Raw genomic sequence first — 68,804 nt, 5'->3', positions numbered from 1 at the left:
TGTATTAACATTAAGGAATAGTGTACTAAAAATTATTGATAATAAGATTTATTTGTCTAGTGGAATGAATTGCGAGCTAACTCTGTACTCTCTTATATTTCATAAACAACCCAAAATTATAATGATCATGATATAAAAATAAAAAAAATAAAAATATATTAAAATATTATTTTAGAAACAAATATTCATAGATTAGGTTATAATGTAAAAAATCGAATAAAAAGCAGACATTTTTAAAAACAAATGGGGGAGTCAAGGTTAAACATGAATTATACCAAAATAAAAAGTATGAGAATGACATGACAGATGTCGATGACCTGTACTATAAAACCAATGGGAGAGAACATCAGACAAACAGAAATGTATCTCAGTACCGATCTATGAATGATATTGATTCGTATAATGATTATTTTTCACAAACAAATGTTTTTGAAAAAGGAAAGAAAGACGAAACACATGATTATGAGGACAAAGAGAGTGAGACGGAACCTATATCAATGCCTACAGAAGAAAATGAAGTGAGGGAAGATATAAATATAGAAGATGAGATAGATAATGAAAATTATGAGTTTCACGTGCATTTAAATACACTCAAATTAATAAAAATTATAATAAATGATAATGAAAATTTTACAAAATACAATCAACTTCGTACAAAGACTGGTTTCGGATATATGACTCTGAAGGAATCAAAGCCAAATTATATATATTGGAATGATGTGAATGAACTAGTCGAACGGTTACAAATTTTAGTGGCATCATATACAGCGGGTAACAACAATCACAATAATGAGATTTTCCCAATAATAGAGGAACTGCGAGAGGAGGGAATTATTGCTTAATTCGAGTATATATATTAAACACAAAAAAGATTTTTATTTATAATCATCATGCCTGTTGACAAGTTTGGACATTTTTCTAATGATAGGGAGCGATCAAATCATTTAAAAAGAGGTGTTAAATCAATTTAAACTTTTTGAATTGATACTGATGGTAATCTACACGCTCAAAATAAAAGAGTCAAAACCGCGATTAAACCCTTAGATTACAACGACTTGACCACAAAACAATATACAGATGAGTGTGTCAGAAAGTTGGGCGAAGAATTAAGAAAACTTGTAAATGAAACTATCAATCGTCGACTGGCGAAACATTCAAATCTTGAAAATAAAATAGAAGTATGTAACAAGAGAGCAGATATTACTGATCAAATATTTGAGAAAGTTCTTGAAAAGATAACAGTTATTGAGAATTATATTTTTAAGTATGTAACAAAACCGACAGCTATACCAAAAAAAAACACAAAAACTGAAATAGAAGGTGTAGCCTTTACACATATTTGAAGAATATGATTAAACGAGTTGCACAGACCGTCTTGCAAACATTTTCAACGAAGACGAGTCATTACGAATGGAACAAACGACCTGTGGCAAGCAGATTTGGTCGAAATGGGTGGTTATTCAACATCTAACAGTGGTTATCAATACTTATTAAATGTAATTGATACGTTTTCTAAATTTGCTTGGGGTGAAGCATTACAATCAAAAAATGCCAATGATGTTTCCAAAGCTATGTAGAAAATCTTAAAATAGGGTCACGGAACAGTAAAAAATTTACAAACAGATGATGGAAAAGAGTTTTTTAATACAAAATTTAAACAATTTATGTGTAAGGATGGTAATCACGGGCCGGGATATAAACTTCAGTCAGCCCAGGGTCCTCTACAGAAATATTTTTAGATGCTGAGAGAGGCAGGAAAAGGGAGGCGAAATGTGTGTGTGAGGTGGGTTTTTCGAAGGGGGGAGTTGGAGTTTTCCTGCGAGCGGCCGATTCCGTCACCCGGGAATCGGTTGCCCGGCCCCGCCAGCCGGGTGCCGGTGCCCAAACTACGAGGGAGGATATAGGCGGCCGATCCCGTCACCCGGGAATCGGTTGTCCGTCCCCGTCAGCCGGGTGCCGGTGCCCAAACTGCGAGGGAGGATATAGGCGGCCGATCCCGTCACCCGGGAATCGGTTTTCCGACCCCGTCAGCCAGGTGCCGGTGCCCAAACTACGGAGAAAAGATTTAGGCGGCCGATCCCGTCACCCGGGAATCGGTTGCCCGGCCCCGTCAGCCGGGTGCCGGTGCCCAAACTGCGAGGGACGATATAGGCGGCCGATCCCGTCACCCGGGAATCGGTTGTCCGGCCCCGTCAGCCGGGTGCCGGTGTTCAAACTACGAGGAGGGTGGGAACAGGATGAGAGAGAGAGGGGAATGCGGTTCCGTCAGCCGGAGACCGCTTTCCCACCCTTTTTCTAGCGACTGGTTTTTGGGAGAATAATTGGGAGCCGAATAGTTCTTGTAATTTTTACTAGTATTTTATTCACAAAGTCCTACCTAAGGTCTAACCTACTTCTACGTAGCATTACTGGTATCCCACAGTTAGGATTGGCCCTTGGCCGGCTCACCCGTATTACTCCTCCATGTCCGTGATTATGACTTCTCTTGCTTAGCTCACAAATCCGACTCCCCGATCGGCGGGCAGCGGGAAGTGCTCGAGGCCCTTCCGTGCAACGGCCCTTTCGGTGTCTTCGTGCGAGCTATCGTCGCCCTCTTCTCTCTAGTTTTGCTGCGCCGGCGTCACGTGATGTGATCGTGCGCGTTGGTTGGCTCTGCCGGTGTAAAGTTGGCTCTGCCGGTGTTATGTTGGCTCTGCCGGTGTAATGTTGGCTCTGTCGGTGTAGTCACGATGTGAGCGCGCTATGCCCAAGGCGTGGTGATGTTGCGGGGCGATGTTGCGGGCGTGATGTTTTCTCGCTTATCTCTAAGTTCATTTAATGTATTATCGTCTGTATTTCTTTCATTTATTATATCTCTTAAAAATATATTTTGTCTAGTAATAATACTATCGATAATATCCTTTTCCATTAACATTTGATGTTTTATTGATAATGTCCCATGACATTACGTGGCTCCGTTGATTGACTGCTTCCGATTGTGTGTCGATGGCGACTTATATATCTCCGGTTCTGCCGGCGTCGAGCATCCTCCTCGTGATCGTCATGATTTAATATTGTAAACTCTGTTTCATTATGATGATCTAAACATTGTCCTACTACCATATAGTGGAGTTCCAGTTTGCTCACACCGTTTGCTTTATTATGAGAGTTTTCAACTTCATCTATTTTATAACTATAAACTTTGGAGACCTATAAATTCACTTATTGGTTTTCCATTCAACTCATCTTTAAAATATCCTAACCTCTTTTTATTAACTTTTTTAAAATTACATAAATCGATTCTTCTATCTGAATAATCGGATGTATCAAATTTTGATTCAATATCACCACAAATATCCTTATGAAAATCATCAGTTTTTATAGTAAAGATGAATGAGTCTGTATCCATGTAATTTATATTTATATTTTCTTGAAATTTGGCTTTCATGTATTAGTAATGAAAATCATACATTTTCCACTTTGATAAGTCCAATACAGAGAAACCCATATACATTGGCTTATCAAATACCACAGAAAGTTTTTTCACTTGGATGGTATAAAACTCGTCATTTATTTTAGTTGTACTATTAAAATTGAATTTTAAAATTAAATTTTTAGCACATGGTTTTCGTGTTCGACCCATTTTGTATTTGAATTATATAATTTTTTTGTTTCCGAGGTCAGCTATTAATTTTTTTACTTTATCCTCTTTAGACGCGAAACTATTTGACGGACAAAACGGAAGATCATTATGTGTATCATGAATGCGATAGGGGGAAAGCAGGTCTACTGGCAAAAAATATCCATACTCACTATCAATAGATATGTTATGTATATCAAAATTTTTTAACTAATTAGGAAACAACCATTTAAACCCTTTATATGGAAGAGGTTGTGACATTGCCCAACCATATGAATTTGTAACGGTCCTGCTTTGGGGTGGCTGGGACAGTTCACCGGATACCAGCAGTTCGTTCCAACATTTAATTTGATGTCAGGCGTGGTTGCTGCAAAGAAGATTCCACCCAGAGTAAGACGCAGCTTGTTTAGTTAAGAATAGAACAGATCTTAGTTATTTATTTCATATCTATGGTTACAGAGTTAATTCACAGGGATCGGTTGGTCGTTGCCGGGGAGGGTCGGCGGGCCTGGGAGAGAGAGCTTCCGTAGGGGGTAACCGGGGTTTCCATGCTCCGTCGTGGGCCGTGGGGATGCCGCATGAGGACAGGGCCAGGCCGTCTTGGTGATCCGCTAGCTAAGAAAGGGAAAGAAGAATAGAAATGATGGAGCGTGTGTCGGCCCGGGGGCCAGTCACGCGAGCGAGTGTGAATGTAAAAAGAAAAGAAAGAAAAGAACCCTGGGGTTCGGTATGAGAAAGAGTGAATGGAAACCCAGTGGGTCTCGGGTGAGATGATGACGCGAGGCCCGACGCGTAAGAGATGCAAAGCCCCTGTGGGACTCCTGCGAGAGATGACGCGAGGCCCGTGGGGTCCGACGCGTAAGAGATGCAAAGCCCCTGTGGGACTCTTGTGAGAAATAACACGAGACCGCCCGTGGGGTCCGACGTGTGAGTGATGCAAAGCCCCTGTGGGACTCCTACGAGAGATGACGCGAGGCCCGTGGGGTCCGACGCGTAAGAGATGCAAAGCCCACGTAGGACTCCTGCGAGAGATGACGCGAGGCCCGTGGGGTCCGACGTAAGAGACGCGTAAGAGATGCAAAGCCCCTGTGGGACTCTTGCGAGAGGTGCCGGCAGTGATCCAGTGGACCTGCTGCGGGCGAGCATTGGCGGGTGGCCGATGGCAGCGCTTTCTCGGTATGACCGAGGCCGAATGTATTAGATTTAGCCCCAGCTAAATACGACCCAACAAAGATGACGCGTGGCCCGTGGGGTCCGATGCGTAAGAGATGCAATGCCCCGGTGGAACTCTTGCGATAGGTGACGCGAGGCCCTTGGGGTCCGCCGCGTGAGAAATGCAATGCGCTTGTAAGGCTGTTGCGAGAGTGCCGGCAGTGATCCAGTGGATCTGCTGCGGGCAAGCATCGGCGAGTGGCCGATGGCAGTGCTCCCTCGGTATGACCGAGGTCGAATGTATTAGATACAGCCTTAGGCTAAATCCGACCAAAAAGTGACTAGTGCTGGTGAGGGTGCCCAACTGCGAGAAAGGGCTGATCTTACCTGGGTGAGATCCACCGCAAAAGTGATTCTACCCAGAAACCGGTCCTCCTTATATACCCCGTGGCTGCAGTCGGTGTGCCCGTTCCCGGAAATCCCTTTATGTGGTGTGCCCGTTCGGCCCGGTAGTGTGACCGGTCGTGGTTTACTAAGGCGCGCCCGCGCATTCAAATTCAAATCTTATTTATTTCTCCTTAACTAATCAACTTAACAAATCGAGTACTTCAGTGTTTTTTATACTTATAACTATAAAACGAACTATCCTATAGACTCCATGATTGTCCTTACGGCTATCCTTACTTTCCTAATATTATTCATTATTTATTTCATTATTTTAACTTTTATTCGCCTCCCGGGCGTCATAAATTGTTGGCATCCTAATACATTAAAAAGAATGATTCCTTTGCTGGATCGTAATCTCTTAAGTATTTGTTATTCGCTTTTGTGTACCTATGGCGACATTGTACTAAGCCTCCTCGAATGCTATTTTGAAAATCTATACATATCGACATCTACTAATAACTCTAATTGAATATTTGTGACCTTTAGCATGGCTTCCCAAGATAGACCTGGTGTAGTGAGAAACTGAGCAGTGAACTGGGTCTAATGAATAAATCTGTAAACATATTTTTCTAAAATTTTCAAATATTTCAGTTTAATAGGAAAACATCAGTTTTTAAATATAATTCTAGATAATCTTTAAGAGTTGCACAGGAAAATTGTGACAAGACAGAAAGATACCCTTTTTACGCATAAGTCTGAATTCTTTTTCGTTTTTAAAGAATGTTTTTACTGTATTGAATTGGCCATCAATTAAGTTAGAAGCAAGGGTATCTATCTGGCATAAATCTGAATGTGTAAAGAAATCGAATTTCAAAATTGTTTCCATTTGAAGTTTTTATAGTTTTGGACACCGAAATATATTGTTCTTTATTTATTAAAATTGTAGTAATACCACCGGGAATTTTAGCCGAGTCTTCAATAAATAAATGACAGTCATATTTATAAAAATTTTGGAAAAACACTGGTATAAATTTACATAGTCTCTACTCCAAGTTACATTTAGAATGAGCTGCACCCTTAAATAAACATGTTAAATGACAATGATCCCTAACTTTATCATTCAATATTTTTTTACAAATATGACAATTTAATGAATCTGAAATTCAAACTCGTCTTCAGGAGTCATTATGATTGGTTTAATTTTATACAAGTACTCATCATTAAGTTTTGATAAATCTTGTACAAGAGAGTCTACAAACTTTGATCCTGGGTTACTACCTGTTTTTATTACAAATTTATCTAGCTTAGAATCAAAGGCACAGTTAATATAATAAGCATAAGCTATGGGTATATGATAGTTTAAATTGAATAATTTTGGGCTTACTTCAATATTTCTGGGCTCCAGTACACATTCCAAGTCAGCGTATACGACGAACGGAACCTCAAGCTGCTTGCGGTGTTGGGTAAACTCCAGAGTTCGTTTGTGTAATTCCGGTAGCCTGGAAACTTCTCCGCCAGAAACAGTCTTATGTCTTAGAGCAGCATCCGCAGATCCAGAGTAATTCAGACAAACATTACAAAACCATTGTGATCTCTTCTGAGACCCGTTTTGTGTTGTTAATAATCTATAGAATAACAATGAATAGTCAAGATGGGGAACTTTACATTTTCTAGCATCCTTGCCGTTGACAAAATAGATTTCTTATTACATCTGAGAATCCTTTATATATATATATATTTATAAATAAAACATAATAAATAAAAATTAATGGCTTTTTATAGATTATTAACAAGGTTTATATATAAAATATATATATATATATATAAATATATGATATGATACATTCCTTGAAATATTTTTAATGAACATGTAATGTCCATTTCCTCCATCTTCCAAAATACGATTCTCAATCTCCGGTTGAAAAAGAGGACCAAGTATTTGCTTGGTCTCTTCATTTTACCCAAAAATGTTTATACTCATGTAGCGATTATTCTTTAAAAAGGTTTTCGCACATTTAATTTCCAAAGGAAAATTTAAATTGGTGAAATCCAATATTAATCCACTAATCAAATATATTTTTTCAGTGGATATATCAATATTATATGAATTATATCTTTGGGGTTTTTTTACATTTATTAAAGCCGATATCAAGGCCCATTTTAAACAGTATGCATCATTTTTATTACGTACATTAATAATAGCTTCTTTGAAGCTAAGAATTTTGGAAGCGAGATATATGATGAACCTGATAAAGTTGTATATTGGTTTACATTCATTTCTAGGCGCATTACTTTAATTAATGCCCATGGCTCAATCGACTTCGCTATTGATCCTGATCCAGAATATATGTATATCCTTTATAGGGTCGGTAACTTTTCCTTCTACCTGTTACATACTTTTAAACGAATCTAGTATACCCTTGTACTAACGGGTAGTAACGGGTATAATTATTATTAACCATTTTGATTCTGTTTTTTTTAGGCTAAACCACGTCTCCACATTCCCTTTGACGGTACTGACCACGAACGTGACTTTCCTATAACTATCTATTTGGGACGAGTACGGATACCTTGGACACACAGCTAATATAATATTTTACGAGACCTAAGCGGACGAAACTTCAGCATTAACGACAAAGTTCCACCATACCCAGGGTCGTAGTATTAACATGTTAGGATCTGCACTTAAAGTAATAGCAGGGACTCCATACTGTGAAAACTGGGAACAAATTTAAAGTAAAATTTCAAAATAATAACTTTTTGTATTTTCTAGTTAAGTTCCCAAAACAACAAAGTTTGACGGCAACAGAGTTGCGGGCCGCCAACTGCAGCTGCCCAAAATTGCGGCATCAGCATCATAGTCCAACGATATAGTGAGCTCAAAGAGCCACTAATAAAAAAATTGAAATATAATAAAATAACTTTAGCTATAATATACTTATAGTGACATATTTGTAACGTCTCGTCAAAGATATTTGTAAATATGATCGACCGTGGAAAATACCAGTAAAACTTTCCCATAAAGATATTGTAAGCACAGACTGTCGTAAACACAGATTACAGTCCCTAAATTGTCCGATACGAAAAGTCAGAACAAAAGAGTCTTGTTACTAGACTCTAGATCTAAACAATTCATTTAGGCTACCCATATCCCGTAAACTTTCCACATCCGCTCAAGGCCATAAGGTCCTGCGGGCATTTAAGAGATAGGAACTTTTGTATTCAAGAGAAATAAACTTGAATACACGAGATAAACTTTAAGCATAAGAAAGTACCCAAAAAAATACCCAGCAAACCCATTAACTAAAATTTTAAAACACCAAAACAATTTTTACAAAACTTAACAAAGTAATTCAACCGTAACAAAATTTATTTTCCAAAAATCAAAACCTATTGTAAAATTTTGTAAAATTAAAACATAGTAGTTGTAAAATGCGGCTTCTGGGTCAGATTTGCAGGCAATTTAATGTGACATTAATGGATTTTAATAATTAACTGTGACATGAATGATTTCAAATAAATTTCCCCCACCCCAAAACCCATTATCTGTCTGTCGGTCCTTTCCATTAGAATGGATTCTGATGGAAGTTGTTTATCCTAATAAAGTGTCACTTCACACTCATGCATCTGATTTGTAATAATCTTTTAGGAGCATTTTACATTTGTTTAATCCTGGCTGTGGGAATGTCTTAAAAGGATTGGGAACGTCTTGAGGAAAGTTTCAAGTTGCTTATTAAAATTTGAGTGATTTTAAGATTTCTTCGAGACAAAGGAATGATATAAACGAGTAATGGGTAAATCGGAGAATTCAGTTAGTTCTTCCAAATCGTTCTATCGTGCAACATCTTTCGGAACTTTTTGAAAAGAACTTTGAAAAGAAATACATAAGTAAAAGTGTAGTGAAGGTGTATTAAATATATTAACTCAAATAAATATTAAAAAAAAATTTAATAAAAAAGACTAAAAATGAATAACCAATTCAAGTTTTGTCATTCGTGCCAATTGTTTGTTATTAAGAACAAGTGGACAAACCATGTCCGCACGGAAATGCATAAGAAGAACGCAATTCAACCCGTCGGTGGACACATCAAGAAAATTTCGGAAGGATTTAAAGGAAGGATTATCCATTACATGTATGTAAACGATGGATCGGACATCCAATTATCTGAAAACTTAATGTATGAAGCAGGATCGTTTTTGCTCACACATCTCAGAACATTATTAGAGAGTTATGAATCGGTAAAAGTAAATTTCAAGTTATTTGCGGACTATATACTCTTTAAAGATGAATCGGAAGAAATTGAGATTAAAAGTTTTCAAAATAAAATGACTATTATGAATTAGTAATCGGATTTGGATTCTATTTTTCTTGATCATACTATGGAAATAGTAACAAAAGCACAAGAATTCCAAGAAGAAGATAGCGGGTAGGCATTTATTAAAGTAATGCGCCTAGAAATGAATTTAAACCAATATACACCTTTATCAGGTTCATCATATATCTCGCTTCCAAAATTCTGAGCTTCAAAGAAGCTATGTACGTAATAAAAATGATGCATACTGTTTAAAATGGGCCTTGATATCGGCTTTAATAAATATGAATTACATCTTTGGGGTTTTTTTACAGCCGCGAAAAACTGTGGCGTCCATAATATATATTATATTGTATGCCTTCGTTTGACCTCGTATGATATGTTTTAGTCCATATCTATTGATTTACCAACGATTTTTCAAATCGGAACACTATTTCGCTATTGACGTCACTATCAGTTACTCAACATGCCTTATCTGACAAAAGGTGGCGCTTTGTGAATTTCCACCAGTATATAAATAGTTTAAAATTGTGTAAACCAGTAACGGAGGTTTTTTACTGTTACGGATTGAACTGTTTTGTTGTACTCTATGGTTGCGAATAGCACAATGTAAATGGTATCGCCAAGTTTTTATTTTAAGACAACGAGCTATCTCGGCTAAAGTACTATGATAACGTTCTACCATTCCGTTTGATTTGATATGTGGAGCTGGGGAATTTACAATACTAATTCCAAAATTTCCCGTTAAAATTGATTTTATACTTTCGGAATTAACAGAGCTTTTGTTGTAGCAGTATAGGGTTTTATTTTTGGAAACAGATTCGCAAGTTGAAGTAAAGGTGTTTTAAAGTCTTTAATTGATCGCAAACGGAGGAAAACTTAGAGAACTTATTTAGTTTTTGGGTGAAGCGATTCTTCAATCACAATCTGATTAGCAAAGCAATTTTCTGTTCTGTCCGTTGTTTCAATGGTGTATGTCAGGGACTCTATACTGTAATTAGTGGCGGCGTCAGAGTCACCACTATCCTTTAAATTTTGGCGGGGAAGAGCATCCCCAATAGATTTTGTTTGCTAGGGTTCATGTTAGTCGACAAACGCATTCCAACGTATTATTTTGTCGTTTGTCTTTTTAGGTGACACAAGTGATGTCAGGGGTTAACTTCTTCTCTGTCTCATCATAATCTTGTATCTTATTCCTGCTGAATTACACGTACCAGTGTTTTATCGGCATACATGAAATCAAGACGCGCTATAATGGCGTCAAAATTCAAAACCGTATTAAAGAAGGCTAACACCGCATCTGCATTGTCATTTACTTTGTTCCTTATAATTGGTACCGCCTGGTAGTGTTTGGAACTGCCATTGAAAGGTTGCAAGACGATATATGCAGCGTTAGCCGCTTGTCTCCCAGAGAAATAATCCTGCTTCCCGCCGAATTCGGGAATGGACAATGACAATGTCCAACGGCTCTTCGCACTTTATACTACTGTCGATACTAATGGCCTTATAGGCCTTGACCTCCGTATTTGTCAGAGAAAAAAAACCTATTCTGCTCTCTTATTCTTGGAACTTCTGTCAAGGACCTAAGACCTTATCGTAGAGTTTCAGAAATATCGATGTTCGTCATACTATTAATATTCCCAATATACTCTATTGTTACGTTAATCTGTGTTTTCTTTATTTGGAGGTTCCTATAACTAGCTCATTTAATTTATTAAGAGTAGCCTCTGAAGCGAAATTTTTTTTCTTTCTCTTTGAATTTCGCTACTATTACAAAGATAATAAACAATCACCTTACTAACAATTTGTCGAGTGGAACACATCGTATTGTTTTTCTTGTATTGTTTTGCTGAGGTGGCGAATCGTTGTAATGAGTGTTGTTGCAGGTTACTCGCAGAAACTCCATTTCTTATTTTCGCACCGAATAATTTCTTATATTTATTAGAGTCTTTCACTTTTATTTGGGAGTTCTTATTTTTTTCTATTTCTTTTAGTTTAAACATTATTCCGTTTTATTGATCGCTATTATTATATTTTTAAACGACTTTGAACAAGTTACCTTCTATGAAATCGTTTTTTGAATATGGAGTAGTAGAACTTTTCAAGGTTGGACGCCAATTATAACAAATGTTATTTTATTATATATTAATTAATTTATTTATTAGTGACCTATTAGGGCAACTTGAGACTTGAGATGTTTTGAAACTAAAAAAAAACAATTCAAAATTAAACTGCGGCTCGACACTGCAACAAAAACATCAGCAACAACAGTAAACTCAACAGCAACTAGGTCTGCAAAAGCAGAACTCTTCTGCAACCAATAGTGGAGGTTTATATTATGCCTCAATAGTAAGAAACGGAAATGGACCCGCCCAGTGCCGTTTAAATGATCTTCAAGCACATGCAGTGCAACAACATCAACCTGATTTTCAGTCAATTTTGAAACACCAGCAAAAACAAATTATGAAACAACAAAAATAAGTCTAGCAACAATAGCAGTAACAATTCCTTTGAAATTCTTTTTGAACACTTCGCGCACAAAAACAAAGTTGATATCTTACTTTTAAGGATCAGTCGAGGAGAAGTTGTCAAAATATATGGAAATTGTTTCAATTCAGCATATAAACTAGCACGGCACAATCATGCTAAGGAGGTACAGCGGTTTTGGTGAGAAGCTTAAGCTAAGTCATTTTCCACAAATTGTTATTAAAACACAGACTATTTAAATGTCTTCCATTAAAGGGATTTCACTAACGTACTTGTTTCTTGTGGTGTGAGAAATCTGGTTGGAGGCGACTGGAATGCTGGACAACCCATGGATACCCAAATGTATCTAGCCAAACAGCTACTTTGAGTGGTTTCGCACTTTACAATGAAATACTAGATTCTCAGATAAATAACTAAAAGTGTTGGGACTTGAAATATCTCTTGTTTTTAAATCTTCAAACAAATGGCGTTAATTTTACACCAAGTTCTCGAATAATCTCAAGTCGTACTGATCTTATCGCTTTTTAACAACAGCTTAAGAGCTCCTTCCAAATAAATAATGTTATGGACTGTAGAGAAGACATCGAAATGCATTCTAACTAAAAATATAAATATAGCTACTAATGCTTCAACGTAATCTGATCATGATCTACGTCCGCTAAGTTATGGTATTGTTGTTTCAAGGGCAGCCAGAGAAATACTCAAACAAAAATGCACCTTTGAAGAAGAGCAATTCGTTCTCAAGGTCCTGGAAACCAAAGTAGCTGGTACAGGGCAGGAGAACAACTAATCAACCATTTTAAGGAAACTCAGAAGCGATTTGTTTGAGTCCTCCATGGACTATACCGTTGACACGAACTACTCTCTATGGAAGTGCAGAAAATCGCCTAACCGACAACCCTTTAGACAGGTTCCCGTCTAATTCCCTAGTGGCGAACTTGTAAAAAATTAATTAGAACCAGTAAATACTTTCGGTCCGCATCTAGATGATCATTTCACTCTTTATAACATTGTCTCGATAGAAAAAAATAGAGACCCCCCTTAAGAGATTGGAGACTCCATTGCAGATGTCATTGCCCATTAAGCCATTAAGGGTTGAAGAAATATCTGAAGCCATACTGATCAATAAGATATGTATATACTTTATAGGATCGGAAATGCTTCCATCGACCTGTTACATACTTTTCAACGAATCTTTCCAACGGGCTTACGACTTTTCTCTCTTTTATATTTTTTCTTGTAATAAATTAAAATTAAAAAAAAAACGCTTTAAAAACGCAACGACCGAGTTTTCATTTTATTTGACAAAAAAAATATATTTAATTACATTTCCACTAAAAATAACTTAAATAACTAAACCCGACGGTGCCGTCTTAAAATTTAACAAAAATCGCGATTGCGCCGCCGCGGTAGAATTTTACATTTTACTTTTGCTTATCTCTTTCGACCCGCTTGGATTTGCTTGGTAAAGTGCACCGAACTTCGGCTTTTAAATCGCTTATCTGGCTGCTGGGGAAGGGAAAGCGTGGTTGCTTCTCCCCTTCGCCCAAGGGTCTCACTCCGTCAGAAGAATAAATTTTATCTTTTTCCTTGCTTATATTAAGTGCCGGGCCCTGCTTTGGGGATTTTTTGAAATGACAATCAGGCTGTGAAATGGTCATCTGAATAAAAAAAATTTCTCCTTTCTTATCAAGCAATCAAGGGTACGCAATTTCTGGAGTCGAGACGGTATACTCCTTGGTTTTAAGGCGTCACATGGGCAGTGACGTCACTATCACGTATTCAACATGCTTTCTCATTGGTAGAGACTCGTCCCAATCTAATTCCTGAATCCACTAATCCTGTAAAACCGTTTTGTCCAAGAGAATCGGAGTCGCCGAGAGTATATTTTGTTTAATCGCACGAAAATCCAGGAAAGTGTCATTCTTTACCATATTGAGTTGCTCAACCATGTTGTAAGTTAATCCCCACCTAGTTGGACAATCTAATTGAGGTAATTTAAATGCACATCAACATATTTGTTTATCACTGACATGAACACTGTCTTTCTTTTCAAAAGCTATTTATGCATTCGACGTTCACTACCGGCATCGTCGTTCAAATTATCACAAATTCTCGAAGTCTTTATCATATTAACACTTGAGCCAGCTCCTCTGAGTTCGACAATTCCAAAAACTGAGATTTTATTTAATCTGAGCTGAATATGTTTTGATCAAGACGCGTTGCACTTCCAATTTTTAATGAAATAAGCTGATTTTTACATTCAAGGTGTAATTGAAGTTTAATGTTTCCTGCTGCAACCTCCTTAAAATATTTCAAAATGTGGATCTCCTTATTTGTCAATGCATTCTTAGAAGCCGCAAGATTTGTGACTTAATTACATCAAGCGAATATGATTTCTTTCAAAATATGCACATCAAATCATAAAACTTTGCGAATCCGATAAAGTCCAATAAAAGAAAAAACTCCAGGGAATTGAGGATCGGACTTTTGTGTGTATATTGATATTTAAAATTTGTATACCGATAATTTTCAAGTACTTTATCGAAAGTTTAGTACCACGCTGTTTAGTAGCTCGCTGTTAAGTAGTAGCTGCCACACATAGAATGGATAATGAATTCTGCCCGATGCCATAGCTGTACACTCCGGCACACAGCTGGTTTTAATATAAAACAAATTCAGTTTACCTAACCTCAAACATAAGTTAAGTTTGTACTAACTCACTGTGTTCTGACGGTCAACTTACAATGTCGATCAAGTATTCACATACACAAATATGGGCCAAAATTGCATACCCGTTCATAAACATTTTAGATCACACCTACATATATAAATACTCATTACGTTTATTAGTGCCCTAATCACAAATCTGTCCATGACAGATTTCAAAAAGGTTAATTTAAATTTTAATCTTTATATATATATATACATATATATTGAAAAGTGTAAGTAAACTTGTAAGTGCTGCTCTGTGCTGTGCATATAAAAAAATCCAATAAAGACAAATTTATTTTTAGAAAATATCAAAACATATCGATATTTAAAATATATTTATTAGTATTAATACAATTTGCAAAAATATATCGATTTGATTTTTTAAAAATTCCATATTTCAGCGTTCCACATTCAACACTAACTCCAGACGATATTTTATGCGTTTCGTTTCCTTTTTGACGCATTACTATTTTGCATCCTTATGACCCACCAACGGGATCGTTAAGGTCTTGGTGAATACAACAGACATTCTTTGTTTTTTCGAGTTTTCGTTTTGTATATAATTTGGAAATCAAAATTTAAGACTATTAGTGTAAGAACGTGTACATAGATCAATATTTTTCATCCCGAATACTACTAACCGGTAGGATCGGGTTTAAATAAATACACTTCAACTGTCATGTCAAAATATGAAATGAGCAACTAAAATTTAAAAAGTGATTAAACAGGTCAACGGTTCTATTTAAAAGGAATATAAATATCAGAATATAAACAGCGTCTTTTATGTTAGCGATGGAAATATTGTGTTTAATATGAAAAATAACAACTACAGATAAACAAAATACTTTGTCTATTAACGTGTCAGGGAATAGTCTTAGCTAAACAAGGTCAGTTTGATATGATGGGCGTTACGGTAATGACTACTAGATAAAATACATACAGTTGCTCGCAGCTTATTTCGTACATCCGAAGAGTGAAAATTTAAATCTTTATTGCGGCTAAACTTGGAAAATTAAAACTCAATATTTAAGTTATTGATATTTAATACTTAAAAATCAACTTCTTAAACATAAAAGCAAAAAAGTTACAAAACAAAAACATAATTTTAAGTATATTTTATGCCGCAGTTTATTGTGTGCAGTAAGTTTAGGGTAACATAGAAGATTTTATACTTCATGAGTCCTTTTTTATGCTTCTGGGAGTCGACAGATGAGTTTTCATTGAAGTAGCCATATTTCTGGTGGTTTAAATAGGGATTTTTTCATTTTTCCAGACAGATAAGTTTTCATTGAAGAAGCCATATTTCTGGTGGTTTAAATAGGGATTTTTTCATTCTTCCAATAGCAATTGTTTCAGCTCGATTTTAGTGGAAATCTTCCTCTTACGAATAGCCTGGTCCAAAAGTTTTCAAAAATTCTCTATTAAAATGATGTCTTGTGATTAGGCTGGTGAAATCACCATATTAGGACAATACCCGCCAGCCTGGCGGGGGCCATGTCATGTTTATGCCTTATTGACAGCCTCTGGGGATGGTAACCTCGTGTTTTCGGATGGAGTCATGGATGCAAGACTGTACTCGGAGATCCTGAAAAAATTCTTCAAAGTGCCGTTAGTCTTGGCATGCGCGATCGTTTTCCGTTCCACCAGGTCAACGATGTGATTATAAGGAAATGTTCTGATTTTTTTTAATTCATATATACGGTGTGTTACTTTTATAGTTACTCGTAGAGAAAATGGGTATATTAGATTCGTTAAAGAGTATGTGATAGGTAGAACGAAGCCTTTCCGACCCTATAAAGTATATATACTCTTAATCAGGATCAATAGCAAAGTCGATCGAGCCATTTCCGTTTGTCGGTACAAACTATAGGAGACACAAAGCTCAGATGAAGTTCCTGATTCCCTAAGCAGCGCCCAAAAATCACGGAAAACTAAAACCTCTGAAATCTTAGGAACTATTAGAGCTAGTAAGTTGGAATTAAGTAAGTATGTATAATTTTGGGCCACACCCACTCTGACGCCCACCAAGCTCGAAAGACGGTTTTCGCTCTTTGTAGAAAAGCTGATATCTCGGTTTTTTTCCGCATCTAGCCACGGCCACAAACCACGAATACCAAAAACGCTAAAATCTCGGGAACTATAAGAGCTAGAAAATAATGCCTTCTGTCAATCTGTCAATTTTTTGTCAATATCGATTTACCAAAGATTTTTCATTTAGGAATATTATATCGCTATTTAAGAAGAAACGTAGGTGGACAGTGTCGTCACCATCAGTTAGTAAACATGCTTTTTGACAAAGCATTCACCTTTTCCCTTTATATTTCTGCCATCCTGCCTACCCATCAACGTTATTCAGAAAATCAAATCGTCCAGAAAATTAGGGCAAACAAACATGAAGATTAAAGATTTGCGAACCGGCAGACCGCTTAGTCGTGGCTAGCGAAACAAAAACATGCTTTCCACTGTAAATGATGAAAAAATATCTTCTGAGCATGCATTTTTATATCTGGTTCCTTAATATCGTTCCTAAAACATTATCGTTCTTGCCATCATGATTAAATAGACTCGACTATTGAGTCTAGAGTTCATATTTTTCAATAATAATAATAGGTCAATAAATGAAATTTAAGTTATCGTATATGGATCTTATCTAAGTCAGTCATATAGTCAGGTATATTAAATAGTATGTAACAGGTAGAAGGAAGCGTTTCAGAGAAAGTAAATATATATATATTTTTGATCAAGATCAATAGCCGAGACGATAACATGTCCGTCTGTCCGTATGAACGCTGAGATCTCAATACATATAAAAGATATAAAGTTAAGATTAAGGAAGCAAATTGTTGAGGTCCCTACGTGGAACATCCTGCCACGCCCATTCTAACGCCCCCAAATCACGAAAACTAAAATAGCTGAAATCCCGGGAACTATTAAAGCTAGAAAGTTTGGATAAAGCATGTATAATCTTGAGATGCCAGCGCATCTTAAGGTAGAAAGGATGATATCTCGTTAACTATATGGTAATTTTTAGGCGTATTTTTTTTTAAATCGAATAAAACACTCAAAATTAAATCATAGAATTTTTATTGGAATCTATAAATATGCGTAATATGGCCTTTGCCATTAACGTTTTAAAAATAACTTCATGTAAATGTTGTCTGCGGCTCCGTTTCAAGTGGTCCATTCGGAAGGCCCAATTTTTCGTCACGATTCGAGCAGTTCAGAAAAGCTTAAATCGTGTTCGGCTTGTCTACATAGACTAAAGACTACATAGCCCCATAAAAGTAATAAAGGGCGATAAATTGCATTATTCCTATATGGCATTTGACTGTTCATCACTCCAGAGGCCACAGTTTTGCTTATTAACGCATCCGCTCAGCCAAAAATGAGCCCTATCGCTGAAAACAATTTTCACAGAGCAAGAGTTTTGATAATAAATATTTAAAAATATGAAATCGTTTATTGTTCAAGATTAAGCATGTAGTTTTAATGGTGCCCTCAATGCCCTTCCCATCTAGACACGCCTACAAAACACGGAGAACCAAAAACGCAAAAATCTCGGTAACTCTAAGAGCTAGAAACTTAGGATCAAGCATACACATTCTTGAGATTCTACCGTAGCTCGAAGTGGTTCTTTCATCCGGCCACGTCCACAAATGACGAAAAATTATAGTCGCTGAAATCTTAGAAACTATGAGTAGTATAGCTACAAAGTTAGCATGTATAATATTGTGATGTCAGCGCATCTTAAGGTGGTAAGGCGGCCACGCCCACTCTTACACCCACCAAGCTCGAAAGAACGCTTTCGCCTTTTGTAGAAAGGCTGATATCTCGGTAACTATAAGTGATAGAAAGTTGAGTTTAAGCATGTAGTTTTTTATGGTGCGAAACACGGAAAACTAAAATCGTTGAGAGCCCAGGATCTAAAGAGTTAGCATTAGGCATGTATAGTATTGAGATGCCATCTCAAGGTGGTACCTTAAGAACACTATGTCAATAACTAGTTTCTAATGATGGGTATTATTTTTTCATCATCTGACGACGCGTCTCTAACGCCGACAATCCGCTGAAAACTGTGGCTTCCATAACTTTAAAATTTTTTGATCTTCGTTTGACCTTGTATAACATTTTTGGTTTATATCTATTTATTAACCAAAGATATTCCAAATCGCAACATTATCTCGATTTATTAAGAAGTTTAGTTTATAAGGCCTTACATGGACAGTTATTACAAATGTAGCCAATTTCTACTAGCAAAATTAATATTTTAAAATTGGTTAAACCGGAACGTATATCTTATGGTTTTTTCTTTTTTCCGTTATAAAATTCAAAACATCATACGATGCTGCTTCCGGAGCAAATCAATCAACATATTATTGTTTTAATATTCCACCAAAAGTTTTTTACAAAATCTACAAGTACCTATCATATATTTTGTTTGACTGACGGCCTCAGCAGCCACACTAGTCTCAGCACTTTGTACAGGGAAACATGACTCCCCTGCTTCCAGTCACCACCAGCGCTAGCAGTTTCCGCAATAGCTACCGGTACTGAGCCAGAAAGGCTTTTTAAATTTGGGTGTTTGCAGAAACTTTCTATGTTAACTATGGGCGTTACTGGACCTAGTCTTCTTTTACTTCGGTAATTTAGTTATGAGCTAATACATAAATTGATGTTAAACGGCTTTGAAACTGACTATTATATTTGGCATGCATATTTGAATCGAACAGCCAAAAGTCAATAAATATATCCTTTGTATAATATTTAAAAAAATAACAAATAATATTTTTATAACGTAATTGAATTAAAAACTAAAAAAACTAACTAAACCCACATCAATAAACGCACAAAAAATAACACGGATTATCAAAAACATACTTACGGTATATTTTCTATTTTACAGACGATGCATAAAGAAAAAATTTTAAGTTCAGAAAATGCTAAGAAAGTAAATAACAAAGAACTTAAATTAAATGGATCTACAAATGAAACAAGAAATAAAACAGGTCAGTGAACAAATTAACTAGAACCGAATCAATATTTTATTTACAGGGTGACAATAAATAACCCGGACACACATTTTTGATTATAACTTTTTAAGGAACTGTATTTGAGATAAAATGCAAATACACAACTATTAAATAGGTATTGTGTTAATATATACTCAGCCGGTTTCGAAGTGGCTTCATTGGGCTGCGATGCAGAGCAGGTCTTCTTCCGATAATCGATCTCATTCTCGGAGCAATGATTGCTTCAGCGCCTCCAAGCTTATGTGGCGTTTAGCACCATTACAACACACTGTAGTCCATCGGATTAAGATCTGGCAAGTAAGGTGGCCATTCACTGGATGTGATAAAGTCCGGAAAATTGGCTTTGCACCAGTCCTGAGTCAATTTGGCTCTATGGGCTGGCACTGAATCTTGTTGAAACATCCACTCCGTATCACCGAAGTGCTGCTGGGCCCAAGGAAGCACAACAGTTTCCAAAATGTCAAGGTGCTACACTTCCTTATTGATTTTGACCCCTTGATCGATGAAAAGAAGGGGTGTTTTGCCAGTGGCGCATATTCCTCCCCAAACCATTAAAGACTGCTCACATTGACGGCGCTCGATTATTGCAGAGGTACCTGGAGCTGCAGCCGACCAGCTTCTGTCATTTTGGTGATTGTGCGCCTGTTGGATGGTGAATATCTTCTCGTCCGTGAAGAGAATACGCTCCCATTTTTGACCTGCGGCCCGACGCTTTAGCTGATATTTGGAGTCTCACGCGCTTATTGTCATCCGTAAGAAGATGCACTTTTTGGAGCTTGTAGGGCTTGAGATTAAGTTCATTTTTTGCAATCAACTGAACACTTTCTCGATTCACTCAGATTTCACGGGCTATTTTTCTGACCGAGACTCTGCATTTCCGAGTCATCCGCTTTTTCACGATCCTGCAAATTCTGGAAGTGTTAGCGGTGCATAGTCTGCCTCGTCCGGGACGGTCACCTTCATGGCCAAGCTCATTAAATCGCCGGATACCGTCAGAGACTGTTTGTTTTAGTATGCCAAGCAAACGAACAATGTCGCATTGATTGATTTCCTTGTTGAAAAAGTTTTAAAATTGCACAACGATTGTTAAATATCCCGAAACAAATGTCAAATTGGTGGGAATCACAAAAATGTATATATATTTGTTTCAGAAAAGTACTAGTTATCGATAAATGCATTTATTTAAGGGCGGCATCATAACATTTATAATAGATTGCTTCAAAGTTTGTCCGGGTTATTTATTGTCACCCTGTATAGTGGATTACGGTGAAATATTCGTCCTTTTTATTTTTTAAATTTCAAAAGCAAGTAAAATGGTTAAAAATAACTTAAAAAAAAAAAAATTAAAAATGGATATATAGATTATTACAAATGTTAAGTTATTAAATTTTTATTTATTTATTAGTGGCCCTTTAGCGCAGCTTCAGCTCTGTTTAGGATCTAAAAATGCAATTCAAAATTAAACTGCGGGTCGCCACTCCATCGCACTATGGAAAATTTTACCACTTTTTCTGGCCAAAGTTAAAATCTCAAGAACAAAGCAAGATATTTAAATTCTGTTTTTTGATTTAAGTTCATATGATTAATAGATTTCAGATATAAAAATATGGGGCGTAACAACGCCCACAATCTCAAAATCATATGTTAACTCAAAAACTAAGCGAGATAATTAGATAGATGCTAGCTCATCTCAGGGTGGTACCATAATGTGGCCACGTCTACTCTTACGCCCTCCAACAGCAGAAAGCGGTAGCCTTTAGGAACACTGATATATCGGTAATTTGGAATTAAGCATGCAGTTTCTAATGATGCGTAATGCGTAATATTTTTTCACGGCAACGCCCACAATCCGCGCAAAATTGTAGCGTCCATAATATTAAAATGTATTTCTTCGTTTAACTTTGTGTAATCTTAGGTTGTCAAAAAAGTTGCGGTATTTTTATTCAAATATGAATAATATCGGCAAAAAACTCGGAGAGCCAATTTTCACAGGACTCTCTTGTGGCCAGAATGGACAGAAACAGGTGGTAATCACTTGGTGCGAGATCCGGACTATACGGTGGATGCAAAAGAACCTCCCATCCGAGCTCCCGGAGCTTCTGGCGCGTCACTAAAGATGTGTGTGTCCTGCCATTGTCCTGGTGGAAAACAATTCGGCCTCTGTTGATCAAAGATGGGTCTCTTCTGCATGAGTGCTGTCTTCAAGCGGTCCAGTTGTTAGCAGTACAGGTTCGAATAGAGAGTTTGGCCATAGGGGAGCAGCTCATAGTGGATTATTCCCTGCCAATCCCACCAAACACACAGCAGAAGAACCTTCCTGGCCGTCAATCCAGGCTTGGCCACCGTCTGGGCCGCTTCACCGCTTTTCGATCACGACCGTTTGCGCCTTACGTAATCGTAAGTGACCCACTTTTCATCGCCAGTCACCATACTCTTCAAAAACGGGTCGATTTTGTTGCGATTTAGAAGCGATTCACATGCGTCGATACGGTCAAAGATGTTTTTTTGCGTCAATTCGTGTGGCACCCATCCATCGAGCTTCTTAGTGACTTCAAGCTTCTTCAAATGGTTTATAACGGTTTGATGACTCATGCCCAGCTCTTGACCGATGCTACGGCTGCTACTATGCCGGTTTCTTTCGACCAATTCAGCGATTTTATCGCAATTTTCGACGTCAAGCCTTTCGGAGCGTGGCGCATCTTCAACCACCTCTACACCAGAACTAAAACGTTGATACCATCGTTGTGCGGAGGAAATGGAAACTGTGTCGGGTCCATAAACACAAATTTTATTCGCGTCTTGAGATGCATTTTTGCCTTTATCGTAGTATTACTGTAAAATATGCCGTATTTTCTCTTTATTTTGCTCCATCATTGCGACGATATAACTCACAAACGACTTAGAAGAAAAGACAATCAATCAAACGTGTTAGCGCGTGAAATGAGGTTTCCAAAAAGGTATAGTATGACCTGATGCGACGAATAAAACAAGAACTACGCGCTTTCAGCGCCAACTAGCGAAAATACCGCAAGACTTTTTTGACAACCTACTATTTGTTTTGTCAATATCTATCGATTAACCCAAATTTTTTAAATCGGAAAAATATTGCTATTAAGTAAGAAATGAAGGTAATAAGGCCTCACATGGGCAGTGGCGTCACCAACAAAAAGAATATTTTAAAATTGTGTAAAACAGTATCTTATAGTCGAGTGCCGCGACTTTAAGGCACCCGTTACTGTTTTATACATCGTTTTTTCTTTTCATTCAAAATGCCTGCCCCAATTTGAATGCCCATCCAGGTGGACACCTAAATTAGTTATTTGCAAACATTCTGTTCAAGATTATCAGAGGGCATTGTTGTTTGTTTACAGTGAAAATTATGTGTTTGAACTTTTGTTCGTTAATTCTAACACGGTTGTCAGAAAACCACTCATAGGCCTTTAACCACACTAAGTGATCCCCTAGTCGGGCATTTCGAGCGGCTAATGATGGCGGTTTCGTCAGCAAACGTGGTCACTCGTTTGAAGGGATGTCAGCTGTTTAGAGTACATAGAGAGTACCGATAGCACTACCTTGATGAACTTCAGGTTCTAAAATGTAGTCTTCCCATTTTTTTTGCATTCCATAACAATAAAAATATTAATTTGAATAAATGACCCAGGTTATATATGCATTAGATCATCAAGCTAGACGCTGTCGACCGCTTCGGAGACGTCGAGGAATATTCTCTATTTTCGAAGGCGGTTCGTTTATCAGCTGTTATCCGGTTAATTTGCTCGATTGTGCATTAAATATGCCGGGATATAGGTTTGGGCTCCAATGTAAGGTAATAAGCGAGACAGAAGGCATTTCTCGGAAAATTTTGAGAGACATGGAGCAAACTTATTGGTCTGTAAGATAGTGGATTAGTTATGTCTTTTTCAGGCTTTGAAATCCTATATGAACATATGGCTCTCAGCTGTGAGTAGGAGTAACGTGGACATTATTCGAACGATATCATTCAGAAATATCTTCGAATCCTGCCACTAATAGACGAGATATCATCCCGAAGAAAACTATACCTACCTTATAGGCACTGATTCACTAATGAAAGAAAAGTCTATAAGGAAGCAGACCGTATGATAAAAAGACTGGCTTAAGCCAAAGATGCGTTTTGAGGACCCGGTAGAGAAGATTTATAAATTGTTATGCCATTCCGAAGTATATACAGTCGGCACATAATTTATTCGTACACCTATGAGTTGGAAGTTTATTCCTTAATATCTCGAGAAATACGTAACGGAAATTAAAATGTAATATCTTAAATGAAAGATACACATTTCGAGAATATATTTTAAACATAAAATTAACAAGTTTTAACTTAAATAGTAGATAATTTCCTTAATAACGCAAAAAAATTTTTACGCACAAAAATTATTTGTACACTTCTCATTCTTGACTTCTATTTCTGAATCCAACGGTAATCCACGATTCTTTTTTGAACTGTACTTCGGAGCAAACTTCAGTGTACTATTCTCAAAGTTGTTTAGTTAGTTTCGCTGCTTTTTTTGCTGTAATTGGACGAAATGGGTCGGGGTCAAAACTATAATAAAAATATATTTAGCGAACCGGAATTAACCCGAAATTAATAGAAATATTGTCAAGTCACCTTCCACAATGCAAAGTTTGATAAAAAAATACGTAAACACTGCAGAATTTGCCAGATTTTGCCAGAATTTGAACCACATGCTGACACTACGAGAGGATCATAAAGTTGTAAGTACGGCATTGCAAAATGCCAGAATAACATCCACAACAATTCTTAAAACCCTAGAGAAGCCTTCAGAAAAAAATGTTGTTCCCAAACCGTCCGGAACACCCTGCACAATGCTGGTCTACATGGTAGAGTTGTCTGTATAAACCCATTGATTTCCCATTACAAAAAAAATGCGCTTGGAGATCGCAAAGTGCATGTAAACAAGTCAGAATTATTTAGGGAAAACGTTATATTAGGTTGTCAAAAAAGTCTTGCGGTATTTTTTTTATTGATTTTTCAATTGTTCATAAAATTGGTTACAATAATGCGATTCAAGTCAAATATGAGCCGTTTTGTTCGATGATGCGTGCCCAACGAGATGCCAACTTCATAATGCCCCTCTCATAGAAGATCGATTTTCTATCGGCAAAGAACTCGTAAAGCCAATTTTCACAGGACTCTCTTGTGGCCAGAATGGACAGAAACAGGTGGTAATCACTTGGAGCGAGATCCGGACTATACGGTGGATGCAAAAGAACCTCCCATCCGAGCTCCCGGAGCTTCTGGTCGTTTTTGTTGCGTCGCTACGGTCAAAGATGTTTTTTGCGTCAATTCGTGTGGAACCCATACATCGAGCTTCTTAGTGACTCCAAGCTTCTTCAAATGGTTTATAACGGTTTGATGACTCATGCCCAGCTCTTGACCGATGCTACGGCTGCTACTATGCAGGTTTCTTTCGATCAATTCAGCGATATTATCGCAATTTTCGACGTCAGGCGTTCCAGAACGTGGCGAATCTTCGACGACCTCTACACCAGAACGAAAACGTTGATACCATCGTTGTGCGGAGGAAATGGAAACTGTATCTGGTCCATAAACACAAATTTTATTGGCAGCTTGAGATGCACTTTTGCCTTTATCGTAGTAGTACTGTAAAATATGCCGTATTTTGTCTTTATTGTGGTCCATGATTGCCACGCTATAACTCACGAACGACTTAGAAGAAAAGACAATCAATCAAACACGTGTTAGCGCGTAAAATGAGCTTTCCAAAAAGGTATAGTATGACCTGATGCGACGAATAAAACAAGAAATACGCGCTTTCAGCGCCAACTAGCGAAAATACCGCAAGACTTTTTGGACTTGGACAGAATCCAGCGTCTTTCGTATTTCAATAAGATAACGACCCGATATATTTGTCGTATTTAGTGCAATAGTGGCTTTTATATCACTGCAAGGAGCAAAATCCGACTCTACAATCACCAGATTTCAATCCCATTGAACATTTATGGGATATCATCCAGAAAAGGACAACATATCCTCGAAGGAATCCTTAAAAACCGCATTAATACCTGAATGGGATTCAATTGATGCTGACGAGACGAGCAACTTTATAAAAAGCATGTGTCGACGTTTACAAGCTTCCATTAAGGCCAACGATGGACCCACTAAAGATTAAAATCTTTAAATCTTTGAAATTGTTATTTTTTTTCAACATTTTATAAAGTGTACGAATAATTTTTGTGCGTAAAAAAATGACTTTTTTGTGTTATTAAGGAAATTATCTAGTATTTAAGTTAAAACTTGGTAATTTTATGTTTAAAATATATTCTCGAAATGATACACATTTTCATTTGAGATATTACATTTTAATTTCCGTTACGTATTTATCGAGATATTAGGCAATAAACTTGCAACTCATGGGTGTACGAATTAATTATGTGCAGACTGTATCGATTCCAGTTTCGTATCTATTACTATTTTTTATTTAGCACTATTTTTTCTGTATTTATGAAGAGCTACCAAATAATTTAAAATTAATAGGCAGCGGCGATGTTGAGCAATGGCAACGGGGCCTTCCGCTCGTTTTTTTTATAATAATTACATAAGTACTATTTTATATATACATTTTGGCTAAATTAGAATTATCTTAAATGAGGTGGTATAAGTTTGTATTTTTAATAAATAGTATTATTTTTAATATGTTTGGTAGTGTGGGGTTTGAGATGGATTTTAGTGGATTGGTGTTTTTAAATATTAGTAATCTTTGGTAGTTTAGTGACTTGCAAGTAGTCAGTAAATAATTAATTGATAAGGCATCGTTGGTATCATTGCAGAACGGACAGGTCCTGGTTTCAGTTGGGTCATACACACTATATGTATGTGTAATTTTTGTGTATCCAAGCCTGTGTCTTGTTATTATTATCTGGTCTCTACGTGTGAACGATGAGTGAATGTTTTTGGTAATTTGGTGGCAGTTGAGTTGGGATGATTAATTGCTTGGTACCAGCATGATGTTTTGGATATGTTTAATTGTATTTTCGAGACATATGTATTTTAAATATATTTTAATATGTCCTGTGTGTTTAAGTTTTCTATGGTTCTAAGTGGTTGTTCTTCGATATGGCGTCTGCAAGTTCGTTTCCAGGTATTCCTACGTGACCAGAGATCCAAATTAATTTAAATTAATTAATGTATTTTTATAGAAGATTACGGGCCTTTGAGATAGTGTTCGCGTTTGTTAGTGTTTTTTATTGCGTCGATGGCAGAGAGTGAGTCTGAGCATATGCAAAATTTGCCTCTTTTAGTTTTATGTATTTGCAGGGCCTCTAATATTGCAAGTAGCTCTGCGGAGAACACTGAAGAGTGGTGTGGCAGGGCATTAAGTTTGATGCATTCAGTTCCGCTTGTGATTACCAGGCTAGTGATGCGGTTTGCTTGAGATCCGTCGGTGTAAATGTATGTGTATTTGTGTTCGTCTTTTGTCTTAATTTCTGTAAATTATAATCTCAAAATTTCAGGAGGGTTACTTTTTTTGTCGAATTTATTTAGCGATGTGTCTATTTTTAGAGGGCTTGTGTTCCAGGGTGGTGTGTTTTGTGTAGGTGGTTTTAATTGTTTAAATGGTAGTTGGTGGACTTGTGAGTATTCTATAATACGATCTGTTGTTGATTTGTATTGTGGACGTGTTGGCGGGCGATATGCTTTTAAAATTTTAATTATTGGTGGGGCTTTGGCGTTAACTAGGGGCATAATGATTTTTGACGTAAGGCACTCTCGTCTGTCTTCTAAGGCGTCTGCATTTGCTTCGTAAAGTATGTTATTTGTTCGGGTGGTTCTGAAGGCTCCGAGGGCAGTTCTAATGGCTGTGTTGATTGATGACTTTACTTTGCGCAGTATTGTGCGCGGGCAGTAGCCGTAGATTGGAAGACCGTAGTCTGCTTTTGAGAAGATCTTTGCTTTTGTTACGTTTAGGAGTGTAGATGTGTTGCAGTTAAACTTTGCGCATGAGAGACATTTTATTACGTTAATATACTGTTTTAAGTTGTTGTTTAGTAGTTCCGTGTTAGTTTTCCATCACCAAGGATTTTTAATGATGTTACTTCTTGCATTTGCGGGTTTCCTGTTGTTATGGTGCTATGTGCTATGTATGGTGTTATGTTTTCTGCAAACATGGAGGTCTTTGCATTTTGTGGTAGATAACATGGTTCCGGAGTATTCTGCCCAGTCTGTAATAGTGGATATAATTGGATTTAGGTTTTTTTTTTGTTTTTTAGTTTTTGGATGATGTTGAAGTCATCTGCGTATGCGCTTTGGCTGATGTTCGGGTGAAGTGTTAGCTTTTCTGTTAGTGAGTTATATGCAATCACAAAAAGGGCTACGGAGAGTGGGGAGCCTTGAGGAATGCCGTTTTGCATTGGTTGAAAGGACGAGATGTCAGAGTCGATGCGCACTAGCAGTTTTCTATTTGTCGTATAGTTTCGTACGCAGTTAATAATTTTTTGGACAGTTTTCCAGGTCAAGTATAGAGTGGATGCCAATTCTAACGAAGGCTTTTACGAAGTCTAGGGATATGATAGACGCGTGGTTTCTTCTTGAGAGTGCTCGTGCTAAAAGGTGGTCTATGTGTAGTAGACTGTCTATAGCCGATTTCCCCTTTCTGAAGCCATTTTGACTGCTATGGATTAGTTTGTCGTTTATTACAAACCACCACAGCCATTTTGCTATTTTGTCAAGTAGTTTTGCTAGGTATGAGTTTAGTGAGATCGGACGGTATGAGTTAAGCAAGGTTTTGTCTGTGTTTGGTTTTAGGATCGGTATTATTAGGCTATTTTTGTATATTTGTGGAATGTAGTTGTTTAGTATGGCGTTTTGGAGGTTAATAATTCTGTTTTTTGTTGTTTTATCAAGGTTTTTTATCATTGCGTTCTGTCAAGTTCTAATGTGTTTTCTTTTAATGTGGTTAATGCTGCTGAATATTCTATAGCAGTTATAGGTTTTTCTATTTCGGTTGCTCTTTTGCTAGGAATATGTGAGAGATGAATAGTATTGCTGAGTGACGTTTGTTTGTGATTAATAAAGGTGCTTGAAAAAATTTCTGTCGGAGGAGGTTTTTGAGAAATTTTGGCAGAAGAGCTGAGCAATTTCAAATTTGTTATTAATGTTTTGTTTTGTAGATGGGTTGAATATAGAGTGTATGTGTTTTTGAAGGTTAATGCCGCATGAGAATTTGTTAATGCTTGCTTTTTTAGTTTTTTGAGTGTTAGTTTAAATAGGGCATTTGCCCCTTTTGTACTGTAGAATGGTTTTTGTAGATATGTTTCTTTTAAGCTCGTTCCATTTTTTCATTTTATCGTCACGTAGTTTTTTGAGATTGTTGTTCCACCATGATACATTATGAGGCTTACCCTTTGGGTGTGTTTGTGGTGTTGCCTTGTGAGCGCTTGAAAGGATAATTTTTTGTATTGTTGCAGCTTCTTTGTTTATGTTTGTGCTTGGTGGTCGTTGCGCATAGAAGTTTTCTGTTAGCTTGGCAAATTTATGCCAGTTTGCCTTATCCATAATGAAAGTGGGTTTGCGTGTGGTTGATTGTAGGTTAGCAGTATTTGATGTGTAGAGGTTAATTATGATGGAGAAGTGACCGCTTCCAAAATAGTTATTTTCTGTGCGCCAGGTACTGTCAATTTTAAGGAGTGGGCTGCCGAGAGTCAGATCGACATTTGTTAGTAAGTTTTGTGTGCTCAAATGTGTTGGAGACATATCGTTTAGAAGAATGTAGTTAGATTGTGTTATGTATTTCTCTAGTATTTTCCCTCTAGGATTGTTTTGCTTTGAGCCCCAGTTTTTGTGCCAGCCATTGAAGTCCAGTGACAGTTGTGGGTGTGGGAGAGTTGTCTAATACATCCTGAAGGTTTTGTATTGCGAACGAGTTGTTAAGAGCGATGTATGCCGAAATAAGTCTGACTTTGATTTTCGAGGTTACTTCTAAGAATACGGTGTCAAATCCATCGTTTAGGGTTATTTCTTTGGTTTGCAGAGTTTTTTAAGCCAGGATGGCTACACCTCCGTGTGACGATGAGGTGTTTTTTTTTGTATTAGGGAATAATTAATAAATTATTGAGGTATTTTATTTGAGTTTCTTGTAATGCTATTAAAAGAAGTAGGTGTTTTTATGATTAATTGGAGTTCGCAGTAGTTGTTAAGGTATTCGTTCATATTCCATTGTACAATTTTCATGGCCATTTAAAGGTTGATTGGTTGTTGCGGAGGAGGTAAATGATTTTGTGCCTATTTGTTGTCTACTGGCTTTTTATTTTTGCTTGATTAGCTTTCTTGGGTTTTAGGTTTGTAGTTAGTGATTTGTTTTTGTCGTTAGAGAAAAGTCGAAGTTTATGGTCCTGTGTTTTTACGCTTGTCATATGTTTAGAGGTAGTGGGAGTGTCGAAATCCATTATGAATGTGTCTGTTGGGTCGTAGATCGAGTTAGTGTAGGTCTTGTGTGGGTGTTGGTTAAGATTTCGTCGTAAGATGTAGGTGGTTTGCTTTGGCGGGTATCTTGCGCGTTTTTATTATGATTGCTGAGTGTTGATGTTGTTGTTTTACTTTACTTTTTTGATACAATTTAGGCTAAGCATATTGGAAGTGGATGGTTATGGAGAGTGTGGTATATTGTAAGTGCTGTTTTGTGATCGCCCTTTTCTGTAATTTTAATATTTGTTAGTTCTTGTTGTTTTTTGAATGTTGGACAATTGCGGCATGGCATGATGTAATGGCATCGAGATATATGGGTGTACGCGTATTTTTTTGTATCCAATGTTAAGGTATTTTGGGAGGGTAAGTGAAGCAAATGTAATAATGATTAGACCAGTTTCAGTGGTGGATTGATCGTTTTTAAATATTTTTCGTACTTCGGTGACTTTTTGTTCGTCTAAGCTTTCTGCTTCGCTTATGTTGCGAAGTAGGTTGCAATATATTACTCCTTTAGAGAAATTTATGGTTTTGTGCTCAGAGACGGTTACTTCAATGCTTGCAAATTTGTTTAAATTAAGTAATTTGTTTGCTTGTAAGGTATTTTTAGTTTTTATCAAAATGTATCCGGCACGAGTGTTTTTGCAAGACTGGACCTCACCGTCGCATGTAAAGTGTTAGGATTTTCGAGGGATTTGTTTTCTGGTCCGTTGATGTTAATCAATTTTGGTTCGCCTGGGTTTTTGTTGTACATTGATATACCACTTCTTATGTCCGGTGATTTGACCATTGTTGTAGTTTTTTTCGAGCTGGCGCCCGGCACTTGGATTTTGAGTTAGTTGTTTTTGTTTTTTTTTTTCTATTTTGTTTTACGCACTTGTTTGCTTTTTTCTGATAATCAGTTGTTAGTTGGTGTTTTTGGTTGTTGGTAGGTAGACTACAACGCTTACTTCTCTTTCGAAGCAACCGAAAGTAATGCCACCTCTTCCCAAACACGGTCAGTTACCCCAAACTTGACCGAATTCTTAAACGTATAGAGCGAGAGAGCGCGTTCTTGGTCCCTCTCGCTACCATCGATGTCTCTGCAGCCAAAGAGCGCAGTAACTACCGCCGCGATTTCATTGACAACGTCAACCGTAACAACAACAACAACCGCAACTGTAACGACAGCGCGTTTAACGACGTCATCAGCTAGCGCCGCAAACATTAATACTTCTGCCGGTGCGCTGCCCGAAAAAGAACAAAAATAAAAAAAATATTAAGCCGGCTGTGCTGACTGGTATGGATCGCCAAAAAAAGGTGGCCGAGTAGCCGCCGCTGCCAAAAGTGTACATAAAAATCTTATATACTATACTAGGCTTATACACTAATACAAGATAAAATAAAGAAATGTTTATGCAGCAATCCGTTCGAAGTTTTCGCTTGTGTTATATTTCCTGTGGCAAGGGGTCGGGGCATTCTGCTGTGATGTCATCAAAATGTTAGCGGGATAACGACTCGAGTGGGTCGTTGCCGTGTCTAAACAATGTTTCGGATTGCAACATACTTGCATCCAAATGTGTGGGTCCAAGTGGTTGCCCAGTCAGCGTACTCTTTCTAGGGTAGCTCTGGGAGGTTTGGCTGGGGGTAAGTTGCCTATCGACTGGTCGGTAACTCGGTAATTGGTCGGGATTGAAGTGACGGCCAAAACGAAAGTGTGGACGTCACGAAACTTGGTTCTGATATGGTAGCGACTATAATCTTCTTTTTTGTGTTGGTCATACGAATGATGCCAAGACTCCAACTATTAATAATAGATATAAAGCTCCGAAATTAGTGGTCGAAAACTTTTTCCAATATATAATTGAATAGAAAGCATTTATGGATCGTAAATTTAGATTATGTAAATTAATATCTTCTATGTGATCGATTAAGTTAATGTTTTGGATAATCGGAATTGTGCTTCTATTATCTCCTCAAAGTGTAATAATTAATAATTAATTAGTCGTACAATTGGATTCAATGGTAGAGTTAATTGTGTTTAAAATTAGGATGACTGTAATTACTTCTTGGATTCCCACATCTTTGACTTTACAATTTGCAGTATTCAACGTGAATATATTATCGAGGCAATCAGTTTGAACATTATTCTTGGTTGATATAGAGTTTTCGCAAATATAATATTTATAAACCATATTACATTTGTTCATAAAATAATATATGTCTTTCGCATAATAGTATGCCATATAGTTAGGTAAGATTACAAATTTGGAACCATTTATAGGTAGCGGAATAATATGTGTAAATTGGTAAATATTTTGTTTAAATGTGGGTATCTTAATTCTAAAATTAATTTTAATTCCGTTCATAAAACTATCTAGTTCTAACATCTTGAGGATGTGTTCATCGGACATGTTACGGAATGGGGGGTCATCTAACTCTTGTCTGATTACAGTTAATTCTTCTTTTGATACAATGAAATTTGGTACAATATTTAGTTTGGCCAACAACAGGCTTTCTTCTATATTACTTAAGTAGTTGGACTGTGTAACTATATATATGTCTATATTCATATTAATTCGGGATATATATTGTATTGTGTGTAGGATATGGTGTTCATAGTTAACAGTTTTGGAAATAGTATTTTTATAATTGTTCAAAAAATGGTGCATTGTTTGTTGTTCTTTATTAATATGATCCGTAATATTGTCAAATCTTGCTTTAATGTCGTTGTTAATTATCTCCTGTTTGTTTGCGCTTTCAGTTAGTTTTTTTTATTTTCTGTAATTGTCTTTAAGTTGTTATCAATTATGCGCCCGTCCGCGTCGTCTAAATTTCCGTCACTATTTTTACAACTTTACCTAGTCCATTGATAAGTCCACGTCTTTTTAACTTTTTCGGTAATAACATTTCTACTTTGGACCTTTAGGTCTTGATAAACGCGAATCTGTAAGATCAATAGGATTTGGGTTCTTTTTAATCCTGAGTTTTATTTTAGCTTTGTGTAACTTTCGTTTTTTTGTAGATAATAGTGTGATTTTTTTGTCTTTTTAGTACTTTGTATTGGGAAAAGCGAGTAGTGAGCTTGTTTCTTCATCGTTTAAGTGATCTGTTTGGAATTTTTATTAATTCTTTCGAACTCCTCTTCGATTTCCATTATCTCAGAGGAACGATTTGGTCTAATACGCAAGAGCATTTCCACCGTAGCTGTCGTGAAGGTTAGCTGGGAAATATCATTTATTGCCGGGAGTTCAGTACGTATTTTCATGCCAATTAGTCCGTCAAAGAATTGGTTAAGGTTAAATAGTAGAAAAAGGGAATTTTCTTTGATCGTTAATATTTTCTTTATCTGTTATGTATTTAGGGTTTATAACGGAGCCCTCTGCACCCGTATCTACCAGGAATTTAAATTATGTTTGTCTTAAAATGAGAGCTCTATAAATGGTAGTTGGGCGTTCAATCGAAAATTTGTCCAAGAAGCCTGTTTATGCTTTGAGGCTTTTGACTGAAACATTTCCTTTTTCGTCAATGTTATGTCGCCTCAGTTTCGTCTGTCTTTGTTTTTATATTAAACATTCTTTGTCCGTTAGTCTGGAATCTGTTATTATTCGGGCTTATTTTAGTTGCGGTATTCGATGTACTAGGTGTGTCATCGCTTGCCATGATAGCCGGAAATCTTTGATTACGGTAATTACTATCGTAATTCGACGGGTTATAAGTAGTCTCGTTATTTCGATTGTAACGATTATAGTGCCTGTTCTGGTGCAGGTTATTGTCCCTATTTCGGTATTGGTATTGGTTTGACCAGAAGCGATCGCTCTGCCTACCCGACTGTCCTTTTGCAACCAATTTGTTGCATTTTTCGCATAGTATAAACTCCTCTCTTTTACTGCCATGTCAAAAGCTTCCCTTCTGTTTTCTGCCTAATAGCCCAAAGCAACTTCTGATCGTACGGAGTCTGATCCGTTCCCCTGATGATCAGAATTATTTCCTCTACGTTGTTGATAAATTCGTTAAGTGTAAATGGGTCCCCTGAGTATGGAGGCAAAAGCGAATTACGTCTGGGATCCTCATTGAATTAAATAATTCGACAGGGTTGACCATCGCCGTGTTGAGGTGGGAAGGCGAAGAATTGTACTATTGTGCATGGTCACGGGTGAGGGTGTAATAATCGGTCTTAGGGATAGAGAGCTTTCCTGGGGTATTGGTTCGTTACGGTTCTGTCTCTTGCTACCGCCTATAGTAGTAATTCTGTTAGTTGGCAGTAGGCTTTTAACTTTTGAAATATTCGGCATCAAATTAGTTTATTATTACTTATGAAAAAAAATTCTGCTCTTTGTGTTTAGTGTACATATGTGTATGTACTTAGACTATTATTTGTAAGATACTTAAGTAGTTAATGTATTGACGCGTCTGTGGTGTAGTGTCTCTCAGGTGTTGTACTCTTGTAGCAATTTACCTGCGAGAATATAAAAAATAGTATTTCTCTTTCTCATTTTTTTTTTGATAAATTTAATATGTATTTAAGTAGTGTTGCTATATTACTTTCTTTATATCTTGAATTTCCTTGAAGCTGAACACCCTTTACAAAACGCGACATGGGATCGCAAGGATTGTTTCGTCTTTATTGGACACAAAATTGCTTTATTTCATAAGATATTTCTTTTTTTTTAATGTTTAGCGTTTTTCCGGCATGAAACCAGCTTACCACATTTGCCATAAATTTTGTAACTGATGTTCTTACAAAAACACGATGGGATTGTATAACTATTTCAATGGATACCCATTTTCTTAATAATTTTATTTTTCACATATATCTTCTATTTACCGTTTAGAGTTACTCCGACATGAAACCAGCTTACAATATTTGCCATAAATCTTGTAACTGACGTTCTTACAAAACTTGCGATGGGATTGTAGAACTATTTCCCTGGGTACTCGTTTCTTTTTTTTTTTTAATAATTTATTTTTTGTTTTAAAATTCGTTTTGTCTTTTTTTTTGGCAAAAAAACTGCACATATATTCTTCTTGTTTTATTTTCTTTAAATTTTTTATGCTTGCTTCCCATTTTGCGTTTGTCACGGCTGTATATTTTATATAATTTCAAAACAAAACTTGGCATCTTTGTTATAGTATCGAGTCCTGCGGATGCGGTTTAAGGGAGATTCCAGTTAGTCCATAGTTAGTTCCAGTTGTTATAAGGGCTTGATATCAAAGGTTTAGTTTCGTTGGGAGTTAGTTTGTGTTAAATCAAAAACAACGTCTTATAGTTTCGAAGTAAATTTCTAGACTGCCTACATATATTGTTCAGCGGTGGCCGAGTAGCCACCGCTGCCAAAAGTGTACATAAAAATTTTGTATACTATACATAAGGGCTTTTACACTAATACAAGCCAAAAATGTTACATACGCAAGTGCTTTAAAATCAGGACTGGCTACCCCAGCCTCAAAAAACTCATTGCCGCAATCAGCATACCAAAAACCGAACACGGGTCAGCAGCTTTAACCGCCGGAGCAGCCAAAAAGTAACTTTGAAGCTATGATATGCAGTCTACAAAAAAGCCTTACGGAGTTTATGTCGGTTATGCGTACAACTTTGCAATATCTGATGCGAAACCAAAATCTATTGATTCTAATGCTGGTTTCACAACAATCCAAATAATGACTTCCCTACGAATATCTACGTGGAACGCTAACGGCGTTTCGCAGCATAAACTCGAGTTAGCGCAATTCCTTCTAGACAATCAAATCGACGTAATGCTGCTTTCAGAAACACATCTTACAAACAGATACAATTTCCAACTACGAGGATATTCATTCTATGGAACAAATCATCCAGATGGTAAAGCACACGGGACTGGAATTTTAATCAGAAGCCGTATTAAGCACCATTATACGAAATTTGCTAAAAAGTACCTACAGGCCACTTCCATAAATATACACCTAAATACTAGCAAGCAATAAACTCTAGCCGTATACTGCTCTCCACGCTTCACCATAGCTGAAGATGAGTTTATGCAGTTTTTCAACTCACTTGGAGACCACTTCATAGCAGCAGGAGACTACAATCCAAGCTGAAGATGAGTTAAGGTGACCTTCAAATTTAATTCAAATTTTTGATTATCGATTTTTTTGTTTTGTTATATTGGTACACACTTCCTAACATCTGTACCAAGTTTCAATGGAACATCCTCTTTGTTTGGTTGTGAGGCGTAAAGTTACAAGTTATTTGCGAGCTCGGCGATTTTGCTATCGAAAAATATGGATCAAAGGATTTGGATTTTTTGCCAAAAACAACACCACAATAATGCCTCAGCCACCATATTCACCGGATTTGGTCTCCCCATGTGTTTCTTTTCCCAAAACTGAAGATAATCGAAAAAAATTTGAAATTTGAAAAGTCACCTACTTTTGAACACACCTCGTATAACTTCTAAAAGGTTTCGATAATCGAAAAATTTGAAATTAGAACACACTACCTGTGGATCTCGTCTCGTGACTCCAAAAGGAAAGCAGCTCTATAATGCAATTATCAAAGCTAAGAACAAGCTCGACTACGTTATTTTTGGCACACCAACATACCGGCCGGCAGACCCAAAGAAACTTCCCGATTTAATCAACTTTGCGATTACCAAAAACATACCTAAAAATCTGATAAGCGACGAATGCCTTTCGGATCTTTCATCTGATCACTCGCCTGTCCTTTTTACTCTTCTCCGGATATCCAGGAACATGGAATTAAGCATTAAAACTGACCTCACATAAAACCAATTGGGTTAAGTACAGGAAGTATATTAGCTCACACATTGAGCTAAGTCCTCACCTCAGCGACGAAGCCAACGTAGACTGTTTTGTTAATTCACTGGAGTCTATACTCGTCTCTGCAGCTCGAGTTTCAACACCTCAAACTATAAACACACAATGCAATCAAAAAAAAACAAATCTACAAATCGGACAGCTTGTCCTCGAAAAGCGAGGAGAATGGCAAAGCAAAGCTTAAAACATGCCTTACGTCAACTTGCTCATGCTCTACAGCAAGAAGAAACATATGTCCACCGCCGCTACATAGAGCCATTGTCAACTAATAGTACAAAACACTCACTATGGAGAGCTCATCCAACTCTGAGCTCATCGAAAGAAACCGTTACGCCTATTAGAAATTCCACAGGCGGCTGGGCGCGCAGTGGCGCAGACAGAGCCAGCACGTTTTCCAACCACCTTAAAATTGTCTTCCAACCAAATCCTGCCACTAATGCATTTACTTTGTCGACTCTATCATATGAGCCCCAGCAACATGAGCCAATTGAGTTTCGCCCAAACGAAATCGTTAACATCATCAAAAGACAACTGAATCGAAAAAAATCTCCAGTCTGCGACCTTATAACTCCCAAAATGATCTGTGAGTTCCCATACTGCGCCGTTTGCACTCTCACCCAGCTCTTTAATGCCATCGCAAAACTTGGCCCTTTTCCAGTGAGTTGGAAAAGTCAATTACAATAATAGTAGCAAATCCGGGGGAAACCGACAATCCACGTCGTACGGACTCGGAAAAACACATACCTGATAATCCAGGAAGGAATCCCGTCACACCAATTTGGGTTTCGGGGAAAGTATGGACCATAAGCAGGTCAACCGGATAACATCAGAAATTCGGAACGCGTTCAAAAAACGAGAGTACTATACTGCCATATTTTTAGATGTCTCTCAAGCATTTGATAGAGTCTGGCTAGAAGGTCTAATGTACTAGATCAAGACAATGCTCCCCTAAAGCACCCACAAGATTTTAGAGTCTTACCTTTACGACATAAAATTTGTTGTGAGGTGCAACATTGGTATATCTGATAATTACACTGTTGGAGCTGTAGTTCCTCAAGGTAGCGTGCTAGGGCCAACAACAACAGCAGACATCCCGACATGCACACGACTAACAACATCTACGTTTGCCGATGACACAGCAACTGCGCAGCTAGCTCTTCATATGGTCAATGTTGAAATATGTTAAAAATGAAAAATTAAAGTGAACGAACTAAAATGCAAGCACGTTACGTTCACCCTGAACAGTCAAAACTGCCCGCCGATTACGTTAAACAACACTCTACTCCCACAACGAATCAAAGTAACATACCTAGGAGTACATCTCGATAGAAGACTCACATGGCGCCGGCACATGGAAGCCAAAAGAACACACCTAAAGCTAAAAGCCAGCAGCCTTCATTGGCTTATCAACGCTCGGTCACCTCTTAGCCTTGAATATAAAGTCCTGCTGTACAACTCGGTACTAAAACCTATATGGATGTACGGCTCCCAGTTATGGGGGAACGCCAGCAATAGCAACAATCACCGGGGCACCGTAGCACGTTCGCAACGAAAACATACACCGCAACTTAAACATTCTACCAGTCAAAGAAGTGATCGCAGAACAGAAGGTAAAGTACTACTCCAAGCTATCGGTGCACCCTAACCACCTGGGGAGAGGTCTAACAAGGTTGAGCAACCAATCACGTCTTCGTCGCAATGACTTACCCACCCAGCGATCGACCTTAGGGCCCCAACGCAACCAGAATGCAGTCTTAGTTAAATTTTAATGTTAAGATTCGTCAACTTATTGTTAGTCTCAAAACTAAGAGCAGATTTAATAAATAAAAGCAAATGCTATATAGAAAAAAAACAAAAAAAAAATTGTATCTATATATAATTTAACGGCGACTTTTCTTACACCTTGATGGTTGAAGTTGGGGTGGTCGCGCCTCGTCTAGTAGGCGCTTGTACTGAGAACGATCTATAAATTAGAGCTTAAGTCTATTCGTAAGCAAGCTAGTGGGCACTGTGGAGAATTTTAGTTTGAAATCCGGTGCCGAGAGTGGGATGTGAGAGAGCGAACAGCCTGGAAAGCGGAGTATAGTGAAAGCTTTAAAATCTTTGTACCTAATGTTGTTTTTTTTTTAAATTCTAAACTTGTTCTTTCTGTTAAACCTATACACAGTGAGCTTACTCGACAAAAAGGATGACAGAGAGTATGACCTTGTTCCGCCTGACGGCGGTTGGGGTTGGCTTGTTCTATTGGGTTCGTGCTTAACTAACATTCTCATCCCTGGCACTATTAAAAGTTTTGGAGTATTATTTTCGGAATTCACCGATGCATTCAACTCATCGCCCACAAAGGCTGCATGGATACCAGCTCTCTGCTACTTTCTCTATAGTTCATTGGGTAAGTTTCAACAGCACTTCTAAATAAGCATAAATAAATAGATGAAAATATAAATTAAAATTTGCAGGCCCAATTTCGAGCATACTATCTGTAAAGTACTCATATCGTACAGTAACTCTTCTTGGAGGGGCATCTGCATCACTGGGAATGATACTCTCGTTTTGGGCATCATCTATTGAATACTTGTATATCAGGTAAATTCAGAATGATACATATAATATGATTTAAAAAAAATCCGTGTTATTTTCTTCCAGCTATGGTGTTTTAGTCGGAATCGGAGCTGGTCTCTCCTTTCCACCCACAGTCTACATTGTTACGTCGTACTTTGCGAAGTTACGTGGATTGGCTAACGGCCTATGCATTTCCGGCAGCGCGTTGGGTAGCATTATTCTTCCTCCCCTTCTCCGATGGCTACTAGAGACATATGGATACCATGGATCTTGTCTAATAATGGGGGGTATTACTATGAACGTATTTGTAGCTGCTCTTTTCTATGAGCCTGTTGAACAGCACATGGTTCGAGTACCTTGTGCACGCCAGGCTTTGGAAGATATTCCTGAAGAGGAAGATATTGGCATTGTGATGAAGTTCGAGAATGTAGACCAGTCTGCGTCTAAAAACCAGCAAAGTGACAGACAGTTGTTAGCGTACAACTCTCCTCCGTCGCCACTGTATCTACCCGAAGATGAAAAGCTACAGTTCGTGCGGAGCGCATCTGCAGCGGTCGTTCAAAGCTACTCAAAACCAGGAGAAGAGTTTCAATCCCGATCTCGTAAGATTAGTACCCCGTTGAGGTTACCCCAAAGAAACCAAACATTCACGCCTGGGCAATTGAAACTCGCAATCTTCCTTATATGCAGTTCCTGAGGGCCGATCTAGCTCAAACAAATTCGCTCGGAATTTTTCAAAGTCACGACTATCAAAGCGCTCCCCGTCAACCAGCAGTTTTTTATACGTTAGCACTCCATATCATGGCAGCACACTGTCATTCCAGCCGAAAGAATTCTCTTCACACTTGTCTCTGCGCTCAGTCGGTAGTAGTGGATCCGCGGGCACTGCATGCGACTATACAGGCCCTCATGGAAATCAATCTAACGTCGAGGCCCAGAACGAGGCGCAGTATCAGCAACGAACGAAATTTTTCGATTTGAGCCTTTTAAAAGACCCGATGTACTTGGTCATACTCATTTCCAACTCGACGAATGCAATAAGTTACACTAATTTTATCATTTTGCTGCCCAGTTTTGGAGAAGCCAGGGGCTTTAACAAATCATTATCTGCATATCTACTTTCAGTAGTCTCTGCCACAGATTTAATAGGTCGTATTGGGGGATCAGCACTCTCGGATATGGGGTACATACCTAAGACCTGGTACTTTGTTGGCGGCTTGACCATATCAGGATTTTCCCTTGCGCTTTTACCTTTTGCATGGTCTTACCGCTCGGTATGCTTTTGGTGCGCGCTATTTGGCCTAGCTTCTGGAATTTACGTCGGAATTACTGCCGTGATAATGGCAGATATGCTTGGTACGGAACGTTTGACATCATCCTATGGTATCAGCCTTTTTATTAATGGATTGCTGCAGTTAATTGGACCGCCTCTTTGTAATTACTGGTTTGAGGCTGTTAATGACTACAATCCTCTGTTTCACGCCCTAGGCTTGACTCTGTTAGCTGGAGCTAGCCTATGGAGTTTTATGCCATGGATTAGCCGATGCAGGTCCGAAACGGAAGAAAAAGAAAATCCACAAATTGATGAATAGGCTGGCTACTAAATGAACAACCAACTCCTGTATTAAAAGACGTACAATAACAACTAGATTTTAAGCTTAAAATGGCGTACAAAAAGTGATGATGAATGACGTGCGTAATTTAAGGGGCCGAGACTATGAAAGATAATTGGAAACCTTTATTTGTTTCTTCCAAATGTTTTTTTAGTACTGCTTTAGTCGTAATTATTACGTTGAATAAAAAAATCTTGTTTGATTATAATACTATAATAGCCCGGGACCTATAAAAAGCAAATAGAATATAATGGGAAATCATAAAAACTATTGTAACGATTTTTAACTTTTGCTAAAAATATGCCAAATTATAGAATATTAAAATTAAAACGAATGAAGATAAATTAAATATTTCGAAAATTGATTTATTATATTAATTTTACATGAAATCTCGTGAAATTCTTTAGGTCGCACCAGCGGCAAATTAAGCTTTGCCTAAGGAAGCCGATACAAATGTGTAGATGTAACGGACCTTTATCTCAGTTATTGGTTATCAGCGTTATCGTAATTCTAGCACGGAACCAGAGCTGCCCTCGACTGTGCAGTCGGCTTACCGGCAATCCATAAGTGGATTAGTTTATATTTTAGTTAATTTTTGTACTATGCACAGCTGATATCCCCACAAACTAGTCTCTAACTACATCCAAGTTTGCTGACGACATCACTTTCCTGGGCCGCTCGAAATAGCCGACTCGAGCTACCGAACAACTGTTAGTCGAGTGTGTTAGTGTTAGTCGAGAAGTGGTTACCTGAATGGCGTGTTAAAATCAACGAACAATGGTGCAAACAGTCTCTACTGGATTATGAACTCCTGATCTCCCTTGCGCATAGACTAGAAGGTCCTGCTTTACAATACCAAACTTATGCCAATATGGATATATGGAACTCAGCTGTGGGGAAGTGCAAGAGGAGTAACTTCGGCATTATTCAGCAGGCGCAAACTAAAATTCTTCAAAAGTATACAGGTGCACCATAATATGTTCGAAACGATAACATACAGGGATATCTTGGAATCCCGCCAGTAATAGACGAGATATCAAGGCTTAAAACGACCTCCCGAAGAAAACAAAACCTACCTTATAGGCGTTGATTAACTAAGAAAAAAGTCTATTAGGAAGCAGACCGCATGATGAACAGACTGGCTTAAGCCAAAGATGCATTTTGACGACCCGGTAGAGAAGCTTTATAAGATTGTTATGCTATTCCGAAGTATATATAGACAGCTTCAAATACTGCTGTCGCGATTTGTTTCAAAAAAATATGGTAGGTTTTTTTCGCTTCCAGCACTACAATTACTGGGACTTAATTAATTCATTTCAATATTTACAAACCATATTTTTCTCGAAACTAATTGCGCAGAGTTTTTTCGGCTTCGCTTCCAGTATATGTACACCATTTTTATATATATATAATTTAACGGTGACTTTCCTAAGCTTACACCTTGATGGTTGAAGTTGGCGTGGTCGCGCCCCGTCTAGTAGGCGCTTGTACTGAGAACGATCTATAAACTAGAACCTAAGTCTATGCGTAAGCAACCTGGTGGGCACTGTGGGGAATTCTAGTTTAAATTCGTGAGCCGAGAGAGGGATGTGGGAGAGGGAACAGCCTTGAAAGCGAAGTTTATACCGTGGCCTGAAAAAATGTAATGATTATTAAAATTTTAAAACGTTTGTACTTAATGCGGTGTTTTTTCAAAATTCTAAACTTGTTCTTTCTGTTTAACGTATACACAGTGAGCTTACTCGACAAAAAGGATGACAGAGAGTATGTTCCGCCTGACGGCGATTGGGGTTGGATAGTGCTATTGGGATCGTGCTTAACTAACATTCTCATCCCTGGCACTATTAAAAGTTTTGAAGTATACTAGCTCTCTGCTACTTTCTCTATAGTAAGTTTCAACAGCACTTCTAAATAAGCATAAATAAATAGATGAAAATAAAAAAAAGAGGAAACGCTATAGTCGAGGGCCGCGACTATAAGATACCCGTTACTGTTTTACATAATTTTAAAATATTCATTTTGCTAGTGGAAAAGCAAGCACCACCTATTGTCGGAGAAAGCATGTCGAGTAACTGATAGTGAAGTCACTGCAACATGTGAGGCCTTATAACCTAAATTTCTTCATAAGTGGCGAAATAATCTTCCGATTTAAAAAATCTTTGGTAAATCGATAGATATTAACAGAAATAAGTTATACAAGGTCAAACAAAGGCATTCATAATATTATTATATACGCCCCAGTGTTCCGCGGTTTGTTGGCGTTAGAGTGGGCGTGGCCGGATGAAAACTCGTTGGAAGTTGCAGTTGCATCCCTAAAATACATATTCCTAGGCCTTACTTTCTAGCTGTCTTAGTTCCCGAGATTTTTCCATTTTTGGGTTTTTCGGGTTTTTGTGTGCGTTGGGCTGGGCGTGGCTAGATGAAAAAAAAACAATTCGCATTTGGAACACCATAAAAACCTACATGCTTAATCCGAACTTTCTATCACTTATAGTTACCGACTTATCCGGTTTTTTTGAAAATGCGAAAACCGTCTTTTGAGCTTGGTGGGCATATGGGTGGAAGTGGCCAGATAATAGTACCACTAAAAGATACACTGGCATCCAAAGTTTATATATACTGAATTTCAACTTTCTAGCTCTAATAGTTCCCGAGATTTCAGCGATTTTAGTTTTTCGTGATTTGTGGGCGGGGCAGCGCTGTCTCGGGACCTCAAGAATCTTCATGCTTAATCTCAATTTTGTATCTGCTATAGTTCCTGCGATCTCAGCGTTCATACGGACGGACAGACGGACATGGCTCAATCGACTTCGCTATTGATCCTGATCAAGAATATATAAGTTAACACCGGCCAAGCGTACCCTTCCCTTCACCGCCTCTCGACCCGAATACCAGACACCGCGACTTCCCTCATCACCCCACTCAGCCAACCCGACGACCAGCAGAGACACAGCAGCGGTAGTGCAGACACCAGACATGATTTCTTTTTAATGGCACTTCGCACAGAAAGTCGCTTGCAATGTTCTTCGTCTTGTAACTCGAAGCAGACTGACTCGCGAGCAATCTGTCTCTCTTCGCCAATTCTTCTATTTCACCACAACTATTTCATTATCATTCTTACATTATCTCTATTGCATCAGCAAAAGAACTGCAAGCGCCATGCGCCATACAATTTTAGCCTTATTCCTATTGTATCCTTGTTTCTCGTATTCTGAATTATTCAATGTCTACTTCTACCATTGGCATCATGCCCATTAGTCTTGCCTCTTTATCAATTCGTAACTCCAACGGACTAAGCTTAGTGTCTCTATTGGCCGCTCAATTCATGGCCAACTGCACCTGTTTTAAGGCATCCTGCCAAGATCGCTTACTTGTCTCAACTGCCGTCAACATTGCTTTCATGGTACTCATAACGCGAGAGAGAGAGTTCTGAGTGCGGTCGCGTTTCAAATCGCTCCACATAATTATTCAAGTTCTCACCGTAAAGGAAAAAGTACAGCCGGCCATCCGGCGTAAAGTATCTGGACACGCTCCTGGACATCAGCTGGCGGCCAGAAGAGCGTGGATGACACCTGTGAACAGCCCGGGAGTCAATCCCCAACAGGTTTGACGACCAGGCAGGGGCCGGTCGTTGGCAAGGGACGGGAGGCATCCCTGCCTCTTCTTATTTTCCACTCGTTGTTTGGCATAGTTGCTGCCATAATTTTCTCCCGCGTTTTTCTCATTTAGTAAACATCAAATCAGTAGTGAAATGCGCTTGCGCAACCAGCTGATTGTAGTGTGCGAAAAAGGCTGCGGGTGCTATAGCAGTAAGCTTTGGATAGGCTGCAGCCAAGCGGATAAGTGCGTGCTGTAGCACGCAGGAAAATTTTGGGCGGTTCTTTTCTTTTCTTTAAAATAGTAAAGTCTGATCGAAGACCAGCAGGATATTGCGGGTAGGAAAATCCTGGGCGGCTCATTAAAAAAAAAAATTTAAATTTTTTAAAAAATATTTTAAAAAAAAAAAAATTTTAAATATTAAAAAATTTTTATTTTTTTTACCCCCCCCCCCCCCCCCCCCCCCCCCCCCCCCTAACCAAAAAAATTTTTTTTTTTTTTTTTTCCAAAATATTTATTTTTTTTTTTTTTTTTTTTTTTTTTTTTTTTTTAATTTTTTTTTTTATATTATCTTTTTTTCAAAAATTTTTTTTAAAATTTAAAAATTTCTATTTTCTTTTTTTTTTTCTTAAAATAGTAACGTCCGATTGAAGACAAGCAGGACTGCGGGCAAAGGCCCAAGCTTCCTGCAGTACACCCACGCACTAATGGACGTGAAAGCAGTCCATCACAAACGGAATGAGGGAGATAGTCGATGAAATTGCATACCTTCAGAGAGAAGTCCTATCGGCGGTACAAAACGTGATCGAAAAAAAGGCGATGCATAAGGTGCCACCCAAGGAGGAAATAAGGGAAAACATGCTATGGCAGAGAGCACCAGCAATCCCCAAAAACCTGTGAAGAAACCATGAGAGTGGAAACAGGTAAAACAGAAGGCACGGAAGCCCAAAGTGCGACCGCCACGGAATGATGCAATAGTCATCGCCACCTCCACGGGTGGGTCCTATGCAGATATTCTGAATACAGTTAAGACAGAGCCTCAACTGAAGGAGGTAGGACAGACTGTCAGGCGCACAGCTAAAGGTGAACTACTAATCCTCCTAAACAAGGTCTCCGAACCTAGAACCGCCGAGCTCCAGACCACAATGAAAGCGGTCCTTGGTAGCAATGTCGACGTCAGAGCGCTGACTGAGACAATGCTGATCGAGGTGGAAGACATCGACGAGATCACCGACAAAACGGACGTTTTATGTACGGTTAAATCCCAGTTCGATGTGGAACTGCCAGAATCCGCGGTGGTTGGATTAAGGGCGGCGTACGGAGGCAGCCAAACCGGCACACTACGAGTAATGCCGGACATAGGAAGACGGCTCCTGGAGAAGGGCAAAATCAGGCTACGATGGACTTGGTGCAGAGTCCGCCCAAAGATAACACCCAAAAGGTGTTTTGAGTGTATGGAGTTTAACCACATAGCAGGGAACTGCAGGAACCAGGAGGACTGCTCAAAATGCTGCTACAATTGCGACGCAAAGGAACACCAAGCCAGAGGCTGCAAAGCAAAGGCCTGCTGCGTGCTCTGCAAGCGCAAAAAGGAGGAAGACTGCGACCACCCTACAATGAGTAGGAAATGTCCGTACTTCAAGAAGGCTACGCAAGGGCTCGGGAATCCCAAATAAAGTCATCAAAATTGCAAATACAAAAGAGTACGTTGATATAACGCTTGCCTAACAGAAGGTGTGTTCTCCAAACGCTGGAAAACACAGCGATTGGTACTTATACCAAAAGGGGACAAGCCGGTGGAGGAACCTTCCTCTTATAGACCGCTCTGTATGGTGGATACGGTGGGCAAAATTATTGAAAGAATAAACCACTCCCGGCTAGAGAGTGCCCTTGCCGAAAACAACGGCTATTAACTATCGACGCCATCGGTAAACTGTGCGAAGTCGCAGACAAAGCCATAGAGGGAAAAAGGTGGTTGAAGACACTAAGCAGTATTGCATAGCGGCAACTCTGGATGTTAAAAAACGCATTCAATTACGCTAGCTGGCAACACACACTAAATGCACTGAGCAACCTAAACGTCCCAGCGTATATTCAGCGAGTAATATCGAGCTACTTCGAAGACCGCCTGCTCCTGTACGAAACGGAATCCGAGCAGGCGACCCACATGGTCACCGGGAGAGTTCCCCAAGGATCAGTCCTTGGCCCTCTGCTGTGGGACGTCATGTACGACGGGATCCATAGGATTATGATGCCGGAAGGGGCCTGATTGATTGGCTTTGCGGATGACGTAGCCATAGTAGTAACGGCCAAAAAACTCCCAGACGCGGAGGAAGTCTGCAACGAAGCTGGTAAACGAGCAAGCGAGTGGCTCGACGATAAGGTCTGGCCCTGGCAGCGCACAAGACCGAGGCAGTCCTAATAGGCAGAAGGCAGAGGAGACGACTACCATAAGAATCGAAAAAGCCATAATTAAATCCCGCCCAAGTCTAAAATACCTAGGTGTCATGATCGACCACCGGCTTTCCTTTAAAGAACATTTAGCATACGCCAGTGGCAAGTCAGGTAGAACGGCGGCCGCGATTTCGCGAATCGAAAAAATGCGAAAAAAAATTCTTGTGCCTCACTTGCAGCACCAGTGTAGATCTGTCATATCTCCATGCCAGCATGGCTTTATGAAACAACGGTCTACCACTACCAATCTTCTGGAACTAACATCCTTCGTGATCACTGGTTTCCAAAATAAACTTCAGACGGATGTCATATACACTGACTTCAGTAAAGCATTTGACTCCGTTAATCACAGCCTTCTTTTAGAAAAACTCGATCTTATCGGTTTTCCCACTGATCTCCTGGGTTGGATTAGCAGTTACCTCACAGGTAGAACGCAACGAGTTCTTTTTAAAAATTCAGTGTCTGCTTTTAGTCTATGCTTCCTCCGGGGTCCCTCAGGGGAGCCACCTTGGTCCGTTACTTTTTACTTTATTTATTAACGACCTTCCCTTGGTTGTTAATGACTCCCTAGTACTTATGTATGCAGACGATGTCAAGCTCTGTCTGCAATATACCGATGCCTCCTACCAGGTGAAACTGCAATCTGACCTTAATAATTTTCAAAACTGGTGCTCTTCAAACTTATTAAATCTTAATGGCTCTAAGTGCAAAGCAATGACCTTCTGTCGCCTAAGACCTAAAGTTGCCACTTATAATTTGCATGGTGTAGCTCTGGAAAGAATTAATGCAGTTGAAGATCTTGGCATCCTACTGGATGCAAAACTTAAGTTTTCCGACCATATTTCCTCTATGGTTAATAAAGCTAGAGGAGTTCTTGGTTTCATTAAAGTAGGTGTAGGTGGTCGAAGGAATTTAACGACCCCTATGTTACCAAAACACTTTTTATTTCTTTAGTTCGTCCTATTCTGGAATATGGATCATGTATCTGGGACCCCCAGTATGGGGTTCACCAGTGCCTTATTGAATCCATCCAAAAGAATTTTTTAATATTTGCTCTCCGAGGTCTCAACTGGGATGCAAATATACACCTTCCCTCTTATAAAAGTAGACTCTTACTAATCAATTTGCCATCCCTCGCTAATCGTAGGACGATGCTTGGGGTAGTCTTTATTCATAATCTTCTTAAGGGGGAAATTGATAGCCAGGCCCTTCTTGGCCGCCTGAATATCCATGTACCCCTTAGGATTACTAGAAACTATATTCCTCTATCCTTAGAGCATTGTAGTTCGAACTTTGCCCAACATGAACCATTTCGGGTACTATGTTCAAAATACAATGATCTTTATAACATTATTTCTAACTCGTCTCCTAACACTCTGAAAGTTTCGATACTAATCCATTTAGCACAAAACTAACTTTCCTCGTATCTTTACTAATCCACTCGGATCTATCCCCGTGTTCCGAGCCGTACGATAGACGGCAGCGCCCCTCGGTCGGTTGGGCGGGAGGTGGGTTGCACGTCAAGCAACGGGAGTCGCGCGAAAAAAAAAAAAAAAAAAAAAAAAAATGGCGAACACTCGGGGACCGAGGCAACCACGACGTAGATTACTGGTTAGCGTTGTCACATCGACGCTGATGTACGCAGCTCCCATATGGGACCGAGCTGTGCGTTCCGCACGGTATCCCATGACGCGGCAATGATAATAGCGGGAATCATACTGATTGACCTGTTAGCAGTAGAATCTGCTAATATCTGCGCAGGTAGCCCAGGGGTCGCACCGCTGAATCCCTACGCAGAAGATGCAGAGAACTCACTATTTCTAAGTTGTAAGAAAGGTGGGTAAATAGCAGCAAAGGACGATGGACGTATAAGCTCATCCCAGATCTGCAGAGATGGCTGGGATGTAAGCATGGACAAGTGGACTACTACCTAACGCAACTTCTGAAAGGACACGGATGCTTTAAATACTATCTGAATAGGTTTAAGCATGAACGCTATCCGCACTGCCCACTCGGCGAGTCGGATAACGAAAACGCAGAACATGTGTTTTTTGTCTGTCAGGGATTTGAAAATTAACGTCTAGATCTGAGCATAAGGGTTGGGAGGACGCCAGCCGCTTGTAACTGCGCAACGCAGAAAGACTACGAAATCCCTATGGGATAGAATCCTAGAGCCTAGAGGGCATTGCCAAAAAAACTCATAACGCGCTCAACCTGTCCATTCGCACGGCTTGCACCGGTCGCTATCAGATTCAAATCAATTTTTTGGTGTTACGCAAAATTGCCTAAAATCACCACTCGCAAAACAGCGACCTTGGCAATGACACAAGTGGGTACTCCAAACATACATATGGTGGACTTTAATGCCTCTATGCAACTATTAGTATCGAGGCAAAGAGCGTGGTGTAAATAAACATATTTAGTGAAGGCATCTATTTGCTCTATCACGATTCTTTGATGTCATTTTTTGCCACTCAACTTGCTACTTATGTCTATGTGCACGGTATGCCATGGTATGGAAACTTTGGGTATGGGGTGCAGTTCTATTTCGGCCTTTCCCGACGTTGACTTTAAAGGCTTGCAGGTGATGCAATTCTCAACTAAGTTTTGCTCATATTTGGACATATTTGGAAACCAATACTGCGTATATACCTTATCTAGTGTCTTCTCCCATGCCAAATGCATTATGGCCTCATGTACGTGATTAATCACAGACCACCTAAATGCTTGCGATATTACCGGCAGACATCACCCACATGCCTGACCGCATTTCATACGTCTTTGCATCTTCATATCTCAGTTCGTTATTTTGCAACTTTGTTATTAATCTTCCGTAATCTCTATATCTCGCTGTTGTTCAGTAGCCAGCTATCTGTAATATCTGCCAGGCATATACGTTCTTCCGTTATTTTGGTAGACTTAGGAACTTTGTCAATTGGTGTTTCCTTTTCTATATTCTACCTCAAACTCGAAGGACTGCAGATATGCCCACCAGCGATGGAACCTTGGCGTTAATTTTATTTTATTGCGGCTAGCATTGAGTGAATTACAATCCGCTAATACAACAAATGGACGACCCTGCAAATAATGACGAAAATGCTTCACTGGATTGTACACTGCCAGTGTCTCCAGTTCATATGAGTGGTACCTGTTTTCAGCCCCTGTAGTACACTTGCTATAATATTCTATAACTCTTGGTTTGCCGTTTATCTTGTGCATTAATATAGCTTCATAGCCATCTGCACTAGCGTCAGTATGGAGTTCAACCGGGTATTGTAGTTCATAAATGATAATAACTGAGTCGCTAACCAATGCAGATAATATTTCTTGGCACACCTGCTCATATTTGCTGTTTTTTGACGTTAACAAATACAAGGGCTTCAATAATTCAGAAAATCGAGGAACGAATTGTCGAAAGTAGGAAGATAAGCCAATAAATTGTCTTAGTTGCGTAACTGTCTGTGGAGGTTGCAATGCAGCCAATGCTGGAATTTTTCGCGTCTTTGGTCTTATTTCGCCGTTTTCAATTTTATACACTAGGTATTTAATACTTGGCTGCAAGAAGAAACACTTATCTATATTGTATGAGAAGCCAGCATTAGACAACCTTTGCAATACCTCCTTAAGTCTATAATAGGCCTCTTCTTTTGTGCTAGAAACAATAAAAACATCATCAATGTAATCAATTTCATACGAATATGCTACTTCACCCAAAGCACGCATTATGCCTCGCTGAAATACAGATGAAGCGTTCTTTAAGCCAAATGGCATTGCTATAAATTCATATTGTCCTTCTGTCGTAACGAATGCTGTGCGTTCTATTGACTCGGGATGTATTGGCATTTGGTAAAAGACGCTCGCCATGTCAGGACCTGTAAAACACTTGCCGCCACGCAATCCATCCAAGCCATCGGACCAAGTTGGTTCGATATTAATGGTAACGGATATTTATCAGAGACCGTATTGGCGTTCAACTCACGATAATCGATACATAAATGATCACTGCCGTACATTTTCTTTACCAGCAGCATTGGACTCGCGAAAGGGGAGCAGCTTGGACGTATGACTTTTGCTGCCAAAAGATCTTGTATTTTACCTCTCACTAAAATCTATTCTTCCGTGCTTAATCTATACGGACGTCTCATTACCGTTTTGTTGGCATCAATAAGACGCAACTCCAACTCGCCCGTGTTGACTCGTCGGTTAGGTATACCCTTTATGAATGTTGATGCGTGCGGTTTCGGCTCGGTCAGACTGAGTTAGATTAACATCACTATTTATGGAGTCCATGAAATTCCATTCAACAGTGCTAGGTGCACACATCCACCCTCCAGCCCTTGCTTGACGATGAAGACACTGAAAAACCGCAACCTGTGGCACGATAAAAAACCAAAAGGGGAAAATTTAATTTAATCACACGTACTAATAAAAAATTTCAAAGATACAAATCAATCTGTAACTTCTAGGGGTACCTACATGAATAAGAATAATAAATAACCAATCATTTTCATCATCATTCCTCCTACTCGCAGTGCGATTGACTTATGATCTGTATTCCGCATCTGCAAAAATCGGTAATAAGTTTGCCAGTCTTATTGTAAGTGCCTACAACTGAATATATTTCTTTTTCATTTTTAGGAACCTCCTCCTTAGGTATCCACACGCATTATCTTATATATATACATAAATTCTTAAGTAAATCACATTACAAAAATTCAAAGAAATTCAACTGTTAAGAGCTAGAGCTGCCAACTATAAAAATTCAGTACACCTAATGGATGATCAGAGCTGCAAACTTTAATAAATTTTCCAAGTTTTCAATCCATTTTCCTGATTTGCAATTTTCACTAAATTTTCATCGTTTATGAGCCAAATCAGTCTAGCCGTTTACGATTCTATAGCGGACATACATGGTAACCTTCATTTATATATATGTCAGAGAACAAAGATTAGGCACTGGAGTGATTGGCTCTTCATCTCCTTGCATGATCTATTTTTAATGGCACTTCGCACAGCAAGTCGCTTGCAATGTTCTTCGTCTCGTAACTCGAAGCAGACTGACTCGCGAGCAATTTGTCTCTCTTCGCCAATTCTTCTATTTCACGACAACTATTTCATCATCATTCTTACATTATCTCTATTGCCTCAGCCAAAGAACTGCAAGCGCCATGCTCATTTGAGCTTGTATCAAATGAAGCTCTGTCCATTTAACAGAATGTTACCTAGCATACTTTCCGTTAACTTTTAAACTAAACATATCTAGATCTGTAATTCTTGGACATATATTATATATATAGATTTGATTTCCAATTTCCTACTCTAAAACCCACAAATCAATAAAAAAAAATCGCTAAAATCTCACGAACTATTAAAGCTAGAAAATTTAGATTAAATATTAATAATCTTGGGGTGCTAGAGAATCTTATGATGGTACCATAATATCATTAAATCTAAAATTTCCCCTTTATGGGTTTTTTAAGCTGCTATTATTTATTGAATTTTCTCCTTTAGAGATAAACAATAATTTATTATATCTTAAATCTATAAAATAACTATCTAATTCATGGTTTTTATTTATTAGATGCCTGAAATTTAACCATTGCTGGGCTCTTATGGGAGTCCGAAGGATTTCTGATTGCTCCAACCTCGGTTAAATTTTCTATTCTGCATTTCTATATATATTTATACTTTAAAAATTTGAATTCATCCGTTGTTCTGTTAAGTATATGTCGGCGACCTGGGTGCTTTTTCCATATTTCTGTAATTTCTCAACGACAGCAAAGCGTGTTACGACCGTTTCGAATAATCAAGTTCAACTGACTTTTCATCCACTCTCCTATGTCGTATGCACAAGTCGCATACTCACTCAAGTCTTCAGAACATAGTCCCCTTTTTCTTACTGAAGACTCTTAATATCTATGATCGGACCTCACTCAGCAGTGCGTCCTTGCCTATGCTGCCGTGCTTTTCGATCAATATCATCTAGCAAAACAAAAGCGTGCAATTTCCTGAATTCAAATTGTCACTGAAAATGCATTCGCCTAGATTAGGTAGGAATCACGCTGCGTTGTATATTGTCTATTACCGATGTCTGTTTTTTTGAATTCTTGACCAATTTGCTAATTGTCTAATAGATATTTTATTTTACTCATTAATTTTTTTACACCACAAGGTGTATGTGGTATAGAGAACCAATAAGCTCAAATGGAGCTAGCTTATTACTCATTCTATATTGAGCCATAAAAAGAGTTTATTTTTTTGTTCTTAATCGGAAATCGGGAGTTGAGTGTCAACAAAATTACAGGGATCTAAAACCTGTGAAGTTTACAACACACAACCCTTATACGTACCAAAATAGTATTCCATTTGTAATACACAATTAGTTTCCAAGATGAAGCTATGACATCGACTCATTCCCCATCTGATCCAAAATAAATTGACATTGTGTTGTTTAATTTTTTCAATGCCCCCTTTTATTGACTTTGTGCAGATAATTTGCGTTAGAAATTTGACAATCTAAGGAAAGGCATTTTTAGCATTACTCCAAACTTCTGGAATATACGCCTAATTCGGTTCCGGAGGTTTGCTTTCTTATGCGACGATTCGAGTTGGAGGGCACATTTTTGAACGTTTTAAACGTTTGATTCCTTGCACTTATTTACTTAATAAGCTTCAACATTTGCCAAGGGCTATCTGGCAGTGTGACAATTCTCATTTTTGAATAAGACTATTTGACATTAATTAATGATTTGATTTCCAATTTTTTAAGTATTTATGGGTTTTTTTAAGCTGCTATTATTTATTGAATCTTTTCCTTTAGAGAATTTAATTCCTTAATTCATGGTTATTTTTATTAGGCGCCTCAAATCCATTAACCATTGCTTGGCAGGGAGTACTAGTGGGATACAGAAATAATTCTGGATAATATGGTAGAGCATACTATGATGTTCTTGTGATAGTCCGAAGGATTTTTGGTTGCTTCCTCGCACTTGCCGTTCCCCCAGCAGAGAGTCATACGTCCAAATTGGCTTAAGTTTGGTGTTGTAGAGCAGGTCCTTGTAATCTAAGCGCAAGAATACAGCGTTATAGTGGGTGTGGCAGGATGAAAATGCCACTTTGCGCTGCGGTGGCATCTAACACTGTTTTACGGTTTGGTTACGGTTTAATAGTTCCTGAGATCTAAGCTTTCATATAGACAATGCGACACAAATATATACATACGTTAAATAAGACTATAAAACATTTGTTAATAATTTAATTTCCAGTTTTTTATTTATTTTTTATATCATTTAATCCAAATTCCTTCTTTATTTGCTTTTTTTTAGCTGCTATTATTTATTGAATCTTCTTTTTTAGAGATTAACAATAAGTTACTAAATCTTAAGTCTATAAAATAACTATCTAAATCATGGTTTGTATTTATTAGGGACTAAAATTAAACTATTGATACGCTGGAGGGATTTGCCTTGATATCTCGTCTACTACTAGCAGGATTCATATACCTCTCTGGGTGTTATCGTTCCGAGCATACCATGGTGCTCCTGTGATATTCCGAAGAATTTGTGATTGCTGCCACTTTCATTTTCCCACAGCTGATAGCTAAATATCCAAATTTGCTTAAGTTTGGTGTCGTAGAGCAAGACCTTGTAGTCTAAGCGCAAGGATATACAGCGTTATAGTAGGTGTGGCAAGATAGAAACGCCGCTCTCGACTTTGGTGGCATCTAACTTTCTACCTATTATAGTTACCGACTTCTTATCGTTTTAGTTTTAAGCGATTTGCTGCCAGATGCGGAAAAAACAAAACACTTTGTTGGCGTAATTGAAAACTACACGCTTAATACCAACCTTGTTTCACCTACAGTTACCGAAATCTCGGCGTTTCTACAAAAACCGAAAAACGTTTTTTGAGCTTGGTGGACGTTGGAGTGGACGTGGAGGTACAATGGTACTAATAGTTCCTGAGATCTTAGCGATTTAAGTTTTTTGTGGTTTGTGGGCGTAAGAGTGAGCATCACAATATGCTTAAATACACGTGCACAAGAATTTGAATGAAATACCAACATCGTATCTATTATATTTCCTAAGATCTACGTTTTCATGCGGACAGACAATGCGACACAAATACATACATACATTAAATAAGACGTTTTGAAATAAATTAATAATTTAATTTCCAATTTCTTATTTATTTATATATCATTAAATCCAAAATGCACTCTTTATTTTGTTTTTTAGGCTGTTATTATTTATTGAATCAGCTTCTTTAGAGATTAACAATAAGTTACTAAATCTTAAATCTGTATATATAATAACTATCTTATTCATGATTTTTGTGCATCAAATTTAACTATTGCTGGGCTGCGAGGAGGTTGCCTTAATATCTCGCCTAGTACTAACAGGATTCAGAGATCTCTCGGCGTGTTAACGTTCCGAGCATTCCATGGTGCTCTTGTGATACTCCGAAGAACTTGTGATTGCTACTGTGTTTCCGCCAGGGCCGTAGCTAGAGCCTGGGGGGCGCTGGGGCAACAAGTAAATTTGGGGCCCCTCATACGGAAACGTTTTTTCAAATTTTGATGTATACATACCTAGGGTTGTCTATAGAACGTTTAAATTTCCCGCGCATATAGAGGACGCGAGCACTGTTCGATTATCGAACTTCGATACCTCGATCTGCGCGAATCAGCTGCTCACATAAGCTGTTATTTACAAAGCTTATACAGTGGTCGACGAGAAAGGGCCCCTTCGGGGCCCCTTTCCGTCGGGGGCCCTGGGGCACCGCCCCACCTGCCCCATGCTAGCTACGGTCCTGGTTTCCGCACAGCTAAGAGCCATATATTCCAATTGGTCTATGTTTGGTGTACTAGAGCAGGACCTGTAGTCTAAGCGCAAGGACTTACAACGTTATAGTGGGTGTGACAGGATAAAAATGCCACTTTCGACTTCGGTGACATCGAACTTTCTAGATTGTAAAGTTACCGAGATCTTATCGTTTTTCTTTAAAGCGAATTGTGGGCGTTAGAATTAGCGTTGCCAGATGCGGAAAATATAATACAACTTGGTGGCACCATTGAAAACTACACGCTTAATACCAACCTTGTTTCTTTTTTTTTTGTTCGCGACTCCCGTTGCTTAACGTGCAACCCACCTCCCGCCCAACCGACCGAGGGGCGCTGCCGTCTATTTTACGGCTCGGAACACGGGGATAGTACCGAGTGGAATATTAAATAAATAAATTAATTAAATATGAGCTAAGTGGTTTAGTAAGACGATTTTTATGTTAGTAGGAGAAGTATTGGATATAATGTTGTAGAGGGTATTGTAACTCGAACATAATACCCTAAATGGTTCATGAAGGGCAAAGTTCGAGCTGCAAAGACTCAAGGATAAGGGAATACAGTTTCTAGTGGGTCTAGCGGGCACATTGATGTTTAAGCGACCTATTAGGGCTTGACTATCAATGTCCCCACTAATAAGATTGTTAATAAAAACAACGCCAAGCATTGTCCTACGGTTAGCAAGGGTAGGTAAGTTTATTAGTAATAGTCTGCTTTTATAGGAGGGAAGATGTAAGTTTGCATCCCAATTTTGGCCACGAAGAGCAAATAAGAGAAAGCTTTTTTGAATTGATTCTATACGGTCTTGGTGGACCGCGTACTCTAAGATCGGACGAACGAGAGAGACAAATAAAGTTTTGGTTACGTCAGGGTCATTAAATTCTTTCGACCATCTTTTTATAAAACCTAACACACCTCTGGCTTTGTTAACCATGGAAAAAATGTGGTCGGAAAATGTAAGTTTGGCATCCAATAGGACACCTAAGTCGTCTACTAGCTTAATTCTATCTAGGGTTACACCACAAAGTGTATAAGTGGATATTAACGGCTTAGAGCGACTGAAGGTCATTACTTTACACTTAGAGCCGTTAAGATTTAGTAAGCTTGCAGAGCACCAAAATTGAAAGTTGTTGAGGTCAGATTGTAGTTTTCTCTGGTAGCACGCATCATTATATTGAATACAAAGTTTCACATCATCTGCGTACATTAAAATAAAATAATTTGTTAAAGCGATTGGAAGGTCATTTATGAATAATGTGAAAAATAGCGGACCTAAATGGCTTCCCTGAGGGACACCAGATGAAGCATAAATCGAACCAGACAAGACATCTTTAAATAAAACACGTTGCGATCTACCAGTCAGATAACTTTCAACCCACTTAAGAAGATCGCATGGGAATCCGATTAAGTCAAGTTTATGAACTAAAAGTGAGTGATTTACAGAGTCAAATGCTTTACTAAAGTCAGTGTAGATGACATCTGTCTGAAGACTTTTTCGGAACCCAGTAATTACATAAGAGGTAAATTCAAGCAAGTTTGTAGTTGTAGACCGTCGAGCCATAAAACCATGTTGATATGGAGATATTATTGATCTACACTGGTGTCGCAAATGAGGCAAAATAATTTTCTCAAAGAGTTTAGGAATTGCTGATAATTTAGAGATACCTCTATAATTACCAGCATCCGAAGTTTTCCCTTTCTTGTGTAAAGGAATGATGAAAGATTCCTTCCAAATAGGGGGAAACGTAGACGTTTCAAGCGAGAGGTTAAACAATTTGAGAAGAGGATTGCAAATGGAAGACGCGCCGTCGGGGCCCGGAGAGTAGGTCGGCTTAATACTCTGAAGATCCTTAAGAATACCACTCTTAGATAGAAAAGGTCGCGTGACGAGGTTCGATTGTGGAACACCGTAGACATAAGGCTACCTAGCGGTTGTCGAAGGTGAATATGTGGTTTGAAAAAACTTGGCAAACATATCGGCTATTGCCTGATCAGTTCTCGCCGTTGAGTTTTCAAACGTTAGTGCTGAAGGAAACGTTTTAGGTCTACGCTTAGTCTTAACGAAATTATAAAACTGTTTCGGATCCTGTGTAAATTGGGTCCTACAACGAGCTAAATAATTTTTATAACACTGAGCGTTAAGCACGGTAAAATTTGACCGAGCAATTAAGTATTGAGAGTAACTAACCGGAGTTCTAATATTTAAGTATTTTTTCTGAAGCCTGAACTTTATATTTTTTAAGGTGCTTAAGCCCTTGGTATACCAAGGAGGGTTATCCGTTCTGGACGGGTACCTCATCGGAACACATATATCAAAAATTAGGTTTAATGCATGGTAGAATATGTTTAAAGCTGAAGTCATATCATTGCATGCGTAGAGATCGCACCAGTCAAAATCAGAGATAAGAATATTAAGTTTAAGAAAGTCTGACATGCTAAAACATCGAACCTTTTTGACAGCCCTAGTAGGCTCAGTCGTTTGGAGTGGTCCAACATCGATCGCCAGCTCCAGAGTGGGATGATAAAGATCTTCAGGGCGTGTAAGTGGTGGAACCCTAGATATATATACGAAGTCCGAATCTGAGATAAAGCATAGATCGAGTAACCGACCTAAAGAGTTTTTAACATGGTTAATTTGTTCCAGGGTCATGTCTAACATACCTGCAATAAAATCATTATGTGAGGAAGGTGTTAAAGCTAAACTATTTTCATTTTTTGACCAGTTAATTTGTGGTATGTTAAAATCACCCAGAACCACTAACTGATCTACATCTGATAATAACGTAAAAACGGACTGTATGGCCGCTAGGTGCAACTCATACGTGGATGGGTCGGACTTGGGAGGGCTGTAAGAACATGTAATAAATAAAAACCTACCAGGAAGCGCAAGTTTAACACAAATGAATTCGATATCGCCGAATTGAAGGTTAATCTCCTCGGATACAAGTTTAGAGTCGACAGAAATTAACACTCCACCCCCAGATCCGAGTGATCGATCAAGCCTGTATATTACATACCTACTCGGAAAAATTTCAGAGCTAAGAATTTCCGAAACCAGCCATGTTTCGGTAAAAGCAATTATTTGGGATGCAAAAGAAAAGCTCTCAGAAAACAAAGTAGGAAGCTTAGTACGCAACCCCCTTGTGTTCTGATAGGAAAGAATGAGAGACGATGTTAGTTTTTTGCGATGGTTTGCTCAATGGCTTTTGTTTGAGGGAGTTTTACCGCCGCGGGTCGATTAATTTTCTTTTTTTTTATGTCCCGGTCGATGTTCTTGGACAAAAATGTGTTCCGGCCAGAACTTGGTTGAGCACATTTTGTCAAATTCCACCGAGGGGACGCGAATCTTAAATGATGATACTATTCTCTTATAATGATATTTAAATTTAGTTATGTTATCCACCTTAATGTCGGCTTTCGTTCTGGCTTGTATGTATGCCAAAACGTCTGACTCAGACGTATCCTCGGAAAGCCGGGAAACAAATATATGTTTCTCAGGTGGGATCACCTTTAGGGGCTTTGGTGTAGCAGGTTCTCATCCTGCACCGCCAGTGCACGCCGGTAGTCCGGGCACGAAATTCCCCAGCAGTGTATCGTGTATTATATTATAATTCCTAAGATCTGTGAGGAGTCGTTTGACCCCTCACAAATAGCGCCAAAAACAACGGCAGCCAGCTCCAACAACATCTCCAGCCAGCGGCAACCACCACGCGGGTCAAAGGGGGACTCTGGAAAACGCGGCGATTGGGATCAGAGTGCGAGCAGAGCAAATTCAGGTGGACAAGGGGAGTCTTTTGCGTTCTGAGTGCGGAAAAATTGTGGGAAAAAACCCCCCAAAGACAGTCGAGTGACTTGTGCCCAGTGACCCACGAACCAGAATGCCCAGGAACCGACGATTTCTTTTTGGGAAGGAGTTTACCTAGACGACCTCGAGGAGAGTGTGCCGGCCTAAGACCAGCGGCGGAGCACCCGGATTCACGCGTGTGTGTGTGTGTGTGAGAGCGAGACGGGTAAGTGAGTGGAGTGAACCGCAATTTGGCCAGCGAGAGTCCCGGGCAATGAGAAATTTCTCGAAGGCCCCTTCGTCCAGAGTAGGCTAGAATTTATATACCATGACCTAACCGAACCCGTTAACCAGACTACACTGGAAAAACAAAATGAAGTAAAAGTCGAGACTCGGGTTACAAATAAATCAATAAAATGCTCCAATAAATATATTTCTCGCCTAATTTTAATACAACTTGTAGGAAAGAATAAAAATCAAGCTGGCCACGCATAAATATAAATATTTCATGACAAAATGCCTAGATTTTAGACCATAAATTCGGCCTTCTCGTAGCGAATGCTATGAGCCAGGCCCAAATGCGCGTTACTGCTGACCTTTTTTTTCGCTGTGCAGCAGAGACCGAATAAACTATTTCATTCACTCTGTATCCCGGTGGCTGGCAGTCTACATCTCACGCCAACCGATTTTCGTCCTAGACCTTTTTGTCCCATATCTTTACAAATATTTTCGGTAAAGAGACTGGGTATATCCCAGTCAACGAGACTTCTTTACAGATCTAAGCTTTCATACGGACAGACAATGCGACACAAATACATACATACATTAAATAAGACTATTTGACATTAATTACTAATTTAATTTTAAATTTGTTAATTTGTTATATATTTATATATCATTAATTAATCATTATGCGCAACGATATTCAGCGTTATAGTGGGTGTGGCAGGATGAAAATGCCACTCTCGACTGAGGTGACATCTAACTTTCTAGCTCATATAGTTACCAAACTCTAACGTTTTTGGCTTTAAGCGATTTGTGGGCGTTAGAATTGGCGTTGCCAGATGCGGAAAAAATAAAACACTTTGATGGCATCATTGAAAACTACACGCTTAATACCAACCTTTTTTCACCTATAGTTACCGAGATTCTATAAAAACCGAAAACCGTTTTTTTAGCTTGGTGGGCGTTAAAGTGGACGTCAAACAATAATAACAATAATAATAACAACTTTCTAACTTTAATAGTTCTTGGGATCTTAGCGATTTTAGGTTTTAGTGATTTGTGTTCGTTAGAGTGAGCATCGCAATATCCTAAAATACACTTGTGCACATCTTGTAGACATCTCAAGAATTGGTATGCAAAATACCAACTTTGTATCTCATATAGCTCCTGAGATCTAAGCTTTCATCTTATCATACAGACAGACAATGCGACACAAATACATACATGAATTATATAAGACTATTTAACATTTATTAATTATTTGAATTCCAATTTTTTATTTATTTATATATCATGAAATCCAAAATTCCCCCTATTTCGAGGAGGGCATTCATTTAAGTCACCTGTTTCTAGATATGTTTTACATCTTATAATTATTCAAAAAAATGTGGTGTCTTGAACGATGCGAAAGAAAAGGCCGAGTGATTTTTTATATGATTTATTTTAGCAGCGCTGCGACTGCGTGTTGACAGCGATAGAACGAAATGTAATGGGGCGAGCCGAGCAACCGGCGAATCGTGAGCGCTTATCTCGGCTTGTCTTATAGATAAACGATATACAAATTGCAAGCCATAACTTTGGTATTAGCTAGATGACCATACTTCCAAGCGAAGAGCTTTCGAAGGCATGGACAGCAAATTTCCTTGTTGCCCACTTTCACAATCCAGAGCTAGTGCGGATCACCGCAACTCGATCGACACCGTCATCTCCGAAGACAGTGGTCTGCCAAGGCGCCACTGCAAGGGGGGTAAGTTGTCCTCCTTGATGAGGGCCATCCTGCCTAGCTGTAAGCGTGGCCATGTCCGATTCTTCCACTTGAAAGCTGGCCAGAAGAGCGGGTTTTCGACGAAGGGTATGATGAAAATGACGACGACAATGATGACGATAAGGAGATGTTGACGCCGCCGCCTTTACCAGTACTTCCACTTCCACCTGCCAATGCCTGCACCGGTGAGGAGGAGGAAGTGGATGTACAGCCAGATCCAGCAGGCATAATGAAGTACATGAATTTTGGAAGATGAGTTATGCTGTAATACAAAGCGAGGAAAATTTAAATAAGTAGCTGTTGTGATCTGTGACATGTGCTTCAACCAAGACGAGTGCAAAGATTGCGGTAGGGATTCATCCCAGTCAAGCTTATCCTTTCAAAGGACCTACATAAAAATCTTTAGCTTGGAGTTGATAGGGGCTATAATCCTAGAATGTAGCTATTGCCAAAAAATTGCTGCGCTTGGATGCAGTCTGGTCTGTCCACGGGAATGAGAAGCTGAAAAAAAATTATCCGATAGGGTATCCCAAGCTGATTTAGCATCGAGTGCCTTAAAATGAAGGTGGGAAGGTTGCAGTTGAAATAGGTGCTCGCCTAGAGCATCCTCCTTCGAAATGGTTGTTGTAAAATCTGAGCCACTTCTCTTTAATGTGTCAGAAATTGACTCAGACTCAGACTGAATGCTGGGCTCTTAAATCGAGGAAACTGAAGTTGAGCGCGTAGGGGCTCCAACCATTAGACACCCTGAGACGATCGAGCCAAGTCTGATGGGTAAATTGTTACCTAATCGAATTTGTCCAATACAAAGCAGCTCGAAGAATAAACTTGCTCCAATAAGCAAGTCAATGCGCTGACTTTTGTAGAAGAGGGGATCAGCGAGCTCGAGATTTTCGGGAATTGCCAACTCAGATGGGTTAAGATCGGACTGTGGGTGATAATCGGTGATTCACCGTGTTGTAGTGGGGCGGAAAAAATAATACAACTTGGTGGCACCATTGAAAACTACACGCTTAATGCCAACCTTGTTTTACCTATAGTTACCGACATCTCAGCGTTTCGAGCTTGATGGGCGTAAGAGTGGACGAGGCGGGATAATGGTACCACCTTGAGATGCGCTGCAATTTTAACACAATACATGCCTAGTTCCTGAGATCTTAACGATTTTAGCTTTTTGTGATTTGTGGATGTTATTCTGAAATACACTTGCGCTACGTAGGCATATCAAGAATATGAATGAAATACCAACTTCGTATCGCTTATATTATAATTCCTAAGATCTGTGAGGAGTCGTTTGACCCCTCACAAATAGCGCCAACAACAACGGCAGCCAGCTCCAACAACATCTCCAGCCAGCGGCAACCACCACGCGGGTCAAAGGGGGACTCTGGAAAACGCGGCGATTGGGATCAGAGTGCGAGCAGAGCAAATTCAGGTGGACAAGGGGAGTCTTTTGCGTTCTGAGTGCGGAAAAGTTGTGGGAAAAAACCCCCCAAAGACAGTCGAGTGACTTGTGCCCAGTGACCCAGGAACCAGAATGCCCAGGAACCGACGATTTCTTTTTGGGAAGGAGTTTACCTAGACGACCTCGAGGAGAGTGTGCCGGCCTAAGACCAGCGGTGGAGCACCCGGATTCACGAGTGTGTGTGTGTGTGTGAGAGCGAGACGGGTAAGTGAGTGGAGTGAACCGCAATTTGGCCAGCGAGAGTCCCGGGCAATGAGAAATTTCTCGAAGGCCCCGATGCGCTTTCGCCCAGAGTAGGCTAGAATTTATATACCATGACCTAACCGAACCCGTTAACCAGACTACACTGGAAAAACAAAATAAAGTAAAAGTCGAGACTCGGGTTACAAATAAATCAATAAAATGCTCCAATAAATATATTTCTCACCTAATTTTAATAGAACTCGTAGAACTCGAAAGAATAAAAATCAAGCTGGCCACGCATAAATATAAATATTTCATGGCAAAATGCCTAGATTTTAGACCATAAATTCGGCCTTCTCGTAGCGAATGCTATGAGCCAGGCCCAAATGCGCGTTACTGCTGACCTTTTTTTTCGCTGTGCAGCAGACACCGAATAAACTATTTTATTCACTCTGTATCCCGGTGGCTGGCAGTCTACATCTCACGCCAACGGATTTTCGTCCTAGACCTTTTTGTCCCATATCTTTACAAATATTTTCGGTAAAGAGACTGGGTATATCCCAGTCAACGAGACTTCTTTACAGATCTAAGCTTTCATACGGACAGACAATGCGACACAAATACATACATACATTAAATAAGACTATTTGACATTAATTACTAATTTAATTTTAAATTTGTTAATTTGTTATATATTTATATATCATTAATTAATCATTATGCGCAACGATATTCAGCGGATGAAAATGCCACTCTCGACTGAGGTGACATCTAACTTTCTAGCTCATATAGTTACCAAACTCTAACGTTTTTGGCTTTAAGCGATTTGTGGGCGTTAGAACTGGCGTTGCCAGATTCGGAAAAAATAAAACACTTTGATGGCATCATTGAAAACTACACGCTTAATACCAACCTTTTTTCACCTATAGTTACCGAGATTCTATAAAAACCGAAAACCGTTTTTTTTAGCTTGGTGGGCGTTAAAGTGGACGTCAAACAATAATAACAATAATAATAACAACTTTCTAACTTTAATAGTTCTTGGGATCTTAGCGATTTTAGGTTTTAGTGATTTGTGTTCGTTAGAGTGAGCATCGCAATATCCTAAAATACACTTGCGCACGTAGACATCTCAAGAATTGGTATGCGAAATACCAACTTTGTATCTCATATAGCTCCTGAGATCTAAGCTTTCATCTTATCATACAGACAGACAATGCGACACAAATACATACATGAATTATATAAGACTATTTAACATTTATTAATTATTTGAATTCCAATTTTTTATTTATTTATATATCATGAAATCCAAAATTCCCCCTATTTCGAGGAGGGCATTCATTTAAGTCACCTGTTTCTAGATATGTTTTACATCTTATAATTATACAAAAAATGTGGTGTCTTGAACGATGCGAAAGAAAAGGCCGAGTGATTTTTTATATGATTTATTTTAGCAGCGCTGCGACTGCGTGTTGACAGCGATAGAACGAAATGTAATGGGGCGAGCCGAGCAACCGGCGAATCGTGAGCGCTTATCTCGGCTTGTCTTATAGATAAACGATATACAAATTGCAAGCCATAACTTTGGTATTAGCTAGATGACCATACTTCCAAGCGAAGAGCTTTCGAAGGCATGGACAGCAAATTTCCTTGTTGCCCACTTTCACAATCCAGAGCTAGTGCGGATCACCGCAACTCGATCGACACCGTCATCTCCGAAGACAGTGGTCTGCCAAGGCGCCACTGCAAGGGGGGTAAGTTGTCCTCCTTGATGAGGGCCATCCTGCCTAGCTGTAAGCGTGGCCATGTCCGATTCTTCCACTTGAAAGCTGGCCAGAAGAGCGGGTTTTCGACGAAGGGTATGATGAAAATGACGACGACAATGATGACGATAAGGAGATGTTGACGCCGCCGCCTTTACCAGTACTTCCACTTCCACCTGCCAATGCCTGCACCGGTGAGGAGGAGGAAGTGGATGTACAGCCAGATCCAGCAGGCATAATGAAGTACATGAATTTTGGAAGATGAGTTATGCTGTAATACAAAGCGAGGAAAATTTAAATAAGTAGCTGTTGTGATCTGTGACATGTGCTTCAACCAAGACGAGTGCAAAGATTGCGGTAGGGATTCATCCCAGTCAAGCTTATCCTTTCAAAGGACCTACATAAAAATCTTTAGCTTGGAGTTGATAGGGGCTATAATCCTAGAATGTAGCTATTGCCAAAAAATTGCTGCGCTTGGATGCAGTCTGGTCTGTCCACGGGAATGAGAAGCTGAAAAAAAAATTATCCGATAGGGTATCCCAAGCTGATTTAGCATCGAGTGCCTTAAAATGAAGGTGGGAAGGTTGCAGTTGAAATAGGTGCTCGCCTAGAGCATCCTCCTTCGAAATGGTTGTTGTAAAATCTGAGCCACTTCTCTTTAATGTGTCAGAAATTGACTCAGACTCAGACTGAATGCTGGGCTCTTAAATCGAGGAAACTGAAGTTGAGCGCGTAGGGGCTCCAACCATTAGACACCCTGAGACGATCGAGCCAAGTCTGATGGGTAAATTGTTACCTAATCGAATTTGTCCAATACAAAGCAGCTCGAAGAATAAACTTGCTCCAATAAGCAAGTCAATGCGCTGACTTTTGTAGAAGAGAGGATCAGCGAGCTCGAGATTTTCGGGAATTGCCAACTCAGATGGGTTAAGATCGGACTGTGGGTGATAATCGGTGATTCACCGTGTTGTAGTGGGGCGGAAAAAATAATACAACTTGGTGGCACCATTGAAAACTACACGCTTAATGCCAACCTTGTTTTACCTATAGTTACCGATATCTCAGCGTTTCGAGCTTGATGGGCGTAAGAGTGGACGAGGCGGGATAATGGTACCACCTTGAGATGCGCTGCCATTTTAACACAATACATGCCTAGTTCCTGAGATCTTAACGATTTTAGTTTTTTGTGATTTGTGGATGTTATTCTGAAATACACTTGCGCTACGTAGGCATATCAAGAATATGAATGAAATACCAACTTCGTATCGCTTATATTATAATTCCTAAAATCTGTGAGGAGTCGTTTGACCCCTCACAAATAGCGCCAACAACAACGGCAGCCAGCTCCAACAACATCTCCAGCCAGCGGCAACTACCACGCGGGTCAAAGGGTATGACGCCCGGGGCGCATAAAAAAGAGGATAAGATATACAAATAAGGAATAGCCATGGAGTCAAATAATGAAGTATTTAGGATAATTTGTCATAGTTGTAAGGAGAGTCAAATAATGAAGTATTTAGGATAATTTGTTATAGTTGTAAGGAGAGTCGAATAATGAAGTATTTAGGATAATTTGTTCAAAGTTTTAAGGAGAGAAAAGACACTGAAATAGTCGCTGTTGAGTTATTAAATAAATAAGATTTGAATTTGAATGCGCGGGCGCGCCTTAGTGAACCACGATCGGTCACATCACCGGGCCGAACGGTCACACTACAGAAAGGGATTTTCGGGAACGGGCACACTGGCGGCACCCACCGGGTATATAAGGAGGACCAGTTTCTGGGAAGAGTCACTTGTGCGGTGGATCTCACCCAGTTAAGATCAGCCCTCTCCCCCAGTTGGGCACCCTCACCAGCACTAGTCACTTTTTGGGTCAGATTTAGCCTCAGGCTAAATCTAATAAATTCGACCTCGGTCATACCGAGGGAGCACTGCCATCGGCCATTCGCCGATGCTTGCCGCAGCAGATCCACGGGATCACTGCCTGGCACTGTCGCAACAGCCTTACCCGGCTTTGCGTCTCTTACGCGTCGGACCTTCAGGGCCTCGCGTCATCTCTCGCAGGAGTCCCACAGGGATTTTGCGTCTCTTACGCGTCGGACCTTCAGGGCCTCGCGTCATCTCTCGCAGGAGTCCCACAGGGATTTTGCGTCTCTTACGCGTCGGACCTTCAGGGCCTCGTGTCATCTCTCGTAAGAGTCCCACAGGGATTTTGCGTCTCTTACGCGTCGGACCTCAAAGGCCTCGCGTCATCTCTCGTAAGAGTCCCACAGGGACTTTGCATCTCTTACGCGTCGGACCTTCAGGGCCTCGCGTCATCTCTCGCAAGAGTCCCACAGGGATTTTGCATCTCTTACGCGTCGGACCTCAAAGGCCTCGCGTCATCTCTCGTAAGAGTCCCACAGGGACTTTGCAGTTCTTACGCGACGGACCCCAAGGGCCTCGCATCATCTCTAGCAACAGCCCTACCGGGGCTTTGCATCACTCACACGTCGGACCCAAAGGGCCTCGTGTCATCTCTCACCCACTGGGTTTCTAGTCATTCTTTTATCATACCGATTCCATAATCTTTTCCTCATCACATTCACACTCGCTCGCGTAACCGGCCCTCGGGCCGTCACCCATTCTCTCGTTTCCATTTTGTCTCTTCTTTCTTTAGCTAGCGGATCGCCCAGACGGTCAGGCCCTGTTCCCAAACGGCCTCCCCCTCGGCACCCTACGGAGCATCGGACACCCGACTACCCTCCCTCGGAAGCTCTCCCTCCTGGCCCCGCAGACCGCCCGGCGACGACCCGCCGAAACCTTGTAAAATAACTCTGTAACCCTAGAAATGAAATAAACAACTAAGATATAATCTAACTTAACCGAACCAGCTGCGTCCTTAGTCTGGGTGGAACCTTCTTTTCTAGCAACCACGCCTGACATCAAACTAAATGTTGGAACGGACTGCTGGTATCCGGTGAACCGTCCCAGGCACCCCGAAGCAGGACCGTTACATGGCGCCCGAACAGGTTGAAGTGGTTGCAGGAAAAAGGACACTAAGAGAGTAATGTCGAGCTGGGTATACCAGGCTACAAAAGCAGAGCTGGTAGAATACGCGAGTGAATTCGGCGTAGACCCAAGCGGAGGATCAAGGGAGCTAAGACAAAGACTGTCAACATACACGAAGAGCACGGAGCACACAGAGGAGATCAGGACAAGATTAATGGAGGTATCAAGCAAGTACAAGAAGATGGAAATACCGGGTGGAGGGGCCCAGGTCGAGCCGGACAGCAAAAGGACAGCCACGAAAGAGGAGACACAGAGCATGGGAGACAGGAGGAAAGTGGAATCTCTGGACAGAGTAAGAAGTTGGGGAATACGATACCAGGGCACATCCAACCCACTGGAGTTCCTAGGCAAGATGGAAGAATGGGCCAAGACTACCGGCGCGCTGTATGAGCTTCGTGAGGGTTCTATCAGCCCCTGGTCCAATAGTTCATCCATCTGTTCGTTTATAATGGCTTGCTGTTTTGGGTTGCGCGGGTAATAGCGTTGTTTCACTGGTCTTTCGTCCTTCATGTATATTGT

General features: G+C 39.3%; 1 protein-coding gene across 1 annotated transcript; it reads left to right on the top strand.

Moving 5' to 3' along the window:
* Positions 1-15,146: 15,146 nt before the first annotated feature.
* On the top strand, positions 15,147-41,364 carry LOC108105566 (monocarboxylate transporter 13). The gene is given in 6 exon segments (XM_017212211.2): positions 15,147-15,265; positions 19,577-19,679; positions 39,149-39,373; positions 39,441-39,567; positions 39,628-40,207; positions 40,209-41,364. Coding segments are annotated over 5 exon segments (1,959 nt in total). The 5' UTR covers positions 15,147-15,265; positions 19,577-19,579; the 3' UTR covers positions 41,136-41,364.
* Positions 41,365-68,804: the final 27,440 nt, after the last annotated feature.

The sequence above is a fragment of the Drosophila eugracilis genome, unplaced genomic scaffold, assembly GCF_018153835.1.
Source record: "Drosophila eugracilis isolate 14026-0451.02 unplaced genomic scaffold, ASM1815383v1 contig_599, whole genome shotgun sequence".
NCBI classification, from domain to species: Eukaryota; Metazoa; Arthropoda; class Insecta; order Diptera; family Drosophilidae; genus Drosophila; species Drosophila eugracilis.
Note: the sequence above shows the minus strand (reverse complement) of the source record. Positions and strands in the feature narration are given on the sequence as shown.